The 72,089-nt window shown below is 36.7% G+C and overlaps 1 long non-coding RNA gene across 1 annotated transcript; it reads left to right on the top strand.

Annotated features, from left to right (window-relative positions):
• Positions 1-37,518: 37,518 nt before the first annotated feature.
• Positions 37,519-49,416, top strand: LOC130455828 (uncharacterized). The gene is made up of 3 exons (XR_008913992.1): positions 37,519-37,718; positions 45,184-45,294; positions 49,190-49,416. It is a non-coding gene; the product is annotated as an uncharacterized LOC130455828 (long non-coding RNA).
• Positions 49,417-72,089: the final 22,673 nt, after the last annotated feature.

Here is a 72,089-nt window from a genome sequence, read left to right on the forward strand (position 1 = left end):
AGGGGGTGATCAGGTGTTTTCCTCCACCAACTTGATGAGCTTTGAAAGAACCTCACTAGGGAGGTTGCTGACATGTCCAATGACACCTTGGAGGAAACAGCTGGAGATATCGACTAACAACATCTCAGTGACTGAAGTTACCCCCTGGAGGAATGGTTGGCTTGAACTCTTAGGGAAGATGGACTCTTCTGGAGGAGCAGCCCCAGCTCAGTCCTTCACACCTTGGTCCCAAAGAGATCCTGGGGAGTAGAAACCTTGTGATTGAGAGCAGGGAGAGATTTTAAAAGTGTATTAATGTGAATAAAAGCCAGGTCAACAAATTTATGGCTACTCAAGTACCAAAGCAAATACTAATAATGCACTTTGATATAGTACTTGAGAGTTCACAAAACAACTCTGTGAGACTGGTACACCTGAGTGAACTGATTTGCTCAAATTCATACATGTCATAAGAATCAGGTGAGGAATTCAAACCTAAGACCTCTGATTCCAGAGTCAATGTTCTTACTATGACACTATCTTGTACCCTCAAAGTGAAAATAGAAAACTTAGTTGGGGAATGTTTCTTTTCAAACAAGCAAAAGAGGAATGCTTTTCATTGTCAGAAATCTTTTCCTTAATTTGCTGAATTTATTCTTAATTAAGAAATCTGTAGTGGGTTGTATTTCTATCACCAGGTATATAATTCTTACCCCATTAGTTGTCAAGTCCCTAGACTTTGATTTTCCAAATGCCAGGAGCCGGCTTTGACTTTAACTATTTTTCTAACAAAACGAATTTCTTATGATACTGAATGGGAACATGGGGGAAGATTTATTTAGCAGATCACAAATGGTAAGCCAAGATGTACAATGCTTAAGTGTGTGTGTGTGTGTGTGTGTGTGTGTATGTACAATCACATTGAAAAGACTTAGATATTGTGTGGGTTTTTAATAGCTATTCAGAGTATCTGAGATGTGAAATTCTGTAAGAGAGATAGAATTGATAAGATTTTTTGTACAGATATAGGGAAGAACACAATCAACAAGGAATTCCCCAGGGGCAGTTGGGTGGCTTAGTTGATTGAGAGCCATGCTTAGAGATGGGAGGTCCTGTGTTCAAATCTGATCTCAGACACTTCCCATCTGTGTGACCCTGGGCAAGCAACTCCCATTGCTTAGTCCTTACTGCTCTTCTACCTTGAAACCAATACACAATTGATTCCAAGATGGAAGGTAAGGGTTTAAAAAAACAAAAAAATAAAATGGGATTCCCTTCACAGCAGATCCATTGCAAATGGGATTTTTATGTTACATTCTAAATGTTGAGCAATAGTCTAAGATTCTTAGTTTTTCCCTCATAGATGTGAACCACATGATCAAAGAAGACAATTCCCAGAAAGAGCCAGCTTTTCTCAGCAAGAATAGGTCAGAAATCTATTTATCACTTTCAGTTTCATTGTGGTTGAGAGATAGAACATCTCTAGACATGTGGTTCCCAAACATCACATGCTCTGAATGAAACAAAAGCCAAAGAGATATTCCTCTTTTTGTGGCATGATCCCTTGAGGCAACTCTGACCAAGAAAGATCTTCCATGTGCCCTACATGATAAAAACACCAGAACTGCTCCTTGTGTAACCTACCATTTATAATGTAAGCAGTAAAATGGCATCTTTCACATCCTAAAAGGAATAAAGTAGTCCAAAGTGTATAAACCTTCTGTGTGTCAAATGGATGCAATTTCATTATTCCTCTCAAGACCTCAGAAGCCATCTGTCCAATATCCTCATTTTACAGATGAGAAAACTGAAGCCCAAGGAGGGTAAATGATTTACCCTAAGTCCTACAAGATATAAACCTCAAAGGCAGAATTTGAATTTAGATCATCTGACCCCATTACAAAATAATAGTAGTAGTAGTCTCTCAGTAACCAAGGATGACTATTGTCTTTGTGTGTTTTTGTACACAAAGACACTTGTGCATGAAGGAGATTTAAGTGGAAAAGTTGATGCACAGAGACAGTCCCACTCTCTTGGTGTTGGAAGCCTGGGTCCAGTGGCACGAAAAGTTGTTACATCTGGAGACTTCCTCAGCTGCATTGGATGGCCTTGTTGTCTTTTGTGCTCCAACACGCCCTAAGCACTCCACAGTGCCTTGCTGCGTCGCCATCTCAGCCGTTGAACCTTCTTATTGGTTTCTTCCACCTGTTCAGCTGAAGCAGTCTTCACATGCTGGGTGAGCAAAGCCCTAGTTCACCAGGGGTCCACAACGACCCAATGGCTACCCTCACAAGGTTTAGCCGGCCTGTCGAAGTTATTGCACAAAATAATGAGAAAGGACAATGGGTAAAAAAGGAAAGGGATTAAGCAAGAGTCAGGAAACCTGAATTCTTGTCTTCAATCTACCATTAATTTACTCTTTGACCTTGGACAAATAGCTTCATTTATCTCAAGTTCAGTTTCCTCATCTCTAAGATGAAAGTATTAGACCAAAAAATCTACTAGATAGTATGCCAAGATTAAATTCCATGAGGACATGAACTATATGTTCTTTGAACTTTGTAGATCATCCACCACCTAGCACCAATCAGGATACTGTATGTTCTTAATAAATCTAATCTTCAAATGAATATTCAATCATCTCTTAGAGAACAATGGTCAGGCACTATGCTCAGCACTAGGGATACAATGCCAAAAAATTCAACAGTGCCTGCCCTCAAAGGACTTCCATTCTACTGGGGTGGAGTAACCAGCAAATAAAAAAGAGCATATAAACAAAATACAAAGTTAGCTCAAAGTAACTTGGAGACACAGGCAGTGATGTGCTCAACAGAAAATAGTACATTTTTTATACTCTATATAGAGGAAAGCGAGAAATTGAGAGAATTGTCTTCTAATGAGCAAGTGACCATAGAAAGTGGGAAAACTCAAATGATGCCTTGCCCTGCAAGGCGAAGAATGAAATTTATATTATTAAGAGAAGAATCATCTTCTGTATGAGCAAGGAGTCGCAGAAAGAAAAGGAATACTCAATGACTCACACTGCAAGGTGAAGAAAGGAAATTTAGATTATTAAGAATGAATGGAGACTCTGGGAAGAAAAGGTGAATGAGTAAATCATTAGGAATTTTTACAAAGATAAATATAAAACAGTTTCCTCAGCATCTAACTCCTCAATATCTACTGGGGTGTTTCCTATCCATTTCAAATATATTTCAAATTGTAAAACAAGCAAACAAAGACAGAGGCTGTGGTTCTGGTAGTAGTGATAGCAACTAGGCAAAATAGACTGCAAGTGAGTTTCACAGTCTGAATGATATGAGTTCAAGTACTGTCCCTGGCACATCTTGATTGTGTGGCTTTGGGCAAGTCAGCAAGTCAAGTAAACAAACATTTAATAAATGCCTACTACATGCTAGTCAATGTGCTAACTGTGGGGACCCAAAGATGGCAAACAAAACAGCCTTTGTTCTCAAAGAGCTCATAGGAGGCAACATGAAAACAGCCATATACAAACAAAATATAGCTAGCTAGAAATAGATGATACATATATGTATACATATATAAATAGATACATATATGCATACACATATATAATTTATAATATATGTATAAATATATAATATATGTATATAATTTATAACATATAAGCCTATATAAACTTACATATAATACATGTATTATATGATTCATCCAATGCAGCTGAGGAAGTCTCCAGGTGTAACGACTTTTTGTGCCACTGGACCCAGGCTTCCAACGCCGAGAGAGTGGGACTATCTCTGTGCATCGACTTTTCCATTTAAATCTCCTTCACGCACAAGTATCTTTGTGCACACTCATCTATACACCATAGATGAAAATGCACAAAGACAATCATCATCCTCGGTTTACGAGAGACTATTACTACTACTACTACTACTACTACTACATACGTGAATGCATAAGCCTATATATACATATATGTTGTAGGTGTAAAGATAACATATAAGTATATATAAACATATGCTTATATATAATGAATTGAAATAATCCTTAAAAGAAGGTATTGGGAGTAAGGAGGATTGGAAATGGTTGTTGGTTTGTTTGTTTGTTTATTTTTGCAAAAAGTGAGGTTTAGCTGGAATTTGATTGAAGCCAAGGAAGCCAAGAGGCAGAGATGAGAAATGAGAACATTCTACGCATGGAAGAGAAACAGTGATAATGCATGGATTCAGAAGATTGAATACCTTGGAGGAGGAGGAGGAAAGGCAATGAATTGAAAAGGTAGAAAATGATAAGATTATAGAGATTTGATCCTGGAAGAACTGAAGTTTACTGAAGAGGGGTGGCAAGATGCACTTTGAAGACTGCTTTGGTAGCTGAATGGAGGATGGACCAAAGTAAGGAGAAACATGAAGCATGAAGAAAAACTAGTCCATTGAAATGAACCAGTCATGAAGTGATGAAGGCTGATATCAGGGTGATGTCAGTGTCAGAGGAGAAGAGAGGGAATGTATCCAGGATGGTAGAAAGATAAAAATTTGTCAGGACTTAGCAACTATTTAGTTAAGGGAATGGTGAGAAGGAGTGAGAAGTCATGACTGGGAGGTTGATGATTCCCTTGACAGTGACAAGGAAATTAGGAAGAGAAAAAGGCATGGGGGCAGGGGATAATGGATTATTTATCCTTCCAGTGCCCCAGCTAACTCTTTAAGATTATAAGTGGCAAAGGAGTTATTGGTCTGTCTTGTTAAAAAGTAGTTTCCTCACTGGAAGTTCCCTATGCCAATGAACTCAAATGCCTGGTCCAATAATTATCATCATCAACATTAGTGTTGTTGTTGTTCTTGTTATATAATTTTAGAAAGGTTTATTAGAGCAACCATTAGCCTTTATGAAAATAAAATTCTATTTCTGTATGAAGATAGTTAAAGGAAGCAAAAAAGCTAATTATCTTCTGATTTTGAAAAAGCATAGAAAATGAGGTCATTGTAGTACCTACCAAAAAAAAGTGAAGAAAAGAATTTCATACATTTTTTAAACCCTTACCTTCCGTCTTGGAGTCAATACTGTGCCCCAAGGCAGAAAAGTGGTAAGGGCTAGGCAATGGGGGTCAAGTGACTTGCCCAGGGTCACACAGCTGGGAAGTGTCTGAGGTCAGATTTGAACCTAGGACCTCCTGTCTGTAGGCCTGGCTTGAATTTCATACATTTTAAAGATAACAAAAACACTGGGAATGAACATTTAGAAGAAAGGGGGACTAATTCTAGTATGTTTTGATGTTTAGACTTTTAATCAATTGATTAAAACTTCTGTTTTAATATTCAGGAAGAGAGGAAGACTCTAAAGTCTGGAAGATAGACATTTGCTATATCCCAAAAGGTCAGATGGGACCTACTGTCGAAATATAGGTAACTGCATTTGGTCCTTAAAATAATAGATGATGGAAAAGTAAAGAAAAAAATGGTCCTCTTCCCAAGGACAGTGGGATCACAATTAAGCTTCATGCTTTATGATAGGGGGGAAATCACATTAAAGCAACCCAAGAATTTCTTAGCTCTTGTGCCAGAATTCACAAATGGAGCACAGTAGGTGTTGATTTTATGCCATTTTAAGTTAAACCTTTTGTTTGCAGGCAGGGAATGAAAAATAAATATCAAGCCAGCCTGACCCTATCCTCTGATTTAATACTTGAATTTCATGAAATGCCAGGGAGAAAAAACCCTGCACAAATGTTTGACCAGACCCATTTCTCTTTGTTATAGTTCCCTCCTTTCCCCCTTTTTTCATCATAAGGAAAACATCACCTAATGGGAGTTTATTAAGTTTATATTTGAGAGTGGGATCACATGTTTGTTACCTTAACTGAGAAATCATTTTGCCAAGAGAGGGCAAAAGAAGAAAAGTGAAAAAGAAGCACATTTAGTCTTTTTATTGCTCTCCAGAGGAATGTGGGCAACCAGTGAAAAGTTGTATGGAACTAGGATAGTAACAGTCTTTTAAAATGTCACAGGATTGTTTGGTAAAACCAATAAGGAAACTTTGAGAACTCTGGAGCTCTGGGAAGGATTTTGTAAGAACAGGAAAGAAAATCTACCCTAGAGATTAAAACACCCAGTAGAAGATTCCATAAACAGGTTCCCCTGGAGAACCTTCAAACCCACTAGGCTTCCCTCTTATTAGAGTCTAAATTGTACCTTTTTCTCTAGTCTTGACTCTTCTAACCAAAATGTACTTTGCCTCAATGTCCTTTTTCTATAATATGAAGGGAATTGGATTAGAAATCCCTTCTAGCTTTAACTCTAAGTTATATAAACTCAGTGTTTATCCTGGAGAAGAAAAGACTCTAAGAACACATGAATGCTACCTTCAAACATTCAAAGTGTGAGAATTATCTTATCATTATAGACCCAAAGATGGAAGAGACCTTAAAGGTCATAAAATCATATACCCCCTTCATTTTACAAGTGGGAAAATTAAAGCACAGAAGTTAACTTTTTGTTATCATGGGGTCCTTGATTTAAAATTGAAAGAGATCTTAAAAGCCACCAAATCCAACTTCCTTCATTTTTTTTTATATTTTTCCAATTACATGTAAAAAAATTAAACATTTTTTATTATGAGTTTCAAATTCTCTCCTTCCCTTGGCTTTCTTCTCATTAAGCAGGCAAGCAGTTTTATACAGGTTATACATTTTGTACAGTCATACAAAATGTTTCCATATTTGTCTCATTGTGAAATAAAACAGATCCCTCAAAAAAGGAAGAAAAATTTTTAAACAATGTTTTAGTCTGCATTCAGACATCATCAGTTCTTTCTCTGGAGGTGTATAGTATTTTTCATAATATTTTTTTTAATTGAATCATTGTATTGCTGGGAATAGCCAAGTCATTCACAATTGATCATTATTTACAATATCATCGCTACAGTATTCCCTTGATTCTTCTCACTTTACTTTTCATCAGTTAATGTAAATCTTTCCACGTTTTCTGAAAGCATCTCTTATAGCACAAGAGTATTCCATCATAATCATATACAACTTATTTGGCCATTCCCCAATTAATGAGCATCCCCTCAATTTCTCATTCTTTGCTATCATAAAAATAACTTTTATAAATTTATTTTTGCTTATAGGTGCTTTTGATTTCTATATCTTTGGGATATGGACCTAGTAGTGGTATTCCTGGGTCACGGAGTATGTACATAGGTCCAAATTGCTCTCCAGAAGGGTTGGTTCCATTCACAACTGCACCAATGAAGGTGCATTAGTTTCCCAAATTCCCATTTATATTTTCCTTTTCTGTCATATAAGTCAATCTCATAGATGTGAGGTGTTAGCTTAAGGTTATTTTAATTTGCACTTCTCCAGTCAATAGCAATTTAGAGCACTTTTATATGACTATAGATGGCTCTGATTTCTTCATCTGAGAACTCCCTATTCATATCATTGGGCCATTTGTCAACTGGGGAATTATTTGCATTCTTACAAATTGACTCAGTTCTTGATATTTTTGTAAAATGACTTTTTGTCAGAGAGACTTATTGAAATTTTTCCCAAATTTCATAATTTCCTTCTATCTTTGAATGCATTTATTTTGTAGCAAATCACTTTTAACTTAATATAATAAAAATTATCCATTTTACTTCTCATAATGCTCTCTATCTCTTGTTTGATCATAACTGTGATGTGACAGGAAAATTTATCCATAGATGTGACAGGAAAGCTATTCCATATTTCCTATATTTGATTATGATATACCTTTGTGTACCCATTTTAACCTTACCTTGATATAAAATATGGGATTTTAGTCTATACCTAACTTCTTCCAAACTGCTTTCCAATTTTCCCAGGAGTTTTTATCAGAGTGAGTTTTTGTCCCAAAACCTTGGATCTTTGGGTATATCAAATACTAGATTACTATAAGCATTTACTCCTGTGTATTGTGTATCTAATCTATTCCACTGATCTGCCACTCTTTCTTAACTAGTATCAGATTATCTTAATGACGACCATTTTGTAATACAGTTTTAGATCTGGCACCACCTTCCTCTACATTTGTTAATTGATATCCTTGATATTCTTGACCTTTTGTTCTTCCAAATTTATTTTGTCATTCTTTTTCCTAGTTTTATAAAATAATTTTTGTTAGTTTGATTGACATGGCACTGAATAAATAAAGGTAGGCAGAACTGTCATTTTTATTACATTAGTTCAACCTATCCATGAGCAATTAATATTTTTCCAGTTGTTTAGATCTGACTTTATTTGTGTAAAAAGTCTTTGTAATTGTGTTCATATAATTCCTGGATTTATCTTAGTATGTAGATTCCCAAGTATTTTATATTGTCTATATTTATTTTAAATAGAATTGCTCTTTGTGTCTCTTCCTATTGAACTTTGTTAGTAATATAGAAACATTAATGATTTATATGAATTAATTGTATATTCTACAACTTTGCTAAAGTAGCTACTTAGTTCACTATTTTGTTAGTTGGTTCTCTAGAATTTTCCCAATACACTATTATATCTCTTCATTTTACAGATGATTAAACTGAGACACAGGGAGGTTTAAGTGACTTGTATAGAATCATACAGCTGTCGTTTGTTTTTCAAATAGCATCAATCTTGAATTGTGTGTGAATTGGATTCAAGTAAAGCAAAGTTGCTCAAGGTCAACCTCACTGTCTGTTCCAGAATTATCAAAGTTCAGGGGCAAGACAAAATTCAGAACCATTGATGACAACTTAGGATGCCATGGATGAACGTAGCATCATTGATGTCTAACCAAGACTCCACAGTGTGTGCTTAAGCTGCCTTCATAGCCTTAATACTTCATTGGAACAACTGTTCTCATCCACCCTTTGTGCTGGAGGCAGTCTTCACTTGCTTATAGTAGTCATCACTCTAAGTCATCAGTATTTATCATGCCTGCTGAGACAACTTTGCCCAAGTGTGGCCACTCTGCATGTTACAACTTCTTAGAGCTTGGTAACATGGGAATAGCAAAGGTAAATGAATGATCCCGAAATGGGCTCAGCAAGTCCTTATACCAGAGATGCTAGTCTTTCCTGAATACCTAATACACTCCTGTCATAGGGCTAAGTATCTGAGAAAATATTTGAACCCAGGTTTCAAGTGTCCTATTCATCTATGCCATCTTTTCTTTTTAACAACACTAACAAAAAAGGTACTCGAGGAAGATAGGAAATCATAAACACTTGGGTCTTATATGGAGACAATCCATTGAATTTCAATTCCAATGTCAGTCAATCACTACTACTGCCCACCAAGGGGAAGCACTAGGAATACTAGATAAAAGCCTCAGCGGAGCAGATTTAGATTTGGAGTTTAGGAAAACTATGAAATTGATGTTGTTATTTAGTCATTTTCAGTCATGTCCAGCTCTTCATGACCCCTTTGGGGGTTTTCTTGGCAAAGATACTGGAGTGTGTTGCCTGCCCATTCTGTACATAAATAATGTGAAACAAACAGGGGTCAGTGACTTGCCCAAAATCACATATCTAGTGTCTCAGGCTGAATTTGAACTCACAAAGATGACTCGTCCTGAATCCAGACCTGGCACTATATCTATTCTGATCCACCTAGTAGCCCCCTAACTAGTATTTTCAGCTGTCTTGTCTTGACCACCATGTTCACATCTGAACAACATGTAATACCCCTGTTCAAGGACAGATTCATGTCAAGTACTTAATTTAAATGGAGTAAAAGCAAGAAGAATTATTTTGATTGACGGGAAGGGAGGTACTGAGATAGTGGATTCTTTTTTCCCTTTACTTTTATGGAACCTAACAATAACATCATGAAAATGTCCTTGGGCTCTCCACAGGCTTAAGTATATGTTAAAGAATATCTATTACTTGTGAGTTAAAGTAACACCTTTCACAACAGTCTTCAGGGCTCTTGACAGCAACACATGAGAGCTAAGAGAAACCTGGAGAGCATCATCAATCTTCTTGACTCTCTAGGAAAAGCTGAAAATATTCAGGTCATTGGGTGGCATTGAGAAACTATCTTCCATTCAACAAAAAAAAATACAAAACCAAATATATGATGTAGTATGGAAGTCTCAATTCATCAAACAATTATTAAGTTATCTATTATGTGTAAAACACTCTGCTGGGGGCTAGAAACACAAAGAAAAAATAATACAGTCTTTGTCCTCAAAAAGTGTATGTGTTTATGTCTAAAAGGATCTAAAACTATATATTCTTGGATCCAAAAATACCACTATTACATCTGCATCCCAAAGACATTCTCCAGAAAAGGGAAAAGGACTTCTTTGTGCAAAAATATTTATTATAGTTATTTTGTGGTGGCAAAGAATTCAAAATTGAGAGCTTGTGTATAAATTGGGGAATGGCTAAACCAGCTGTGGTATATGATTGTGATGGGATACTATTGTGCTATAAGAAATGATGGGCAGGATAATTTTGAGAAAATCTAAAAAGATTTGCATAAACTGATGCAAAATGAAAAGAATAGAACCAGAAAAACTCTGTGTGCAGAAACAGTAATATTTTTGAGGAACAATTGTGAATGACCTAGTTATTCTCAGCAATGTAGTGATCCAAGACAATCTCAGAAACTCATGATGAAAAATGCTATCTGCCCTCCAAGAAAGAACTGATGGAGGCTGAATGAAGACTGAAATATATTATATTTCACTTTTTTCTTCTTTTTTGTTTAAGATCTCTTCCACAAAATGTTTAATATGGAAAATTGTTTTACATGATGCACCTGTAAAAAATGTATCATATTGCTTACTATCTCAGAGAGTGGGGATAGGTGGGAAAGAAGAAAAGAAGTTTGGAAGGATGGAGAAAATTTGGAACTCAAAATTTTAGAGAAAATGAATGTTTAGAAATGCTTTACATATAGTTGGGGATAAATGGAATTATTAAAATATATTATATTAGGAAGAAACAACATTGAGGTAGAGAAATAAGCAAAATATATACAAAAATGGGATAAGTACTAAAAATTCAGAAGAAATTAGGGATGATTTCATATAGAAAATGAATCGAGATGAACTTTGAATGAGCTGGGATTCCAAGAGAAGGGAGTACATTCCAAGCATGTGGAACTGTCTATGCAAAGGTGCAGAAACTGGATATGGAATGTCATGTGCAGAAAATACTTTTTTTTTACCAAGTGTTCAGCCCAATTACCTGAACTCCCCTTCTGGAGAATTTTAAATGTTACATGGAGGGAAGGAATATAATCAGGAGTAGTTGAGAGAGAAAAATTCCCAAAGTCCCAGGACCTCCCACTTGTGATTAACCTATGTCATCACAAATCTAATCTATAATCTTTAAATCTAATAGTGCCCATTATGATATATTTAGAACATATTTGAACTACTGAATGGTTGGTGTGTTCACACAGTGATCTCACCTCTCTAGAATTTATTATTTATATCTCCCATCTTTCTAATAGAGGCAAGTCCTGACTTAGCTAGCTAACTTCAAGAACAAGCCTTTGGCTTTGATTTCCTTATCTATAAAAGAAATAGAATAAATTTATCTCTTCTCCATATAATAATAATAGCATTTATATAATGACATATATGCAAAGCAGATATATATCTTATTGGATATCCACAGCATTCTTGTGAGGGAAGTACTATTATTATCCCCATTTGAGCAGATGAGTAAAATAAGGCAATACAATTTTATCTATTATTAATTGTAATAATTGCTAGCATTCATATAGCACTTTGAGTTTGCAAAGCACTTTAGAAGTATAATTTCATATAATTGTCACAACAAACTTGATAGGAAGGTGCTTATAACACCATTTTATAAGTAAAGAAACTGAGGCATGGAGTGATTAGGTAACCTTTGCCTAGGGTCACATAGCTACTAAATGTCTGAGACTGAAATTGAACTCAGATCTTTCCAACTCCAGATCTAGAATATTATGCACTGAAACACTCAGCTGCCCCATCTGTTTACATGTTTACACGCTTCAAATAAGATGTAAGTTCCTTGAGAGCAAGATATATTTTTCATGTTTGTGTATCTCTTTAAACAATAGACTTTTTGTCAGAAATTAGTTTTATTTTTTAAGTTTAATTATTTAATTAATTAATTTAGAATATTTTTCCATGGCTACATGATTCATGTTCTTTTCCTCCCCTCCTCCCAACCCCTTCCCATAGCCAATGTGTAATTCCACTGGGCTTTACATGTGTCATAACCAATGGACTTTTAATATATGCTGGTCAGATTGAAAGATATTAGTCCCTTTCCTCAGGCCTTCTCCTTTCCATGTTTTTATCAACAGCTTCTACAAAAACATAGGCAGCAGGTTCATTCCATTTCCTGATGCTGCTAATTGAGAGGGGGAAAAAATATGATGGGTAGCAAAAATATGATGCAAAAAGCTCTGACCAGGTTAGAAAACAAATGGTCAAAATCAAATTGATTTTGAATTTTACTGCTGTGTTTTGTTTCAGCATAATGTTATGGAATCATAAGGTTGAAACTGAGAATCCAAAGGAAACTTGGAAGTCAGCAAAACCAACTATTTCATTTTAAATATGAGCAAAAGGAGACTGGGAAAAGTTAAGCAATAATCTCAGGATTAGACAATTAGGGTGTGTCTAGGTAAGAATTTGAATCCAGGTACTCTTGTTTCCAAATCCAGCATTCTGTCCACTATACCACACTGAGGTTCAGAGAGGTATTTTCAAAATGGGGATAATAATAATAATAATAATAGCATCTACCTCCCTGGGTTGTTGAGAGGACCAAATTAGATAATGTATTAAGTACTTTGTAAACTTTAAAACACTATATAAATGTAAGCTATTATAACTATTAATGTGATATCTTTTATGCAACTTCTTATGCATAATTCATCAGGACATTTCAGAGCCTTCTAAAGAAGCTTCCTGACTACTCAGGAGGATTTAGCATAACAATCAAAACTATAATTCACATTTATTGCACTTTAAAGTTCACAACCTGCAAAAAAAAAAGAAATGGATGGATGGAATGTTCCATTGTCCAGAATGTGCTGTACAGGTGGAGGGACAACCATAAAAATTCTTCATTCTTGGATCTTGCATTTTGAGGGGAAAGGAGGTCATCAAGTCCAACTCCCTTACTTTTACAATTGAGGAAACTAAGGTCTAGGGATGTTAAGTCCAAGATGACATAAGTAGAGAGGTGAGATTTGAACCCAGGTGCTTTGACTCCAAAGCCTTGTTCCTTCCTGTTGATGCCCCCTCACATATCCTAAGCAGACACTGCAGATGAACAGTAATCCAGATGTGGAATTAAGAAGAGGCACATCTGAGAAGCTATGTTGTATTGTCAATCAATGTCAGAATCCCTGGGGGAGGAATTACTAAATTCTAGAGGTTGTAGATCAGTTATTTGAAGCTAAATCATCCAATAGGACAGAGGTATTCTTAACTTATTTTCATCATAAAGGCCATGATTAGAATAAGGAGGTATGTGTACTTTAAATCTTGTCAGTTGAAATGTCAGAGCCTTTAGAATTCTTGTCTATTTACTGTTGTGGAGAATCCAAATCAGTCTATAGACAAGCACTCCCTATATTCCAAGCATCCCACACTTCTCCCTGAAATGAGAAATCATATTTTTCAAAGCAATGGATGAGCCATTTTTGGACATGTCCAATGTGGGAACTTGTTTTTTTGCTTGATTCTGTGTATCTATTACAAAGGTTTCATTTTTCTTTTTTTAATAGATAAGAAGGGAAAATAAATGCTTGATAATTTTAAATCATTTTGAATCAATGGATGTCACATCCAAATATGCTAGAGAGCCATTTGAAATTGTGCTCAAAGAATTAGAAAACTGTAGACCTTTGAACCATGTGAAGATTGGATTTAGCTATCCCCATGGTAACAATGAAGATACTTAGCTCTTTCTTTATGGTGAAGATTGTAATCCCCTGATTGTAAACATGAAGGTACTTAGCTCTTCCTTTATTGGGAAGATTGAATTGTAATCCAGTCTATTTTTAGATTTTAATCTACAAAAAGGTGGTAACTCAGTGTTTGAAGTATATCTACCCATTTTAACTACAAAAAGGTGTTAACTAACTACAAAAGGTGAACTAACCAATAAGGTGTTAAGTAACCAAAAAAGGTATAATCTAACCAAAAAAGGTGTAAACTAAAGAGTGGGCAGTCCTGGAGAAAAGCATCTGCTGTGATTGGTAGATTTGAAATTTAGGAGAGGTGACACAAGAGAAAAATATCTTTAAAAAGAGGATCAGAGGCCAGAAGAGGGATATTCGGCATTTCTTTCAAGATTTGAGTTGGATGGAGGATTCTCTGACTTGGAGTTGGACTGAAGGAACTGGACCCCTTGAGAAACTCATGCAGGAGACCTCAGACTGCTTTTCATTTTAGACAGTCACTGTTAGTGAATGAAAGGCTGACTTAGTAACCCTGGCTTTCTCGGAGGTGTAAACCTCTGAGAAAGGTCCATCTCTTGAGACTTTTTTCCCTGATTAGGGCCTTAGAATTTCTACCTGGCTCAGAGGAAGTCAGAGTTTTCTCCCTCTCTCCCCTTTTCTCACTTCCTTAATATCTTAGACTCTATTGTAAATAATACCATAAATTACATTTTAATTTAGTAAATCATTTGGGGATTTAGAAATTAAATCCCTGGCAACCACCTAATAAAACCACCTATATAAATATTCAGAATCCAAACACAATTAAATCTAATACCCAGCATTACCACTATTAGATTTATTTCCTGAGGGGATCAGGGGAAAAGAAAAAAATTCTATACATTCTAAAATATTTATTGCAGTTCTCTTTGTCGTAGCAAAGACCTGGAAAGTGAGGAGATACCCATTAAGTGAGGATTGTTAAACAAGTTATGGCATATGGCTGTGATGAAATACTACTGCACCATAAGAAATGATAAGCAGGTTAACTTTTTTAAAAACATGAAAAGACCTCCATGAAATTATAAAGAGTGAAATGAGCAGAACCAAAAGAACATTATATACAGCCACAGAAACAATGTTTGAAGAATGACTTGTGTATGTCCTTTACCAGTGAAAGAACTGAAAAATAAGAAACAAGCAAAACATAGTTTTAAACACACACACAGATATCTTTTTGTTAAACGATGCCTTCTCTAATGCAAGGAAAGGAGGGAGGTTGGGAGATACCTGGGAATTTTAATGTAACAAACAAATTAATTTTTAAAATGATGAGCTAGGCAGCTACAGATGAGTTTTGTAAAAAGGGTAGGAAACCCCTGGGTGGTTGTTGTAAATGAGTGGTCAGTTGATTTGGGTAAACTGACTGTCATGTACATTTCTTGCGTCTTCGGCAAATCCATCGTGTCAGTTTCGATCTATATTCTTGGAAAGAATGTCCACACTGTTGAGTTCTCAGGTCCACTAGAGGGAGAATTCTCTCATCCTGCTATAAATGGGAATCAAAGAATACCAGTTTCCAAGAAATCAGAATATTGGGTCATTTAAAAATGCCCTTACCACTTTTCTGCCTTGGAACCAAAACACAGTATTGATTCTAAGATGGAAGGTAAGGGTTTTTTTTTTTAAGGGAATATGATACATATGCAAAATAACACAAGATAAGCATACAAGATGGAAATGAGCCAAGTGTTTGAGAGTGTTGTATGGTGGAACATGAAGAATTTGAAGCTAGAGAAGACAAGTTCAAATCCCCTTTTTTGATACCAACTACATGTTGGGCAAATGACAACGTCCCTGGACCTGTTTTCTCACCAGTAAAATGAAGAATCTGATACTAGATGGGTCCTAGGGCTCTTTCCAAATAACATTCTATGCTCTTCTGATTTTGTAGGAACAATGTCATCATCACCAGAGAGAGGGCAAGAATCAGGAAGGACTTTCTGGAGAGAGGGTATAAGATGATCCAAGAAAGATATGTTGTTAACATGGTCTATTATCATTAGAATACTAGTTCTGTGAGTGCAGGGATTGGTTTTGCCTTTGTATTTGTGTGTGGGTACCCCTGGAATTTGACATATAGTAAGAACTTAATAACTGGAAGTTAATTGATTTTGATTTATGATGAAAGTAAAGGCAATTAGTTCAGCAAAAAGAAGTCCAAATATCACATCCCACAAATGGCTGCCTCTTCCTTCTTCTTATAAAGTCACCATTCCTTGAGGTCTTTGGAATCACAACAGAAAGGATGAGCTTATCTGTTCCTGAGTGACTGGCCACCTCCAGGTTTTCTTAGTCTGGCCTCTCTCTCATCACTGGGGGACCCTGCTCTGGGAGGTGACACAGCAACTGTACTTAAAGTAGCCAGGCAAAGAAAACAGCAATTAGTCACAATTGACCAAAAGACTTTGCAGATTGCCCAGTCATTACCAGAGTCAGACACTTCAGCTTGGCGGCCTCCTTATTAAGCAGTTTCTCAGCAGTGTGGAGCTGCAGGAGAGATACCAAATTACTGGGTGATGTGGCAAGAATTCCTGGCTCTTCTCCTTGTATTGGAATTTAATTTCTGTCTTAAATAAATCTCACTCTCTAAAGGGGTTTGACAGGGCCTGAGCCATTAAATGAGGGGAAAAAACCAGGAAACCTAATTATCAGCTCAAAAGATATGCAGGGACAGCTCTGGCTGGCAAGGAAGGTGTGAGATCTGTCTGGAGGAGATTTCTGCACTCTGGCTGTGTCTAAGAGGCAGCAGCTAATGCAATTATTTTCCTCCAAGCATCATGTCTTCAAAGAGTGACATTTAAAGTGGCCGGAGAGTGAATTAGAGAAAAGAAGGTGGATCATCAAAAAGAGATCAGGGTATGCTGACAAAGAAGTCAGTCCTCAGAACACAGTTGTTGGTCACTCAGAGACACCTGACTTTTATAGAGAAGTACACAGGTAGCCCTTCTGTAAGAAGCTGAGGAGAGGAGGACAATGGAAGTAACAACATTCTCAAAACTCAATTGCATTTGCTCTTCTGCTGAAATAAAGGTTTCCACTGATGTTAAATAGCTTTCTGAAAGATATGGGTTACTAGACCTTTTATCCTTAGGTTCTTGTTTGTAAGAACCATTTCACTTTACTGCAGGATTCACCAGAGTGGAGAGCTCTAGTCTTTGCCCCAATGTGCTAATATGTAGAGGACACTGACAGCATTCCCCCTTTCAGAAACAACCTATTGAGCTTAGTTCAGTTAGCAAGACTAGTCAACATGGACAGCTCCCAAATAGCAACTTTCTTTCAGCTCAGGGTAGCTGCACATCAGAGCAATGCATCTCTGAGCTGATTTCCATATTGTTCCCCCTGTTTCTAACAACCTCATTCTTGCTTTTTTCCCTTCCTTTATTTTTCTTGATTTCTTTCTTTCTTCATTCCTGCCTTTATCTTCCTTCCTTCTTTCTCTCATTTGTTCTTCTTCCTCCTTCCTTTATTCTTTCTTATTCCCATCTTTTCCATCCTTTCTTCTTTATTTTTCTCCTTCCTTTTTTCTTTTTTCCTTCTTTCTTATTAAAAACTGAGATACAGATAAAGAAATCAAAACTATTAATAAACACATGAAGAAGTGTTCTAAATCTCTTATAATCAGAGAGATGCAAATTAAAACAACTCTGAGGTATCACCTCACACCTAGCAGATTGGCTAACATAACAGCAAAGGAAAGTAATGAATGCTGGAGGGGATGTGGCAAAGTAGGGACATTAATTCATTGCTGGTGGAGTTGTGAACTGATCCAACCATTCTGGAGGGCAATTTGGAACTATGCCCAAAGGGCGACAAAAGAATATCTACCCTTTGATCCAGCCATAGCACTGCTGGGTCTGTACCCCAAAGAGATAATGGACAAAAAGACTTGTACAAAAATATTCATAGCTGCACTCTTTGTGGTGGCCAAAAATTGGAAAATGAGGGGATGCCCATCAATTGGGGAATGGCTGAACAAATTGTGGTATATGTTGGTGATGGAATACTATTGTGCTAAAAGGAATAATAAAGTGGAGGAGTTCCATGGAGACTGGAACAACCTCCAGGAAGTGATGCAGAGTGAGAGGAGCAGAACCAGGAGAACATTGTACACAGAGACTGATATACTGTGGTATAATCGAACGTAATGGACTTCTCCATTAGTGGCGGTGAAATGTCCCTGAACAACTTGCAGGGATCCAGGAGGAAAAAACACCATTCATAAGCAGAGGATAAACTGTGGGAGTGGAAACACCGAGAAAAAGCAACTGCCTGAATACAGCGGTTGAGGGGACATAACAGAGGAGAGACTCTAAATGAACACTCTAATGCAAATATTATCAACAAAGCAATGGGTTCAAATCAAGAAAACATGTAATGCCCAGTGGATTTACGCGTCGGCTATGGGGGGGGGGGAGGAAAAGAAAATGAGCTATGTCTTTAATGAATAATGCTTGGAAATGATCAAATAAAATATAATTAAAAAAAAAGAACTGAGATAATCATAAGCTAAGTCCTGAACATATATATACGTATAGCTAAATGGATTTTTCCTTAGAGAAGTTTACATTCTTTTCAATGGAAGCAATATCCTCCTGGCCTCCTAAGGTCTCCATCTTCAATCAATATGCCAGGTTTTCAGTCTTTCTTCCAAGAAATCTTGAGAGTATATCCTGGGGTCTCTCTCCTTCATATGTAGTCTTATGTCCCACTCCTTAGTCCTACCCCAGCTTAAGAGAATTTGCCTTTAAAAGCTGCTTTGAAGGACCATTCTGTCTCTCTTTCATTGAGCACCAAAGTAACTAATTCTGCTCTATTCTCTGTTGTAGTGGGGGGAGGGGAAGAGCTCTGGATTAAGAGCCAAGATCTGGGTTCAAATCCTGATCACCAAGCTTTTAGGTGACATTGCTTTCACTTCCTGGTGCCCAGTGTTCTTAATTGCAAAATTAGATAGACTATATTACCTCCAAGACCTCTTTCATTTCTAAAGGCCTGTGATCTTAATCTATGGAGATATCCTTTTTTCAAGTCCTTTTTCTGAATTATCTTTGACAACTTCTACTGAGATCACTGAATAATACAAGGAATATTATGCAGAAAGAATTCATTCTAGAGACAGATCTGAAAAGATCTGCACAGAGGAATGTTGTCATCTGCCTTCATAACTAAACAACTTCAGAGCCTCTGGTCCTCCTTTGCTCTCAGATGATTTTTGCTGACCCTTTCTCTGAGGAACCAGCACATATGAGTGAAAAATTAAAAGCCCAGTTGATCATCCAGGGACTTGGTCAGTTTCCATGATGCCATACCTTTTTGGAAATGTCTTAATTATTATAGACAAAGTCTGTTTTTATCTGGATGTTTGGGGCCACGCAGCATGGCATGAAGGTAACTCTGAACTCTAGAAGACTTGAATAGCAGAACATTCAGACAGATCTTTCCAAGTTGGCAAGGCTCCTAATCCAGGCAAGGAAAAGGAAAATAATGACAGTTGTCCAGAAACCAAACTAGTTAAGTTTGAAAGGCTCGTTGCCAGTAAATTGGCCCCGATGTAAAGCTATGTCAATTCTCAATGGTCTAAAATCATTAGTTATATGGCCCTGGGCAAGTCACTTAACTTTTCTGTGTTTCAGTTTTCTCAGTTACAAAATGAAGTTATTGGACTCTAAATTCCCTTTGATTTCTAAATCTATGATTGCATGATCTACCAAATCATGAAAGGAAGGATTGTAATTGACCTCGAAGCAATGAACAGCAATGTTCTCACATTCTCACAAGAGGAGAAGTAAGTTTGGTTGACTCTTACTTCTAATGTTCCACCCTGGCTCCTTTAATAAGCATCATGGAGGGGATGCACAATAGATCTTCCCTTTTCTCTGACCAAGATCTAGTAAAACCTTAGGTAGGCTCAAAGTGTGGCAACAGATAACAGTTCTCTTTTCAGGAGGCATCATTTTTCCTGGATGCCACAAACATACACCTAAAACTCCCTGTGGCCACTGAGTGCCTTGGAGCTTATCCTTTATTCCACTTAATTAATCTCCAAGAAATATTTGTGCCTTTGCCCTGCCTTGCATAGTTTTCATTTCTCCTGTGAACTCCAAACAGGCCTTGAGCTTCTAAGTACATCCCTCAAAATTCAACAAGGATAACCAGTGGTCATTGTGACTCAGCCCCAGAGTGGCATTTATCCCCAAATATCCAATTAGAAGACTGTTGCAGCAACTGAGGAGTCTGTGTTTGTGGGATATTCTGTCCCCTTTGCCTCTCCTGCCAAATCGCTTCTGACATGAATGAATGCTGTTCATGTGGAACAAGTGTGGCCATGAGGACTCTCTCCCAGACCACATATGGCATCACTGGATCCATCTGCAATGACTTCATGGTGACTGTTTGTTGTACTGCATGTTCTCTTTGCCAACTTAAGAGAGACATTAATAGAACGAGGGGAATGAAAGCTTTCTGAAAAAAACTAATGATGAAGTCATGTTTTTGATGCCGCAACCAACATTAGTTTTAACATGTGAAAAATATATCTCTTTAAGTACTCCTCTAACTCTTGTCCTAAAGGCTCCATGCTTTAAGAAGTTTAATCATGATGGAATGCCATGCCTGTTTATCTTGAGGCTTTAATCTCTGCTGTACCATGACTCATAATAATTCTTGATTTGTAGCATGATTTTTTGAATATAAAGCAAATAAAAGTGTATTCAGAATGAAAAAAATAAGGATCATGGAAAATCATGGGCTTCCATTATCCCATAAGATATCTAGCACTCAGGCACAGAACCCAAATGGCATCCTGGAATTTATGCAAAAGGGAACAACCAGGAGGCTTGACTCCAGCAATGTACAGAACCCACAGTATCCCACTTAAAGTCAATTACTCTATAATAGAGGAAATAGTCACTACTCATTCATCTAAAGTTTCCTGAGGGCTCCATAAACTGAGTGCCAGATATAAGGAAAGAGGAAGAAGGATATTATATAGATGAAAAGAACTCAATCTCTTCTCAGAGGAGTTTAAATTTAAAATAGCTGCTACTGAAACACAGGTAGAATGAGATCCACTGGAAAGGTAAGAACATCACAAGTTCCTAGAATTAAAAATGGAAGAGATCCCAGAAGTCACCTGGTTCAATCTCCCTCCTTTCACAGAAGAGAAAATTTAGTCTCAAGAGAGTCAAAAGACTTACCCCAAACCACAAATTAAGTGGTTGCTTTGATTTGAATGCAGGTCGCCTCTTCTTGAATTAAAATCCAACCTCATACACTTACTAGCTATGTGACACTGGGTAAGTGACTCTGTTTACCTCAGTTTCCTCATCTGTAAAATGAACTGGAGGAGGAGGAAATAGCAAACACTTCAGGATCTTTGCCAAGAAAACTTCAAATGGGATCACAGTCAGACATGATCAAAAAATGACTAAACACAAAAGTTCTGACCCTTTTCCCCCTATGTCAGTGAACAATTTACAATTATCTAACATATTAAGGCCACAAATAATCATAAAATTATAGCTGGAAAGAATCATAGAAGTCATCGAGACCCATAAATGTGGCAACCCAGTCATACATCTAATCAGTGATGATGTATGGATTTGAACCCAAATGGTTTGAATTTAAACCTAGCATTCTTTCCACTATTGATTTCCAAGTTTCTTATTTCATTCAGTTATTACTACAACCCTGGGGAGGTATTATTCTTTTTTTACATTTGAGAAAATTGAGGCTGAGAGGAGAAGTGATGCCAAACCCAACATCATATTGTGAATTTTATAACTATTCCAACCTAATCAGACCATTCTTTAGAAGATTTGATTTAGCTATTTCCTGATCAATAACAATAGAGATACTTGGAATAACAGAATCAGGTCTTGGGAAGTCCACATTTTCCCCACCCTCCTTAGTTTAACAAGATTAGGAAGGTCTGCACCAAACTCAAAGATTAAGTATCTGAGAAAAAGGCAACAGACATGTGCAAAAAAAGCAGACAGACCCCTGGGCTGTCCTAAGTCAAGCTAAGCGATCATTGGTAAAAATGAGATGCAGAAAAGTGATGTAAAACCATCTATATAGGGCACATCACTTTCTGTCTCTTCCCTCCCCCCACCCCCACCCCCAGAGACAACTCTGGCTGACAACGTGCAAAGCGTTCTGACATCTTGTTGTGGTAGCAGCTATTGTCTGAGTTTGGTGGTGAGTTTTGCCCTGGAGCTGATTTCAGGTTTGGGCATCTTGGCTTAGCCCTTTCCCTTTTGCAGTTCAATCCTGACTCCTTCCTCCTTCACGCTCCAAAACCTTATCTCCTAATCTCCCCGCTCGGTACCAGCCAGGTGAGGGGGGGAGAAAACTTACTCCTTTCCTTCTTCTCCTTAATCTCCTCCATTATCAATTAAAACAACATAAAAAATTTCATCTGACTTGGGTGTTCATTAGGATTTTATAAATAAAATCCTTGGTGACCAAAAATATTAATTACATTTAGTCTCAGTCATAATTTTAACCTTTACAATATTCACAATAGGTTTCAAAATGACTTGCAAGCATTATTTCATTCTGTTTTCACTGAAATCCTGGGAAGATATTATTATTATTATTATTATCTACAGATGAGGAAACTAAAGCCCAGAGAAAAATTATCTGGAAATAGTAAGTGGCAATGGAAAAATTCAATTCTAGTTCCATTGATATGGCCAAGATAATGCATCTACCAGTGAAAGAGAACTTGTGTTGTTGGTAAAAGAGAGGCGTCACAAGGTGTCAGGTAGATAAGTGCCCACTGGTGCTTTTACTTTCCTCTAAGGAGGAATATTTATCTTTTATGATCTTAAACCTGCCAATCTATGCACCTGGCAGGTGCAAAACCACCTATCTTTTAACCCCCAAGACTTCCTCCCATGTCCATCTTCAAGCAGAAATCAAGGGCAAGCAAGCTAGCTTACTTCTCCTCTGCCTTTTTCTTTTAATACATCCAGCCTTTTTACATTTCCCCATTCTGAACAGAAAAGCATAAGTCAAAATCATCCTTCAGCATATTCTGTACAAGAAGTTGTGTGGGTGGAGAAGAAACATTTCTTGTAAGGAAAACTCTCCCTTGTCAGTAAATGGATGCTAATGGCACCTCCCTATTAAACATCTTCTCTTTAGAAAACTTTCATCCTTTCCATAGATAATTTTTTGATGAAAGTTTTGCTATTTAAGTGGCTGCCAGCAGGTTACAAACTGGTATGACTGCAATTTACAGGATTCCATAAATCAGTCAGAGATTGAAAAGCTTTGTAATAGAGAAGGCTTTAAATTGACATCCTGTCTTTTGATGTAGAGCAGAAAGTCTGATCTCATGACATGCTCCCTAACTGTATCCCTGCAGCCTTTGGCAAACATCTCTGCAGTATAGGAAAACAGAGCAGCAGAGTCATCCCAAAGGATATCCAGCAACCTTCCACACTAATGGCCCAAAAGGAGTGAGGGGAAACAAAGTACTATGCATTCGTTTGAAGGTTAAAGTTCATAAATGCTAGCAAAGAAATCTTCCATTTTCCTCCCATTGTGAGCTTGGTAACTATAGGTTCTCTATGAACCCTTAGAAGGTCCAGATCTTCCCAGGTCTTTGAAGGAGAACCTTAGCCAGAAGATTCAATGATATGATACCAAGCATAAGTCCAACATGGTTCTAATCAATCCAAATCCTAACAAGTTAGCTATAGTCCATATCTCAATGGTTCTAATTCAGGAGTCCTTACATTAGGGTCTGCAGACCCTAAAGGGATCTATAGATAGACTTCAGAGGGTTCTTTAACTGGAATGGGAAAAAATATATTTTTATTTCAATGTAATTGTTTTCCTTTGCAATCCTATATGGTTTCATTTTGTGAAATATTTAAGTATTTTAAAATAATTTTTAAAATATTGTTCAGAGAAGAGATCCATAGGATTCCCAACTGCCCAAAGGGTCCATGCATAATATTTAAAAGAGTGGGAGCCATAAACTGTAATAATTAAAATGGGTGAGGTTATAAACTGTAGTGATTAAAATAGTGGAAGACTTAAGTTGTGGACGCTAAAAGAGTGGATGAGTAAGTTGTGACCACAGGAAATATGTTTTCACTACAGTGTCTTGTTTTTAAATCAAATATAAGGTGGTCACCAGGGAAATATTCCCAATTATGAATATACCCAAGTTAACTGGGTTTTATAGAGAATTTAATTAATTAATACAATGAGGAATTAAAGAAAAGGAGAGAAAGAGAGAAAAAGAGGGAATAATGAGAAAGGGATAAGCTGGCCCTGGCCAGTCCTGGCCAACCCAGGCCTAAGCCCTAAGAGAAAAGATCAGTCAGTCCTTAATCACTCACCACAAGATCTGTCCAAGTAAGGATTCTAGTGACATCAGGCCAGCTCCATCTCAGCTGACTTCACCAGCTCAATCCTCAATCTGAGTGTCCCCGAGAGAGTCCCGAGAGAGACCCTTCAAGGTAGCCTTTCCCAGCTGACTGTTCCTAGAGAGAGCTTTTCATCTCCTTTTAAAGGGCATTTTCTCCTATGTCACCTCCCCTAAGTTCTTCCATCTACCAATCACAGTAGACCTGAATCCACACCTGAGTAGACTAAAATCTCTGAGTAAGTTCTCACCTCTTTGTTCCTTGTAAATTCACAAGTTGCCTGACCTTTATAGGCACTTAGTACCCCTTTGTATTAGTTCTAAAAATAGGCATGGCTTAAGTATGGGTTTAAGTACTTTTCATTGTGCAGCAAGGAGTTTTCTCCCCAAAAGCAGGCTTAAGTATGGGTGGAGTAGAGGTCTCACATTTCTGATCTAAGTAGAGTTCACTGCCCAAATCGAGAATGGTCTTAATCCAATCTTATGAAGTAGGGTCTGGGAATTTTTAAGGTTCACACATGACACAAACAAATCTATGAATCCCTTACCTAGTAAGGGCTCTTTTTCAAGCCAACTTCATGAGTCATTCAAATCATGGAAAGTTTTTTGAACCAGGAGGGGTCTTAGACACATGATAGAATTACCACAAAATTTCAGTGAGAAGGGAGATAAGTGGCCATCCAGGCAATCTATACAGAAAAGGAATCTCCATGATAATGTCTTTATTTTTATCCACTTTATTTTATTTTATCCACTTTATTTTTATCCAAGTGTTTCTCCACTCTCTGCTTAAAGATGTCCAAACATAGGGAGCTGACCACTTCTCAAGAATGTACTTTCTACTTACAATACAAGATTATTAAGTCAAGCTCATTTGTTTTGACCAGTGGAGAAAGGAGAGCTCAAAGAGGTAAATTTTCTTGCTCAAGATAACCCAGATAGTTTAAAGTAAAGCTAGAACCTGAACTAGAACTAATGCCTCATGGCTCCCAGACCAAGTCCCCTCCAATGAATATAAGTAACAATATTTTATTTTATTCTGTTTACATTTACAAAATTTTACAAGTTGAAGAGACTACAGAAGCCATAATATCCCAATCTATATTAGAACAAAGATTTCCTCTGTATCATTCCTGACAAGCTTCCATTCTTGCTTCACTAGAAGACTTCCAATGTGTTTTTATATAGGATTCATCTCCTTCAGGGCACTCTGTCTATGGAAATCCCTTGTAGACTTGTGATTTCTGGCAAGACTAGGGAAAATTGGGCTTTTTTGAAGAAGAGTCTCATTCATCTAGGTAGGAAAGAGTTGGGATCTTATCTTTGAAAGAAAAGTAGAGGGGGCAGTTAAGTGGTTCAGTATATCAAGAACTAAGTCCAGAGATGGGAGGTCCTGCACTTAAATCTGGTTTAGATACTTCCTAGCTGTGTGACCCAGGAAAGAGTAAATCATTTAACACCCACTGCCTATAAAACAATAATTGTAATTACTGCTGTTCTGCCTTGGAACTATATAGAAGGCTTATAGAAGCTAAATTAACTTGCCAAAGATCACACAGATAATAAGAGTCCTTGGTAGGATTTGAACCCAGCATCTTATAATTTAAGCCATGTTACCTGCTTTTCAAAACTTAATGTAGGGACAGAGTAAATTGCACAGCCAAGAAAGGGATAAAAAGAAGTATTCTTTCTGTCTCTGGCTGTGGCAGGAGGGGACATCAGGAGAAGCTATGGCTTAAAAAGGAGATGTTCAGATCTCATATCTGTCATCCACAGACAGAAAAGGTTCATGGAAAGTACAGTCCTCTCTACTTTCTAGATATCTTGAATTGAAGCTTGTTAGGTAGAAAGAAGGGGGGAGTAAAAACTGAGGTATTCAACTTGTGGGTGGCCCCAGTTATAAATTAGGATACGTCTCACTTCCAATCCCTAACATCTAAGCTCTTTGGAGTCCAAGCATCATAAATTTAGAACAGGAAGGAACATTCCTTCCACATAATACAACTCTCCTCTTTTTACAGATGAGAATAGAGTCCCTGAGCTATCAAAAAGCATTTTTAAATTTTTTTTTTAATTTTAAATAAAATAAATGTTTTTAAAAGCATTTATTATGCACCAACTGTGTACCAGATTCTGTGAGGGTACTTAAGTGCCTTAGTAGGAGCAATTGGAAATGTTGGGATATGATCCTCAATCTTCAAGTAATGGAAAAGCATAATAATGGCATCTACAAAAAGCATCTTCTTGTGTAAGAATTAGTTCCAAGCACCTAAGGAGTCCCTCAGTATCTCTACTATACTCTCTTTCCCCCTATTTTTATATGAGTTGAATTTTCTCAGACACAACAGGACTAATTAAGTGGCATCCCTCCAGGGAATGACCTATCGCAAATAAATGAATTCAATATTGACTCCCCCAAGATGAACTGGGTGTCATTCACTCCAAGACTTCACTTGACTTTGATCTCATAGGATAGGGCAATCTGGTTCATTTTTTTTCTGATCATTGACAGTGATAATTGGCCCAAGTGCCAGGAAGTGCCAGGAAGGAAAGAAGGGAGATCTCTCCTGCCTTTTCATCCAAAAATAAAGCTGCCACCAACAGTAATTATGACTCCCAGGTGAAGGTGTGTGCAGACCCATTTTCTCTAGGAATTCATTTAATGTGACTTACTTTTCTATGTACTTATTATTTCTGCTGCTGGTTTGTCAATCCTGGGACAGTTTTGCTTTGTAGGGAATAGGCAAACAATGAAATGAAATTTTTCTCACTGGAACCAACAATCACATCACAGAAACAAAATTTGTTTTGCTTGTATGAAAAGTTGAGGTAGAAACAAGCTTTGACTTTATTCAGGTTATGGGAATCAAGTAGAGGTCATTTCATCTAGATTAACAGAAACAAAAGAAAATGCATCGACTTCGGAATTCAGGTGGAACAAGATAGAAACCATTACTAGACTTCTAAATATATTTAGATGTAATGTACAAATCATATATCCAAAAAGAATTTATTACATGTGAAGGTTTATATTAACCTTAGAATGCCAAGTGCATTTTCTATCTATGCCCTTGGTACCATTTTTCATTTGCATTATATAATTTATTTTTATTATACTGTATATTTCTATTTTTCACATATCTATAAGAATTTATTTCATGAAGTTTGAATGCATTTTAATTAGAAAAAGAATAATTAAAAACAAAACCACTCAAATCAGAGATATGACTTATTTAAATGAAATTATTAATATATTTTCAAGGACATTTTAATGTCATTTACCAAAGTATCCATGACCCATTTTTTCAGTGCACACTATCAAGAAATCAGAAAAATAACCAACCTTTATACAGTGCTTTTAAGATTTGCAAAATACATTAGAGAATGTATCTTTTAAGGGTACATGCTATAGGTATTATCAACCCCTTGTGTGTGTGAAGTATGTTGCAAATTTTAAAGTGTATTATAACTATTATCTATTATACTATTAATATACTTCAATAGTGTCAAACTCAAATAGAAACAGAGACTACTAAACCCTACTTAATGATCCCTGTAGACCTCAAATTGACTTTTAGAAAACCACACATTAATACTATCTATGTTTTATTATATTTTATCTATTTTGTTAAAGATTTCCCAGTTGTATTTGAATCTGATTTCTGACACCTTCAAGAGTATTTGGCTGCGCTCAGTGGTGACAAAAAATTGGAAAATGAGGGGATGCCCTCCAATTGGGGAATGGCTGAACAAATTGTGGTATCTGATGGTGATGGAATATTATTGTGCTCAAAGGAATAATGAACTGAAGGAATTCCATGTGAACTGGAATGACCTCCAGGAAGTGATGCAGAGTGAGAGGAGCAGAACCAGGAAAACATTGTACACAGAGACTTATACATTGTGGTACAATCGAATGTAATGGACTTCTCTACTAGCAGCAATGCAATGATCTGGGACAATTATGAGGGATTTATGAGAAAAAATTCTATTCATGTCCAGAGCAAGAACTGTGGGAGCAGAAACACAGAAGAAAAACAACTACCTGATCACATAGTTCGATGAGGATATGAATGGAGATGTAGACTCTAAATGATCCCCCTAATGCAAATATTAATAACATGGAAATAGTTCTTGATCAATTACACATGGAAAACCCAGTGGAATTGCTCTTTGGCTGTGGGAGGGAAGTGGGAAGAGGGGAAGGAAAGAACATGAGTCATGTAACTGTGGGAAAATATTCTAAATTAAATAAATAAACAAACTTTTTTTTAAAGAGTGTTTGGCTGTGTGTTTGACATTTCTGATACACTACAATCTAATTATACCCACTATACACTTCTCTGTTGTGCTTTGATTCTCCCCATAAGATGAAAATGAATAATAATAGAGTACTGTAACTTCAAGAAAATTAAGACTCACTGGTCTATAGAAACTGAGGCTCAGAAAGTTAAATGAATTGCCAGAAATACATAGCTAATAAATGTCAAGAGAGGGATATGAACCCACAGCTTCCTCTAAGGCCAATACTTTATCTGATAAACCACACTGTTTCTGTGTGAACCTAGAGAGAACAAGATATCTATCTACCTATCGAGAGAGAGAGAGAGAGAGAGAGAGAGAGAGAGAGAGAGAGAGAGAGAGAGAGAAATAGAGAGACTATAATATCTAAGGTCTTCATCACCCAGCTAGAAATACAAATGAGATTTCCATTAAAGAACGAAAATTTTAATCAAAATAATATTTGAGTCCACATACTAAGTAGCTATGTTTCTATCATAGTTTAATCTAACAAGCATTTCATCAACATCCCCCATGTGCAGAGCACAGTGCTAGGCACTAGGAGATACAAAATTTTAATAAGACATGGTTCATGCTCCTGTGGACTTTATATTTTGTAGGGGAATAAGTCACCAGAAGTAACCATAACATACCATATTGCATAATATGCACACCAAAGGAGTGTAAAGCAAAAGAGTATTGGGATGTGGTGGACTACAGGGAAGGTCTTTACCAACTAAAGGTGCCAAAGAAGGCTCCTTTCAAGCAGTAGCATTCCAACTGGACTATAAATGAAGATTTGGAATACAATATATGAGAAGAGGCAAAAGTGAAATTTCCAAGCAAAATCCACAACATAAACAAAAACAAGAAATCTAGAAAGCCCAAAGCATGTTCAGAGAATGGAGGGTATGCTTCTGATTTGGATGGAACATATAATGTGCAATAGAGAGTAACATAAAAGAAAGCTGGAAAAAATGGGGTAGCACCACTTAGAAGGCTTTAAATGTCTAGCAAAGGAGTTAATTGTCCATTTATTATGTTTCCCTGAGGAGCCAAAGAATGAGCACAATTAGGATGAATATGGCCCGAGGATGGAGAAAGCAAAGTTGGCTTTTATAACCTACAAACCATTCTATCACTGTGTCCATCTTTCTTCCCTCCCAAGTTTTTGCCATTCATCACAACTTCAAAAAACTGGCATTTGTGGATGAACAATGATATCATGATCAGACTAGACCTATATCCATAAATATATAGGTACATATAGTTTATTTTTCCCATTCTCCTCCAATCCAATACTAAATGTATGGCAGAGAAAACCTATAATATGCCAAGATTCCCAAAATCATACCTGCTTTATTAGAGTATCCACCCCCCAGAGCTTTCATTTTGTCCTATTCAGTAGTTTCTTGAATGACTACCCCTTCTCTTCCCCTTTCTCATCTGAACCATTAGAGGGGGGAAGGTGCAAAAAGGTCAATAAGTATTGGGTGCTCATTATCACAAATACTATTTAACATTGTACTAGAAAAGCTAGCTATAGCAATAAGAGCAGAAAAAGAAATTGAAGGAATTAGAATATGCAGTGAGGAAACAGTTATCACTTTTAGTAAATGATATGAGGGTATGCATACAGTATCCCAGAGAATCAACCAAAAAACTAATAGAAATAATTAACAACTTTAGTAAAACCCTGGCATACAAAATAAACCTACGCAAATCATCAACATTTCTGTTTACCATCAACAAAGTATAACATCAAGAGATAGAAATGGAAATTCCATTCATATAACTATAGACAATATAAAATACTTGAGAATACACCTACCAAAACAAACCCAGCAATAAATATAAACACAATTACAAAACACTTTTCCCATAGCCAGGCCTAAACAATTGGGAAAACATTAAATGCTCATTGATAGGCCAAGCCAACATAATAAAGATGACAATCCTACCTAAATTAATTTGCCTATTAAGTTCCATGGTTATCAAACTATCCAGAAATGTATTTCATGGAGATAGAAAAAAATAAAAACAAAAATCATCTGGAAGAACAAAAGGCCAAGAATATCAAGGAAATAGATGGAAAAAAATATGAAGAAGGCTTAGCCATACCAGCTCTCAAATTATACAATAAAATTGTAATCACCAAAACAATCTGATACTGGCAAAGAAGAGTAGTGGATCAGTGGAATAGGTTAGATAATCAACATACAGTATTTAATGACCATAGTGACCTAGTTTTTGATAAGCCCAAAAACCAAACTATTTGACAATAAATACTAAGAAAACTGGAAAACAATATGGTAGAAAATAGGCATCAAACAGCATCTCACACCATTCACCAGAATAAAGTCAAAATGGATACTTGATCTAGAAATAAAAAGTGACACCATACACGGATTAGGGGAATATGTAAAAGTTCACCTGTTTGGTCAGTGGATAAGGAAAGAACTTATCACCAAATGAGTCAGAGAATATTACAAAAAAAGAAATAGATAATTTTGATTACATTAAATTAAAAGGCTTCTGTACAGACAAAATCAATACAGCCAAGATTAGAAGAGAAACAACAAATGCGGGAAAATATTTATAACAAATATTTTCTAACAAAGGTCTAATATTTCAAATATATGGAGAACTGACTCAAATTTATGAGAATACAAGGCATTCCCCAATTGATAAGTAGTCAAAGGATATGAACAACCAGTTCTCATAGGAAGAAATTAAAACTATCTATAGAGATCAAAGATAGGGGGAAAGGACATACTTGTACAAAAATATTTATAGACTCTCTTTTTGTAATGGAAAAGAATTAGAAACTAAGAGGATATCCATCAACTGAGGAATGGCTGAACAAGTTGTGATTTATGGTTGTAATGGAATACCAAAACACCATAAAAAATGACAAAGGGCAAGTTCAGAAAAACCTGGAAAGATTTCTATGAAGTGATACAAAGTGAAATGGGCAGAACTAGAAGAAAACTGTATATGGTGACAGAAATGGAGTATAAAAATCAACTATGAAAGACTAAACTATTATCAGCAAAGCAAGTTTCCAAGGTATCTGCAAGGGACTCATAATGAAAAATGTTCTACACAGCTAAAGAAATTGGAGTCTGAATGAAGATCAAAGCATGCCATCTTTCACTTTATTTCCTTCATGAGCTTTTTTTTTATTATTGTATGTGTGATATGGGGTCTTCTGTCAAGGCACAAGCAATATGGGAAATATGCAATAAATGAAAATACTTGTATAGCCTGTATCAGACTATTTACCACCCAGAAGAGGGGGGCAGAGAGGGAATGTTTTTTGCAAAAATAACAGAAAATAATCATCAAAATTGTTTCTACATATAATTGAGAAAAAAATTTTAAAAAGATAAAGAATCAAGGCCCCAGATCCAAAGCAATGGGTAAAACTAAAACTGGAGAGCTTGAGGAAAAGTTCAAATTTTCTTAAGAAAATGACTGTTCTATCACTCATTTCTGCTACCTCTGTCCTCTTCTCTCTCCACTACTAGGCATTTAAAATAACCAAAAACCTTCACAAGCTGATGTTATTTGATAATTGTGGGCCCCTCATTGAAATAGCTTTCCTTTGAATTAACTGGAAGCTAATTGTTTTAAGGAGGAACCATATAATTCACAAGTCACCTCAAACAGTTGTAGGCAAAGTCCATTATTAAGAATGTTTCTAACAAATATTAGTTTTATTACTACCTAAATTAAGAATTCTGCTAGCCAGTGCAATGATCCAGGACAATTCTGAGGGACTTATGAGAAAGAATGCTATCCACATCCAGAGAAAGAGTTGTGGAAGTAGAAACACAGGAGAAAAACATCACACGGTTTTATGGGGATATGATTAGGGATGTAGACTCTAAATGATCACCCTAGTGTAAATATGAATAATATGGAAATGGGTTTTGAACAATAATACATGTAAAAACCCAGTGGAATTGCTCATTGGCTATGGGAGGGGAAAGGGAGGAGTAGAGGGAAAGAACTTGAACCATGGAACCATGGAAAAATATTCTTAATTAATTAATTAAATTTTAAAATGTAAAAAAAAGAATGCTACTGGGTTATTCATCATTTCTCATGGTTTAGTGTCCATTCCTCCTCTCAGCATCCATCTATTACATGTAAGGTACCATCTGAGTACACCGCCCATGCCCTCAAATGAGCTTACATTTCAACCATGGAAAGGGGAAATATTTTGGCAAGAATACAAATAAGCATAATTAAAATGTAGAGATTAAATTTATGGTTGGACTAAGTAGAAGAGAATGTGGTCACCAATATTATAACTCAAGTCAAAATGACTTTTTTAGTAGCTTTATTTACAAAAATAGAGAGAAAGAATAAAGTAGATAAATGTGAAAGAGAATAGAGTAAGCAGTCTAGCTTATCATTCTAATGTTTCTCCAGTGCCTGGCTCAACTCAGGCTGGCCTAATTAGCCCTCCACCAGAGGGCCTTCAGTCGGAGGGCCCAGTGGTGAAAAACCAGAAATTAATCTCTCCAGAAGCCAGGAAAGGAGTCAGTCTTTTCACTCATGCATGTTGTAGTCCAAAGGGAAGTTCCAAGAGCTGTCTTACCAGAAGCAGTCCAAGCATAAGAATCCAAGCCGAGGTCCCAAGCTGGAGCTCCTCCAAAGTCAAGTCCAAAGGAGAAAGTGTGTTTGGACAGGAAGTTCAGGGCTTTTAGAGTGCTTTTTCCATGTCACTGCCAGTGCCTTTCTCTACTTTATGGGGACCAATTACAGTCTTTAAATTTGCTTAGCACTGCCCAGAGGGTCAGTGTTTGTAGGTTCCATCTCTTGTCCTATGAGGATAAACTTCAGAAAAGATTCACAGGTTTCTGATTGATTGAGTTGAAAGGGTGGAGTACTCTAAATGACTTACTTGAGCTCCCCCAACTAGTGCTAAATAGGGGTGTTCAAGCTTTTTTTGATTAATTCAAAAGTAGGCAAGGGAGAGTTAATCCCATCTTCACACAAGGTAGGGTTTTATTGGGGAAAATTAAAAACCAGAGTACTTTGGGGAAATTTTAGGAAGGTGGGAATGAGGAATACAGACCATAAAAGGCTAAAGGGAAGACAATGATGCTCATATAATTTTTCAAAAAGGGGACCTTTATGCTAAAGGTCTTATGTGAATTATTGTCCTTTAAAGAAACCAAAAGAATATCCTAATTTTAAAACTCAAAATTATGTTTTTGTCATCATGGAATTCATGTGGAATGACTTTGCCACAGGCAAAGAATTGACTGGAAGACCAAAAGATAAAGGGATACTTCTCTGGTGAATAAAAAAAGTCCAGGCTGAGTTTGGAGGAGGGCAGAGACCTTATGCTGGCTTACATTTTCCAGTGTCTTATACATAAGAAGTACCCAATAAATATTTACATATTACATGTTATAATTCAATATTACAATAAATAATTACCAATAAATAGAAATAATCTAATGATAGAAGTTCCCAACTAATGACAAAATGCATAAAATATATGATATATAAATACAACTACAAAACACTCCACATGGCTAAAGACAAATAAATGAAGAGCGGATTTATCTTTGGGCCACCCCAACATTATAAAAATGCCATTTACATTACATATTGGATGAAACTCAAAAAAGGTTCATCTCTAATAAAGTGCAATGACCCACATTGGTCCTGAGGAAGATTGTATCCTTCCTTTTCTTGATAGAGAGGTTGGGACAATGTGCTTTGAGTGTTACTTATATGTTGTATTGCTTGGTTTTGCTAACTGGTTTTGTTTCTTTTTTGTAATGGAAGAGGGGGCATTCTGGGGGTAGAATATAGGGAAATAATTGGTATAAAAAAAAGCAAAGAAACCAATAAAAATGAAACTATGCAACTACAAAAAAAAAAACTCTCCTAAGCTCATGCTATGTGACACAACCAGAATCTTCTAAGTGACCAAACATTGAATTTCTAGTCTTATCTATGTGTACATTCTCTCTAGTTCTGCAGAATACAGCTCATTCACATTCTTTCATCCTGCATATGTCCTCACCTAAATGCCCCCAACTTTCTGGTGGCCTTTTTTTGTGTCATTTAACATTGCAGAGGACAAGAGTGTCCTGTCCCAGATGTCCGGTAAGTCATTGTTCTTATAGGACAGGTATCTATCTCTTTTGTCAACACATCTCTATTAAATCACTTCTTTCATGACAGAGTGACAGAACTGCATAGAGGTTAAAGTAATAATAATAATGACTAGCATTTAGATAGTACTTTAAGGTTTTTAAAGCATTTTACATAAGTTATCTTATTTGATCTACTCAGTGATTCAGGGAGGTAGGTGCTATTATTATCTCCATTTTATAGAGGATGAAACTGAGGCAGAGAGTTGTTGAGTGACTTGCCTAGAGTCCCATAGGCAGTGCCTGAGTCAAGATACAAACTCATATCTTTCTGAATCCAAGTCTGGAATTATACCAAGGACATCACCTAATCACCTCAAAGCCTCACCAGGATTCAAGTCCTAAAATCTTGGGTTCAAATCCAGTTCAAGTGTATACTTGCTATGTAACCTTTGTCAAGCTAATAAACATCTCTGAACCCCCATATAATCAACTGTAAATTAGATATAATAATACTTTGAGTACCTATTTCATGGAATTTTTGTGATGTTCAAATAAATGTGTAAGTCAAGTACTTTGCAAACCTTAAAGTTCTAGATAAATAGATATCTAGATAAATATAGATATTGGCTGTTATATTTTTATTATATTTCAGCACAATGCCTGGCATAAAGTAGGCACATAATAAATGTTAGTTGATTGTATGATCGATTAATTGGATGAGTACACCACAACCTAATTACATCCACCATACATCTCTCCACTGTCTTTAGAATGTTCATAAAGTCAAAATTAACTATAATAGGCTATGACAACTCCACTGAACTGAAATGAAAGCTCACAAATTTAGAGAAAATATTACAGGTCCTTTCCTGAGTATGAAACCAATCCATTGATACTCAAAGCAATTTCTGAAAATTTCCTCAACATTTCTACAAAATCAAACTCCTACTGGTGAGCTCTCCAAAGCCATGCCAGTAGATGTGGGGTGGGAATAATTTCTTAAGCATCTTTCTACTCCCATGCAATTTATCCTAATTTTTCCTTTGAAGGTACTGAATCCATCCTTGAGACAATTGCAACCAAAGGCTAAGATTATTGGAACTACTTCCTGGCCACCAGAAGACAAAACACCCACAAGGTTCTCCAGGTGCTCTCCAAGTGTTGGGTACCTCAGACCCACTATGGGTATCTCAGACAGGTTGGCTTAGCTCAAGTGAATCAACTCAAAGTTTCCCTATAGGTATGCTTGACTATTCCTCCCTTTTAATGACTAAGTCATCTTTTTTTGAGTAAATCATACCTCTATGATCTACAGTGGGTCTCTTTTGAGATAGCTAGGTAGCTCAGTGGTATATACAGCATTAGCCCTGGAATCAGAAAGACCGGATTTCAGATCTGATCTCATATACTTATGTGATGTGAGAATTAACTTTTTCCTATGTCAGGATCCTGAATTAGAGAGGCTCCTAATGACTGTTAACTTTTCCCAAGGAATGCTTCCCCACCTAAAACCTGATTAGTAGAAAAAACTCTTCCTTCTAAGTAGGTAATTGCTCTACCATCCTCTATGGGGGAAAGGAGGAAGGGAGAGGGTTAAGAATTTTAATGGGAAAGCTCCTCATTAACTGTTCACCAGTCAGAGATGTTTTGAAATGTCCAAAGGAGGGACTGTAGAATGAGCTCCCGAATTGTATTTATTGACTTACATGAAAATCCTTCCCTATCCTTGTTATTGAGAGGATTACTGAGCTGTTTGTTGGCTAAATCAATAAAGTTATATTCTTACCTCAAAACCAGTCTCTCAAATATTTTTAATTGTATCAGTAACCCTGGGCAAGTCACATAACTTTGGTTTACCTCAATTTAGTGCAGAAGGAAATGGCAAACCACTCCAATATCATACTGAAAAAACCCCATGGAAAGCATGAATATGCTATGGTCCATGGTGTCACAAAGAATCAGTCATAACTGAACAACAAAAATAGTTTGTCAACTGTTGAAAAACCTACAAATGTCTCACTTCTTTCCAATATTAAATTTAAACTATAAGGGGACAGGCCTGAGTTAAGCCCACCTGGAACACAAGCTAAAGCATATTCTACCATGCTGGAAAGATTTTGAGTTTGGTGCCAGCTATAATCTCCTTTCTGAAGACAACATAAGTAAACAGAGTCACAGAAAATGTTACAGATCATGTTCAGGGTTTAAAATTGAACCACTTACTAAGACCCATTTTCTCAATGTCTCAACACAGTCTTATTTGTTTTGCTTTTAAGTCTAAACAACAATGTTAAAGTAAATGGGTGGAACCAATCTTCATGATAAAGCACAATTGCCCTCAATTGGTTTATTCCCTCTTTCTGTCATGCAAACCACAACTTCCCCCTTGAGCATTCCTCAGATTAACTTTTTTTTTCAAGCAAAAACATTTCTCCTTTTTGCCAACTGAGCTCAAGACAATGTAAAAATCTGTTTGAGTCAAGTGGATGTGATTATAAGCACTTGTTTCCAATTTGGAATACTTCAAACCCTTAATCAACACTAATTGTTCCTAAGGAAAGTCCATCATAATAGATCAGCATCCATGTGGCTTTCAGAGCTTTGGCTGGACACTATCCCCTCCTCTCCTCACCCTACCAGGAACTGACAACCAGATAGATGAAATAAACAGATGCATAGATGAGGTCATAATCATATGTCTAAATGTTTTCTACTGGGCTTAATTTGCCCTTCTTACATGAACAATTGTCATAATATTACAATAGCGAGCACTAGGTAACATTTGAACACTGCACAGTCAAAGCATCTACTCATGAAGGCAAAAAATGCCCCTGGGTCACATCCTAGCATTTGAAGAGTCATCTAGAAAATAAGTGTATTTCTGTGATGAAGAGAAGTTGGAGAGAACAGAACATTTGCCCTAGATGAATGAAAGCACTTTGATGTGCAGAACTGTTTTATGGTCATCTTTGAATCTCTGCTGCTCAGCACAATGCCCAACACATAGTAGGTAGGTACTTAATAAATCCTTAATTGAGTAACTAGATGGAAAACTTTTAGAAGACATTTCTAATCTAGAGGTGCCAGAGCAAGACAATTCCATTTATTCTCTCATACCTAGAGTATTAGGATACTCTAGAGTAACTAAGGGCAACCCAAGGTAATAAAGCAATTATTCTACTAGCACCTATCAAGTAAAAGGATTCAAGAACAGGGCAACTAGTAAGCTCAGAAGATAGAGAGCAATGGCTAGAGAAATGGGAGGTCCTGGGTTCAAATTTGGCCCTAAAGACTTTCTTGCTGTAGGACCCTGGCAAGTCACTTAATCCCATTTGCCTCACACTTAGTGCTCTTCTGCCTTGAAACCAATATTTAGTACCAATTCTAAGACAGAAACAAGGGTTTTTTTAAGTATCAAATTACTTAAACTCTTTGAGGAAAGAAACTTTTTTTGGTCTATATTCCCAGCATCTAACACATTTCCTGGCACATAGGTACTTAAAAGTATTTACTTTTTCCATTGACTGAAGAACCTGGAAATACCCATCTTTCCTTCTTTTCACAATCCTGATCCAAAGTCTAATTGGATCAGGAAATTTCTAAAATATTGTGCTTATCTATTGCAAAAATAAATAATATGGAAATAGGTATCAAGTAATTTGTATCACTTTTATTTTTTATTTGTATCTTGTTTGTATTGTATTTGTATTATTTGTATCAAGTAACATTTGTATAACCCAGTGGAATTTTTGTCAGCTCTAGGAGGGGGAGAAAAGAGGAGAGGAAAGAAAACATATCATGTAAACATAGAAAATATTTTTTAATTTAAATAAATTTTTAGAAATATACTTGCTTAAACCAACCAGCCAAAATTTACTTCAAGTCAAGACTATCTGTTTCAAGACATGAGAGGTTAAGCAACATGGCCAAGTTGAGAAATAGATGGTATTAAGTCATTCCCTGTGAAGCAAGGACCAGAACAAAAAAGAACCTCTAAGTTTAGTCTGAGATCTAAATTAGTATCTAGGGAGTTTACAAACTGGGGCAATAAGTGTTTATTAAGGGTCTAGTGTATGAAAGGTAATCTGTTAAAAGCTAAATTATGTTATGAAGTGACAACAACAAAGAAAAGTAATAAATGCTGGAGGGGATGTGGCAAAATTGGGACATTAATGCATTGCTGATGGAGTTGTGAATTGATCCAACCATTCTGGAGGGCAATTTGGAACTATGCCCAAAGGGCGACAAAAGAATATCTACCCTTTGATCCAGCCATAGCACTGCTGGGTTTGTACCCCAAAGAGATAATAAGGAAAAGGAAGTGTACAAGAATATTCATAGTGCACTCTTTGTGGTGGCCAAAAATTGGAAAATGAGGGGATGCCCTTCAATTGGGGAATGGCTGAACAAATTGTGGTATATGTTGGTGATGGAATACTATTGTGCTCAAAGGAATAATAAAGTGGAGGAATTCCATGTGAACTGGAACGACCTCCAGGAAGTGATGCAGAGTGAAAGGAGCAGAACCAGGAGAACCTTATACACAGAGACATATATACTGTGACACAATTGAATGTAATGAATGTCTCTACTAGCAGCAATGTAGTGATCCATAACTATTCAGAGGGACACATGAGAAAGAACACTATCCACATCCAGAGGAAGAACTGTGGGAAAAGAAACACAGAAGAAAAGCAATTGCTTGATCCCATGAGTTGGTGGGGTTATGACTCAGAAAGTAGACTATAAAAGATCACCCTACTGCAAATATTAATGGTATAGAAATGGGTCTTGATCAATGACACATATAAAACCCAGAGGAATTGCGCATTGGCTATGGGAGGGGGATTGGGAGATGGGAGGGAAAGAACATGAATCTTGTAACCATGGAAAAATATTCTAAATTAATTAAATAAAGTTTTCAAAAAAAGATAATATATATTCATATTACACAAAACTCTAAACAGTTTTTTAAAAATAAATTATGTTATGAAGAACTAAAGTCAAAAAGTTAAAGCATCAGAATGCTCTGGAGCCTGCAGCCAGAGTCTCCAAGAATCAGTAACAATAGTCGGCAGGTGATTTCTGCTATTTTTTAAGGTAGAGCCTATCAAACTTCTGTTTAACTCTTTCTTCCTAGTCAGTTGTTGTAGACTTAAAGGGTCCTTTCCAGTTTCTGGCCAAGGCTGCCTCAGATCTGTCCAGGGCACTCAGCCAGGGCTCCCTTGGCAAGGTTATCTTCTCTTAAAAGAGTTAAGGGAATAGAAGAGGGAAAGATGCAAGGAGGTAAATTTAAGTTTGAGGTCAAGAAAAACTTCCTGGTAATAAGAGCTGTCCCAAAGTGGACGTCAATGCCTGAAGAAGTGATGGTTTCCTGCCCCATCTTGAAAGTCTCCAATCAGAGGCTGGATGGCCATTTGATGGAGATGTTACAGAGGGGATTCTTGTCAGGCACAAGATGGACTAGATGTAAGGATATGCTGGAGCCAGCTTGGCTGGAAGGAGCCAATTAAATTATTAAATATCCAGTGTAACATCTCAGAAACTGGCAAATTCTACAAATCAAGGCTTGATTTGTTCATTTGTTGATTATCTAGACTTAAGAGATGGAGAAAATCTTAATAATGCAGATCAAACTTAAAAGTATTCTATAGAGGGAGCAGCTAGGTAGCTCAATGGATTGAAAACTAGGCCTAGAGACTTTGCATGTCTTGAGTTCAAATCTGACCTCAGACACTTCCTAGCTGTGTGACTCTGGGCAAGTCACTTAACCCCCATTGCCTAGCTCTTGCTGTTCTGTCTTGGAACCAATACATAATATTGTATGGTAAGAGTTTTAAAAAATTCCATGGGTACATTGGGGGGGGGAGGCTTACTGGTTATTAAACATTTACCAGCACCCTGAATAAAAAGCTGCCAATGTCCTAAAATTCTGCAATCTACCAACTCTTTGAGTGAATCATAGTTGACCCAAACCTCCAAGGAGACAAAGAGAAGCAAAACTTCCTTTGGCTCTCCTCCCAAAATGCCCAGGGCAGCCTGGTTTAAAATTGCAGAAAAGAAGAAAAAGAACATTTTCACTCAACTTTTCCTTACTTGCCCACCTCCCTTTCAATTGCTATTCTCCCCCTGCATCACTGGCCTGGCACCCTACCTTACACATCACCTTTCACTCTTCCTGTCCTCCAATTACCAGAGCAATTAGCTGAAAATGATTATCTCTGTCCAGAAGTCTCTAAAATATTTCAAGCAGCAGACACTCACTAATATTAGTAACAGATTTAATCTCAAGTATCCTTTTGTATTTTCACAGATTATAAAGAGGAATTTATACAGGATGAGACAGGGTGCTTCTTTTCCTATTAAAATGAGTATAAATAGCTTATGAAAGATTGTTCTCTATAACAATTTGCATAACAAATACACTTCATAAGGAACTGCATAATATACACCCAGTATTATAAACTCATGAATACTTTGGATAATTAAGTAGAGTACAGAATATAAATAGACCCAGAAATTTTAAATAATTTTGCTGAAGCTTATCTGTAAATTGAAGTCTGAGAATTGGGGGGAGAAAGGGATGGGTGTTGTTGTTTTATCATCCATAGGACAAGAGGTAGATGTAGAGGCACCTTTGAAGCTGTCTAGTTCATCCCATTCATTTTATAGATGAGGAGACTGAGGCTCAAGGAGTTTATTACTTATCCAGGGTTCAACATACCTGGGATTTAAAACTGAGTATTGTGATTCAATTAGACTATGTTGTGTCTCTTAAAGATGTGTTTGCCTGAAGTTTCCAAATAATTTAAAAAATAATTAATGGCAATCAATAGTCTATTTTACCAAGTTATTTAGTCAATTCAATTCAACCAACATTTATTGAGAAGCTTCTCTTCAAAATTTTGTGCTGGAGGCTGAGTATACAAAGACAAAAATAAAACAATCCCAGCCTCCATGGGGCTTACATCTGACTGAGGTGATCAAATATGTGCCCAAATAAGATGGAATTTTTAAAGTAGTTATAAATTATGTAAAGTTCTTTCCAAACAGATAGGATGCTACTAACCTAAGGGCTCAGGAAAGCCCTCCTATATGAGGTGGCACCTGAGCTATCCTATCCTTTGAAGGAGTGGAAGGAGGGAATCAAAGAGGCAGAAATAAAGATGGAAAGCCTTTCAGGCATAGCCACTTGTACAAAAAAAAGCATGGAAATGAGATGAAATGTCATGAAAATAGACTAGTTTCACTACCCTATACTGCCAGGAACCTGAATGATATTTCCCTCACCTTTTTTCTATGCATGTGTTATCACAAAAATCACAAAATCTAGTAGGATGCCTGGATTTTATTTGATTCACATGTTTTATTGATGCCTTTTGGTTTTTTTCTTCACTATCACTTCTGGACATGCCTCTCTCCCTCATCCCCTACACACACACACACACACACACACACACACACACACACACACCACACACACACACTACACCCATGCTACAATTCTCCTTCATAACAAAGAAAAAGAGTTCAGCAAAAACAACTGCTATAGTTATCACAACTGACGATGCATGTAACATTCCATCCTCATAGTCTGTTACCTGTTTACTAGGATTCATCTGCCTTTTGAAAATTCCTGGAAACACTGTGCTATGTCATGGAAGGAACCATGTTGAAAGGAACAGATATGAAATTAATCACACTTCTAACTAATTTATCTTCCCCAACACACACACACACACACACACACACAATGCAATTTTGGTTCAAGAACAATAAAAGTTCTTCAAGATTTACTATGAGAATTGAGTCCAACATCCCCTTCATTGCCTGGAATTACAATTGAAATATGCCAAACTGGTCATCATTTCCCTTTCCTTTCTTCCCAATCTAGAACCATTCCTCACTAAAAAGCTAGAGAAATCAACATACAGGTGCATTATATTTCTGCAAAACACATTTACTTTGCTGCCAGGATTCCTTGCGGACAAAGTCTATTCCATTTTTTGCCTTTACACCCCCAGCAATAAACACAGTGGCTCGTATATTACAGACTTTCAAAAATGTTCATAGAATTGAACTGAAGGGTTAGGCATTTGGAAACAGAGCTGATTCTGTCTCTCTCATTGCCTCTAAGTCTCTGGGACAAGTCACTTATTTCACCACATATATAAGATGGCAATGCTGTGATGATAACTGCTTCTTGCTGATGGAGCCTTAGACGGCTTCCCAGTGGACCAGGAAACTTGTTGTCACATCCTGAAGCCCAGCCAGTCATCCTGTGAAAATGAGGTAGCAAACAATGAGAGGGGATGACTGAGCAAACACTCAAAATCCATTTCACTAAGTGCCTACTACATACTGACCCATACTAGGGCTAGAAGAAATACAAAAAGAAATGCTGCTTTTTGAATCTCAGCTGAGGCAAAGTGAATCATGTGAAAGACTGGGCACACACAGTGTGTGGGAATGGGGGGAAAGAAGGAAAAAATTGGGGCTTCAAATGAAGAGACGGCAAAAGTTATGTTGAATTGGTAGTTGGATGTCTCCATTATGCCAAAATGAAGGAAGAAATAGCACAAGAATGGAAATAGGCCAAGAAGAGAGAATGAGTTTAGCTAAGCAAAGTCATGGAGCTAACCATTTGTCTAAACCAGGCTGTGTTCCCAAAGCTTTGATCTTTTTCTGCTGGTGATTTTCATTCCATACCCCAGCTCTCCATATTCTAAAAGTAGCTTATGTCCCATCCTGACTTATCCATCCATATCTTACTGGGGGTTCATAAAATGCCATCTTTCCCCTTATGACTGCCTAGGGGGGAAAAAGATGCATTCTTATCCTAGCCATCTCCAAACCACGCTGCCACCCCATTTTCCCAACTCTAGATGTATACATGCTGACTTCCCCCTCAGAATATAAGCTTCACAAGGGCAGTGCATGTCTAGCTTTTGCATTTATATCCCCCAGTGCTTAGCATAGTTCTTGATACTTAGTAAGTGCTTGTCTTCATTCATTCACTTAAAAACTATAAACACCAGGAAAAATGTGGCATAGGTGTAAGTAAGCTATGGAATACAATGAGATTTCTGAGCAGAGAAAGACATGCATGACTTGGATGATCATAACCACTAGAAAATGAATACAAATAGTTTCTTTACAGTGACTCAAAAGTGTTGGAAAGAACTTAATTCACTCATTTTTATCAGGTTGGTAGTATACCATTCAGATAATAATATGAAATTTCTGGATAACAGATCATAAAGCTTGAGTTGAAAGGAAACTTAGTGTTCATCTATTCCAGTCTCATTTTACAGATGAGAAAACAGGCTTCAGAGAGAAGTAACTTGTCATAGGTCATATGGGGAAAATAGCAGAGCTGAAATTTGAATCCAAGTGAAAAGTGAATCCTAGATAGAGAGGTGAAAGGAACCTCAGAAGCCATCTAGTCTAAATTTCACATTTTACAGATAAGGAAACTGAACCTCAGGGAGTTAAAGAGCCCTGCCCAATGTCACACAGTGACAAGAGTAGTCTCTTAGTTCATATATCTCTGCACATGGATGATGAAAAGACCCTGGACAAGTAGGAGGAAGAAAGGCAGTGGCATGACCTTTAACAAAATGTATATCATACTTACAAAATGGCCCTGAGCTTCTCTCTGAAACAAAGACCCACCTTTTAATGGTAATATTCTCATGATGCACTGGAATATTTACTGTGTTTTAAGGAAAAAATGAATGTGATAAATACAGAGAAACTTGGGAAGAGTTATATAAACTGATGCAAAGTGAAGTAAGCAAAACCAGGAAAACAATATACACCAGGACTACAACAATGTAAATGGAAAGAACCACAAAACAATAGAAACTGAATCTTGAGAAATTAGAATGGTTACATTTTGTACCAAAGAAGATATCCAAGAAAAAACTTCCCCCTATATACACACATGCACATGTGCACACATACTTCTTTGCAGCAATAAAGGACCATGAATATGGAAAACTAATACAATGTTGAATTATTCTTAATATTTTAGTTTTAATTAACTATTTCTGCTCCTCTTATTTATTCTTTGTTGTAAAAGATGGATCTCTTGAAGGGGAAAAGGAAGGAAATTTTTGAGAAATAGAAGGGATATCAGCAGAATATGTCAGTAAAATGTACTTTTATTATCTATGCATTCCTTGAGTGAGTATCTTGGTTTGATTTTAAAGAATGAAATACCACAATTTCCAAAGGTATAAAGGAGCACAAAGAGAAATGGAGAAGTTCTAGGTAGGTCTGAACAGGTTGCAGTATTTTACCAATGAAATCACACAATACACATAGCATAAAAGATATCAATGAAATAAATGACCAGGAAAAAGATAATCTTGCACTGAAAATGAGAGACAACTGGTAAATAGTGGTGTATATAAAATGTCAACATTCCTAGAGAAAGGTCTCTGCCATACTAAGAGTTGCTCCTTTGGCAGATTTATGGAAACACATTAAAGACAAATGAAAAAAGAAGGCATTGCTTGGATGAGCTATGACCACCATCACTGAAAGGAGTGCCTTTATTGAAGAGATCATGAATCCCAATGGTAAGACCCCCCCCCAACATATTTCTAACAGTTAGTAAACTTGGATTAGTGTTGATTTCTATCTTTACCTTTTATCAGTTCACAAATGCTCCCTTTCATCAAATGGCTTTTAAAAAATGCTTACCTTCTATCTTAGAATCAATATTTTGTCTTGGTTCTAAAGCAGAAGAGAAGTAAGGGCTAGGGAGTAAGGGTTTAGTGACTTGTCCAGGGTCACATACCTAGGCTACATACCTGAGGTCAGATTGGAACACAGGACTTCCTGTCTCTAGACCTGACTCTCTATCCACCTACTTGCCCCAACATCAAATGATTTCTTAAAAGAACCTCTGGGTACTACACATTGGTTCACTCCTTAAATGCCTTTCTGGAGTGAGTATTTTTTTTAATATAAAAAGAGCTGCCTGTGACCCAGCAGACAAGCATTAAAGATGGCATTTGCAAACTTCATTGTTCCACTCCCCAGTTTGTGGGGTTTTTGACAAGTGAAAATACAAACCTTCAGTCATTTCAGGACAAACATTCCAAAACTAAATGGTTGACACAGTAACCGCTAAAGGTTAAATTCACATATTTCACATATTTCATAGCCATCTTGACGAGTCTTGACCTTTGAAGTTTACTTATGGAAATCCTTAGCCTTTCCATACAAAACACTTACACAGAAAAGGGTATTGGGAGGCTCATCATACCAGTCAAGGGGCCACCAAGCGATAAATGATTTTAAGTACAGAACTCATGAGGATTGTCTGCTAAGATGGAGCAGCACACTTGAGAACTGCATCAGATGAGGGACTATTTGTATTAATGAAATCATCCACATTTGAGTAGTGGTGTGTGTGTGTGTGTGTGTGTGTGTGTGTGTGTGTGTGTGTGTGTGAGTGTGTGTGTGTGTGCATGCATATGTACCAGCACTAGGGTCTGAATTACATCCTAGAACCTTCCCATTCCTTCTCCAAAAGAAGCCCAATAGTGTCCTTTCCACATTCTTGTTCAATGAGATACTGAGTCCTTTCCATATTAGGACTTTCAGAGTAATGGAAAAACCTTTGACCCAGAGGTTTCCCATTAAGACTGAAAGACTCAAAAATTGTTAAAAGTCTGAAAGGCTCTTCAGGATGGAATCCTTCTTAACATGAATCAGAAAATATGCAGAGGCTCCAACCTTCCCTATTGTATACATTATTAAAATAGTGATAATATTAATAATAATTACTATTTATATAGTGCTGTAAGAATTATAGAACACTTTACATAAATTCTCTCATTCAAGATTCAAAACAAAACTGATGAGGAAACTGAGGCTAAAAGAAATTAAGTGGCCTGCCCAAGGTCCTCCAGATAGTTAAGTGTCTGGGGTGGGATTTGAACTCAGAATTCCTGACCACACGTTCAAAAATCTGTCTACTATGCTATATAAAAGTAGCATGCATATCTAGTCAAAGCCTCTGCTCTCTCCAACCCCCTTAAGTATCTAACTAAAGGAACTCCTGATGGAAAAATTCCCACTATTTCTTTCTTTGAAAAATCAAGAGCATTAACAACAGAAGTTCTCAATTTATCCTGCTTCAGAAGGAATACATTTGCAAAATTATCTTTTAGAAAAAACAGAGTTGATTAGTTACATTAGCTATTCTGTCAACAAATCCAACTCACCCTAATCAGTCATAATTAGCTTTGATGTGATGATGAGAGCTATAAGTGGAGAGTAAGTTGATGTTCTGGACATCTCCCCTTGGGAACTGGGTAAAGTCGATTGTGATCGCCAATTTGGAAAGGAAATAGGCTTGCTTCGGCCAAATTGGCAGGAGAAATGTGTGCCTAAGATCAACTAGACATTAGAATATTTGGATACATTTTGAAAACTTGGCATCCAGTGCTTGAATTTCCCTGAGAATAAGTTTTTAGATCCTAGAATACAGACACTTTTAGGGTAGTCACACACGAACCATATTCAGATTTTCCTTTGTGCTCTCCCACACATAGGAGAAAAGATGATTATGAAAAACCAGAGTACTGATAGAAAAACAAATGAACTGATGCAGAATGTAGTAAGTAGAACCAGAAAAACACACATATACACAATGATTACAATGGTATAAATAGAAAAAAAACTGAAAGCTATGTAATTATAACAACAAAGAAAAAATATTGATTTTTTTCTGTATTCTCTACTCTGAATTTTAAGCACAAGTCTGCCACTAGTTTGGAGATGTTCAAAATAATATAGTTACCCTTCAAGTTATATTCCTTCAGGTAACAGGGTTGGTATTGTTGTTCATCCTTTGTTTATAAGATTAATGACATGAGGGGATGATGTCTTGACTTGTGCATGAATTGGATTTAAGTGAGGCAGAATTGTACAAAGTCATCAGCTTCACTCTTGCCTCCAGAGTCCTCACAGTCCAATGGCAAGACAAGTCAGGATGATTGTCAATAGCCGGGGGGGATGCAATGGATAACATTGGCATCTTCAATGTCTGACTAAGCTCTAGGCGTTCCATAGTGCCTATCTTTGTGGCCACTGAAACAAATTTTTCTCACCCACCCATTCCACCTAGAGATGTCTTAACATGTTTGGAATAGATATCCTCCTAACTAACTGACAGATTACCCTCAATTTGGTTTAATCCACTGCCCAAGATGGTTTTACTGCAGTATGGCTGCTTCTTTTACTATCATTTTTTGGAGCCACATTTGAGAGCTTGGTAAAAGGTGGATACGGAAGGTGGATAACCAGCCCTGAAAAGGGCTCACCATGCACTCACTCCAGAGGTACTAGTCCTCCCTGAATATCCTATACACTCTATAGGCTCATGGGGTAAAGAAGAAGAACATGAGGAAGGAGTTTACCCAGTCTTATATTTGGTAGCTTCTATTTTAACTAGCTTTGTGACTATCTAGATGCAAATATCTATTGTTTCCATTGAAGGATGTCTGTCAGTACCCTCTACATTTGACATTTTGGAACCAGGCATTTATTGTCCTGTCCTAGTTTCAGCTCCAATTTTAGACCTATACAGGCACATAGAAGGAAACTATTTTACAGGAGGCAGTTAATTCCACAAGAACAATGTTACAAACATCTTAAATGGGTAATAAATTAACCTAATTGTTTCTTATGCCTGCCTATATTCTTAATTATTCTCAAGGCAGAAGAATGCAAAGAAAAGTCTGAATATGGTTTGTGCTTGACTGTCCTAAAACTATCTTGATTCCAGGATTTGAAATGTATTTGTTGTTTGGAATATGGGTGGGTTCAGTTACAATGTTCTATCATTAGGTCAAGGCAACCTCAGGTGGATTTATGCTATCATCAATAAAGTAAGAACCAATGAAGACAACTTACCTGTGAGTGATTTGTGAGCATGATGTCATTGGATGAATCTGGAGTGAAAAAGAAACAGACTTTATAGTAACACAAATTTGGGAGGTACAGGAAGGCCTTGAAAAATAGGCTAGGCAATGCAAGAAGACAAAAAGCCCTCCCTCACTAGCTGTTCTCTCCCTGCAATACTATGCCTTCACCCCTGTTTCATCTTATAACAATAGAGATCTTTTTTCTTCACCCATTGCATACAGTCTGGTGCCTAGCTACTCTACAAGAAGATAAATACAGACAGCATGGACAGTACCTAGGAATTTACCATCTGGAGATTGAAATAGAACACTCAGACACTCAGTCACATTCTCAGTGTTTATTGAAACTCTTGTGTTCCTATAGATGATTTTTTTCAAGACCCACACCTGTGGGCATTCACACATTCCTGGCAAGTGTCAACATCATCTTTCTTGTATGGGAAGAAACTAGATTAGGTTTTCACCAGTTAGCTTTCTGAAAATCTCAAGAAACAATGCCTTTGTCCCTAAATTCCACCTGCTCTTTTGTTCCCAGGAAGGTTATGCTCCATCAGCTTGACGACATGTGATAAGTACAACAGGGCATCCTCGCTGAAGCAGATAAAGGTCTAATTTCATCTTAACTGCTGCCTCTTCCAAGTTGCCTCATGGCCACTGAAACCTTTAAGCCTATTGGATTTCCATGTATGTGTATTTCTTTGCTTCTGTGTGATCTCAGCAGGGATAAATGAACCCAGGATATTAAAATGTAATTTGTTCAGATCTCTGCCTTCGGGGTGAGCATGAAGATGCTGCTATCAGCCAGAAAATTTGTGATCTAATTTAGAAGCAATGAAGCATGCTCTCTTTTCTCAGAGACTCCAGAAAGCTGAACTCAGTTCCTACTTTTGTGTAGTTTTGTAAAGAGGTTCACTTTCAAACCATAAACTCCCATCCCCCAAGGTGATATGTGGCCATTTCTAGGATTACTTGCTCATTCTGTAGCAGCTGTTGGTGAGAACTATGCCTCTTAGTTATTGGCCTATTGAAATATATTGTATATAAGACCTATACTTACAATGGTTCTTCCTAAGCCATTCTACCTGAGAATTACCACAGAGAACTACTTTGGCTACACACAGTCTATTCTGGCTCTTCAGCCAACAATTATCTTTAGCACTGCAAAGCAGTGGACATAGAACCAAAAAAAGATTGGATTACAAAGAGCACAAAATGGACTTAATGCCAGAAAAGGATTTTTAAGGGCAATTGAATAAGTATTCATATAGAGCCAGGCATAGTTCTCAGTACTTTTTACAAATATCATCTCATTTAATCCTCACAACAACTTTCAAAGGTAGAAGCTATTAATAACCTCATTTTATAATGAGGAAACAGGAAAATAAAATTTAAGTGTCTTGCCCAAGGTCACACAATTAGTATGTGTCTGAGTCTAGATTTGAACTCAGATCTTCCTGATTCCAAGCTGCACTCTCTATTCAATAGGATTGCTTATTTTGACAAGATGTTACCCTCAAAAGAAAATGAGAGCAACCACTTAGAATCTAAATATTTCTTTAATCCTGGGGCTTTCAAATACATTGTCAATTCTAAGAGACATAAATGGGTGAATGAATGAATGGATGAATAGAAAATATTTATTAAGTGCTATTTATTAAGTACTGTGTTGGTTGCATAAATGCATATTAATATTCTACCTACCCTCAGGAAACTTACATTCTAATCAAAGGATACAACACCTAAAAGGGAATGGTAATAAAGAAGGGGCATTTTGACTTATAAAGTTACAGGGATAGGGATGCTAGGTTGCATAATGGATAGAGTGACAGGCCTGGAGTCAGGAGGACCTAGGTTCAAATCTAGCCTCAGACACTTAGGTGAGTCACTTAACCCTGAATGTCAAGTCTTGTCACTCTTCTTGGAATTGATGGCAAGGTAGGGTTTTTTTCAGTTACATGGATGTTGAATGAATGTATTAAGAAGCAAATTGATATACTTTTTCCAGCAACAATGGAAGAATTGATTTGACTACCTTTTCAAAATTGGAAATGGTGTCAGGGAGCATAGTGCCCAAATCTCATATCAAGGAAACCAAAGAATAAAGTGAAATATAGATGGAAGGGTAACCTGTCATTTTTAATGTGGATCATGTGATTCACTCACCAATCAGAAAAGCAGGGCCCCAGAGCTAGAGTTATGCATATTAAAGAGTTAAATATGACAAGGCATGGCCTTCAATCCTTTTAGTAAGGCAGACCTAATTTTAAACTAAATTTAATTTAAACCCTAACTTTGACATTTCCTAGTTATGTGCCTATGATCAAATTATTTTATTTCTTTGAGTTTTAGTTTCTTCATTTGTAAAATGGGGATACATGTACACCTTTCTTCCAAGGGTTATAAGGAAAGCACACTGTAAAACTTAAAGGTCTTTATGAGGCGCAGCTGAATAGCTCAGTGGATCAAAAGCCAGGCCCAGAGATAGGAGATCCAGAGTTCAAATATGGTTTCAGAAACTTCCTAGCTATGTGACCCTGGGCAAGTCACTTAATCCCCATTGCCTAGCCCTTACCATTCTCCTGCCTTAGATCCATACACAGTATTGATTCTAAAATGGAACCTAAGGGTTGTTTTTTTTTAGTTTTTTAAAAGGTCTTTGTGAATTCATCATCATCACATTACCAAACTTAAAAAATAGGGCATTTCCTTCCTAGGACGATTATCAAACTCCAAATGGTATTTAGGTAGCATTTTAATTCCAAATTCTCATATCTTAAATCTCTGATAAAGAAGGGGTCCTGATATAAATCAAGGAAAAATAGGAAAGAATTCTGATATAAAGTGTGACCTAGAAATCATAAGGATCTCAGAAGCCATCCTGTCCCATACCTCCTTTTCAAAATTTAGTGAGCTGAAGCTAATAATAAAAGTTAAGTAACTTTTCTGTGGTCACATAGATGGTAAGTGGACTTCTAGAGTAAGTCTAGTTACATAGCAAGTAGAGGATTGACCATGAAGTTAGGAACATCTGGGTTCACTTCCTATCTCTGAAACATAATAGTTGTGTGACTTTGAACAAGTCATTTAATATTTGAGTGTCCCAAGTAACTCTATAAATTTTTAAATTATAGATTAGTTTCTAAGGAGAAGAAGGAATTATCACACCAGGAATTCCCCACACCACTGAAATCATGGGTTTATGTAAAAAAATTATTTATGCCCAGGATGCATATATACATACAAAAACTCACAGTCTGGAAAAAAGAAAAAAAAAGAATCAATATTTCTGAATTAACTACTGGGTAATCTAATAGGAGAATGCTAGGCCAGCAGAAGATATTCATAAGAAGTCAGCATTTCATTTACAAAAGTCTAGTAACTGCCATAAAAAACCAACTTTTTCCAAAATTAGATATATCCTAACCAAGAGAGCTAGAAGTTCCATGTTTTCAAGTTTAAAAGTATATGTCAGAGATTCATTGGATTTGGTAGACAACAACTGAATCCCATTTCTGAATACTAATTTCCTAAGAGATTCTTAATGATACAATAAAAAAGAGCCTTGAGGCTTTTTTATATTCTCCTTTGCAATTCAGCCCTGATGCTGACAGGAAGGTAAATAAAATTCTGGGCAAATGTATCATGGCAATGTATTAACAAGTGAGAAATAAATGTTACCTATTTGTTCTCTATTCAATAGAGAACCTTCAGACACCCTCAGCAGTGACACCAGGGAACCATCAGAGCACATCTTAGAATTCTGTTCACTTAGGATCAAGGTTCTATCTTGATCAAGCTCTCTCTCCCTTCCTTCCTCACCCTTCCTCCCCTTCTCTGCTGTTCCCTCTCTTGCTCTTCCCCTCCTTTACTCCTTCTCTCTTTGCTTACCTCATCACCTCTCTTTCACTCTTTCTCCTCTTCCCTCCTTTCTTCTCTTGTTCTCTTTTCTGTTGTCTTCTCTTTCTCTTCTCTCTATATCTCTCATTTCCCTATCTGTTCCTTTCTGTCTCTGTCACTATCTTTGTCTGTCTCTTTCTCCTTTTCCTCCAAATGAATATATGTGTTTTGACCCTTTCAAATGGGATTACCAAAGGAGGGATTCTTTGGAGGATCTCTGCAAGATCATCACTTGAACCAAGAAGAAAAGACCCTACACATCCCAGTAAAGTTAATATGAAATATTCTTAATTAAATCTCCTTTTTATTTTCATGGAATAATGGGATTTAAACAATCCATGAGAAGACAACCTGGTGCTATAAATTTAAAGTTTGAAAGGTTCTTTGAGATCAGCCCCCTCATTTTACAGATGAGGAAATTGAGACCTAGAGAGGGAAAATTATTTACCTAAAGCCACCCATCCTTATTTTTATTAAACCTCTAAATGAACATTAATATTTATTTCAATTATGAATGTGGATATCGTGTAGTGGGTCCAGATCACTGGACAGAAGTTTACATAGGTAGAAGAGGGAGGATTGTAAAGTATAAGAAGATTGGAAAGGTGAAGCTCAGATTATGAATGATGTGAATGACAATCAGAGGATTTTATATTTGATCCTAAAAATAATAATGAACCACTGAAATTTACTGATGTGGAGGGTGGAGAAAGCTGACATCACCAGACTTTGTACTTTTGGAAAATAATTTTGGCAGATGAATAGAGAATGAACTAGAATGGGCAGAAATTTGTAGGAGAAGAAAACAGCAAGCTATTGAAATCATCCAGACATGAGGTGATAAGGGACCAGACCAGGGTAAAGACAGTGGCAGAAGAGAGAAGGAAATGTATTCCAGTGATATTACAAAGGCAGAATTGACAGTTTCGGTAACAGATTTTATGGGAGGAGTGAAAGAGTGTGAGAAATCAAGGATGACACATAGGTTGTGAGCCTGGATGACTGAGATGGTGGTGCCCTTGACAGTAAAAGGGTTATTTGAAAGGGAGAAGGGTTTAGGAAGAAAGATAATTATTCAGTTTTAGATATATTAAGATGTCCTGTAGGCAAATGGAGATGAGAAACTGAAAGTCAACAGAGTGGTTAGGGTCGGATAAGTAAATTTAATAATCACCAGCATAGAGATGTTAATTGAATTCATGGGATCCATTAACATCATCAAAAATGATATAGAGCAAGAAGAGAAGGCCCAGTACACAGCCCTCTGGGAAAGTCATTGCTAATGGGCCTGATGTAAATGAAGATACAGAAAGGAGACTGAGGAATGGTCAGACAGGAGAACCAGGAAAGAGTAGTATCACACACACACACACACACACACACACACACACACACATGCACAAAGCTAGAGGGAAGAGAGAATCAAGAAGAAGAGGAAAAACTACAGTGTCAAAGACTGCAGAGGTCAAAAAGGATAAATATTAAGAAAATACTATTAGATGGTGGTAATTAAAGGATAATTAGCAACTTTGTAGAGAGTGATTTCAATTGAATGATGAGATTAGAAGCCAGACTGTTGAGTTAAGAAAAGATTGAGAGGAAAGGAAATAGTGACCTTCACAAGGAATTTAGTCACAAAGGGCAGCAGATATGAGATGATAGCTAGTGGGAATGGAGAGAACAAATCAAAGTTTTTGAGGAGGAGGAGGGAAAGAGGAAGGAAGGAAAAGAAAGAAATGTCCTCAGTTTTTTTTCCAGCAAAACATGAATCGAAGCTCTCAGTTGAGGGGGGAGGGAAGCAATATTGCTCATTTAAAGAAAGTCAAATAGGTTTGGAAGAGTTGTTGTAGTGAATAGAATAGTGAACGGATTAGGGAGACTAATGAAAGGATTGCCTTGCAACAGTTTACATAACCGAAATTTGTTGTGGACCCAGTCAGCACAGTTTAGTGATTTTCTCCAGCTTGGTTCAGCAGCCTGTATAGGAGTGAAAGCTGCATATACTGGGAGTGATCCAAGGCTACATCTTGGCAGGTCATGATCAATAATATGATAAGGGGACAAGGGACTGAAATGAACTGGTTGATCAAGGGGTCAAGACGAGGTAAGGAAGCGAGTATAACGGATAATTCGTAGAGTCCAGTGCCCTTCCTCCTCCACTACTTTGTTGTTGTTTTTCCCTTCCCAGAAAAAAAAAACATCATATTTACATTTTCTCCCTCCCTTGAAAATAGCAAAAAGTTCTCTCTGGTTATTAGAATCAATATCTAGGAACGGGTTTTATTTTTCATTTTTATTTTCCCCTGCAAAAACTGTATTAGGTTCTCACCTGACCATATAATTTAGCCGAATACTATACTTCCAGAAGCCTATTTTCATCGTGAAGTCAATTGTTCATCATGAATATAAATATAAGCCATATGCTCCAACCAGAAGTGCTATACTTTCAAGCTTGCATTAAAATCATAGTCGCATACATGGGACCTGGAAATTATATAGTCCCATTACCAGAATTCTTAATGGTACTGATTAAGTCCTTTTCAGGCCCAGCCCATTCTGTGGAGATAATTAACCAACAAAAGAAGCTTTAACATTATAATGTCAAAAACTTCAGTATCACTGTGAACTCCAAGCGCCAAGCAGTCTGACTGTAAGGATGTTTGTAAGGCGGCAATGCCACCTACTGGCCAGGCTGAAGAGTGCACTGATCGCTGACCACGGTGCTGAAGTATAAATTCGGGAGTTAAATTTTGCATTGATTTGGTCTTTGCAGAATGGTATGATTATGTCTTTGCTTTGTCCTTTCCTAAAAGTGAGCACCCTAAGAAGGGAAATGGGGCTGCTTTGCTCTCTAAATTAAGTAACACATAGGGAGATTACTTGGGAGTAAGGCATACACAGTCCCCAGATTCCTTTAACTTTTCCTGATTTCATTCAATTAGATCAAAACCTGATCAGGACACTTAAGTCGTTTTATCTTTTATTACATGACTCAAGCCTGAGAATAACTCTCTTTCCATTACCCTTTCCTTAACTCCAGTCCTCATCAGAAATGAAAAAAATCCTGCATATGTGTCAAGCTTTGATGTCAATTTGGCATATGCCCCACTAAAAAGGTCTGAAGGTCTGACAGCAGCATGCATTGCATATACCCTGAATTAAACTGACCTAATGCTTCAACATGAGACTAACTGGGCAGCTTTACATGAATATCACTATTTCAGTGAGCTCACTCACACATGCAACTCTGTAGTACTTAAACTGGTCAGGTTTACTGGAAAGTCCCTAGATGTATCACTATCTTGTAGTTTATATGTGATCTACACATACTCTTCCCCCACCATCATTCTATTCAGAAGTCAATTCCTTGAAAGCAAGGATTGACTAATTGTTTTTGTCTTCATCTCCCCAGCACTTAGCACAGTTCTGGAACATAGTAGGCATTCAATAAATGCTTGTTGATTTATTGAATTTAAGAGGAATTTGAAGTAAATAGAATTCTGTATTTATCAATTGCTCAAAAATAATAATTGTTTTTCTATTTCTATTTTGCCAGTGGGCTAAGGGAGTATGGTTCACAGAGAGAAACATCACATTAGCATACACTGTATACTGCTGGTGTATTTTTAAAAATACCTGGGCATGCTAAGGAATTCATATTCTATCCCTTCTGGTTTTCTAGTTAAAAAATTTTGGATGAATTAATTCAGTCATTGACTGCACTATTAGATGTACTTTGAACTTAAACACCCTATGACCTCCTTTTCTCTTAACAATGGGTTAGCCACAACCCATTACTAACCAAGAACTGAGAAAAAGGAAAAGGGTTAATGGACATATAGTGCAGAATGACACAAATTTTTGGACGTGGTCAATGTAGGAATTTGTTTTGCTTCATTCTGCATATTTTCTACTAGGTTTTTGCCCTTTTATGGGAGAATTTGAAGGAAATAATATAGATTTTTGTTCATTTGGAAAATAAGTTAAAATTGCAAAAGAATTGTACCAGATAAGTCATTGGACAACATCTCTTGTTTTACCTAGACCTGGGGTCAAGTTGCACTTCTGCAACATGCTGAGGCCAAATCACTTAATCTCAGGTAACTTTTTAAAACTATAAATTTCAGAGAAGATACTGATTTACATTGGTAGATGAAGTTACTCACTGAAAGTTCATTAAATTGAAAAAAGTCACCAGTCCTGTCCCCCACCAAAAAACAAAACAAAACTACTTTTAAGGTATCAAAATAACTGTTTGGAGAATTGTTGAATCTATAGTTTTATATGCAAGTAGAGAACATTATTATGCCATTCAAAATGATGACTGAATAATTCAAAGAAACATGAGAAGACTTGCATGAAATGATGTAGAAGGAAGTAAGCAAGAAAAAGAAAATAATTTGTACAGTGGTTACAAAAATAGAAAAGGAAATAACATTGAAAGACAACTGAATTCTTTTTTATATATAATCCTTACCTTCTGCCTGTAATAGACACTATTAAAAGAGTATATACGGTAATAAGGACTGGGACACAGGAAGCTGGATAGGGCAAAGGCTGAGTTTTGCATTCCTTCCCCCCACACCACTTCCTGTCTCTCTCAGCTGACTTCAAATAGCTTTCCTCTGAATGGTAAGATTAAGAGGGTTTCAAGGACTGGTCTCACAATTTAACTCTTTACTAAAAGGGGTTTTATTCTTAAAGTAAAGGAAATAAGGGAAATGGAGAAGGTGAGAGGGGAATAAGGTTTCCCTAATCTCTAAGGGTTTCCTGTCAATTGAAGGATTCTCCCAAGGTGTTAAGTTCAGGAAACAGGGTTAATTTTCTATGGGGAGATATGGATAATGAAACTAAAAAGGTTCTTCAGAGCTAAGTTCCCAATCTTCCTAGTACTCAATCAACAGATAATCAGGAATCCAGAGCAAGTCTGTCTGCCAGCCTCTTCCCAACAGTCTTTAGGGAAGAAGAGCCTCAATTCCAGCTGCTGGCTTCTTAACTGCCTCCTGATCAGATTCTCTTTGGAATCTTCTCTTCCTCTGGTTGATTGGCAGTTCATTCAACATTCCATCTCTTGCTTTTTCTTGCAAAAGCCATCTTATGCTGTAATCTTTTCTTTACATGCCTTGGAATCAATACTATGTATTGGTTCAAATGCAGAAGAGTGGTAACAGCAAGGCAATGGGGGTTAAGTGACTTGTCCAGTGTCACATAGCTTGGAAGTGTCTAGGGCAAGATTTGAACCCAGGACCTCCCATCTCTGGGCCTGGCTCTCAATCTTCCGAGCCACCTAGCAGCCCCCAAAACAATTGAATTCTAATGAATGTAATAATTAATCCTAACTCCAGAGGACTGATGATGAATCATAGATCCATCCATCTTGAAGAAAAAAGGTGATACACTATGGACAGGTCTAGAATGAGGTGTAAGTTGTCAAGTCCATTTATCATTCAAACTGCCCTATTTATATCAAGGACATCATACTTCTAGTCATTCAAATTTACAACTTCAGAGTTCTCTTTGAATCCTCACCCCATTTCACCCCATATATACAAACAGGTATACACACAGGTCAGTTAGGGTTTAGCCTCATGATCTTTTGTCTGATGTATGACACTAGCCTCCTAACTAGTTTCCCTGCCTTAGCTCTTTCTCTTCTTTAATCTATCTTTTACATAGCTAGCCAAAGTAATATTCCTAAAACACAATGTCATTCCTCAGCTCTGTAAGAGTTAAAATTAATTTGCAATAATAAAATATATTTTAGGAGATTTATTAATGATCATTAGAAATCAAGTAATAAAGAGGGTACAAAATAAAGACCACATGCCCAGGGCTAATCAGCCAGTTCAAATGCCCACCTTACCACCATCAAGCTGGGGACAAGAAGTAAAGAGGTGGGACCTTCCATGTCCCCACCTAATATCCCCTGTCTATAGGAAGAATGTAATGATGGGAAGTCTGTGGGCTCCTGGGAAATGTAGTTCTTTTTTAGGGAAACAGATTTTCAATTATACCATCCCCCTGAGATCCATGGAAGACTAGTCTCTCCAATGGATCTTGTAAACATAACCAATTTTGAAATTACAATAATTTGAGGATCAAAGGAAAAGAGAACAAAACCAATGACTGCTAGGCACATTGACAAAAAGCCAGTTAAGGGGCAATCTCCTTTGGCACAAGAGTTTACATACAAAACAAGTGAATTAAACCCCACATAGTTCAAATCACTACATCCCAAAGTTCACTCTGGATCTTCTGGTGCAGCATGTAGTCTATGTAGGCATGTTAATGGTAACTTCTCCAAACAGTTCACTTTCTGGATTTGGAGAGGTAATGTGTTTCTTATGCTAAAATTACTCTCAAAAATAATTTAAACTTTGCAATTTAGAATAATAATAATACATTTCCCCTGAAGAGGATGTTGAAAAACACAGGGATGATTTAGAAATGCATGGCTGAGTTATGAGATATATGAATAATTTGGCAAGAGAAATAAAAAACATCAAAAAAATCCCAGTAAAAGAGAAAATAACTTATGGATGAAATATAGACTATCAAAGTCTTATGTGTAAAAAATTTAAGCAAAGGAAAAATGAACCTATAATGGGTCCTTGAATCAGGGCCCAATTAAAGTGATTTAAGCAATTATGCATTTATCCAATCTGGAGTCAGGACTACAGAAAGTTTTGCCACACAATGAAAGACAGAATAGGGACTACATTATAGGAGCCAGGTAGGAGCCATATTTGAGATACTTGGTAGAATGTGGGATAAGGAAGACCTGCCTTTGACATATGTCAAAACAGCTGCAACCTTGAACCCCAAACAAGTTCAAGTCTTCTTGTCTTGGCTCAAAATTTCATCAATCTCATTGGGAATGCTTGGTCTCTTTGACCTTGTGCTGGATTGGCACTATGCAGTTTAGTTTTGTTCTTTTTTGGCTCTGCACAATGACTCTTTTTGTATTCCCTTTTTCTGGAATCAGACAAAACCATCAAGCAAAGTCCCATATTTTTTAAACAATCAATGGCTTCATTTTTTATAGTCTAAAGCTTTTGGGGTATGCATTAATATTAGAACAAATGTATTTTAAACTTATATTACTGCAAAATAAAAAAAATTAAAGAAAAATCTTCTCAATACTGTTGACATGTGCTTCAAATACAAAAAGAAGAGAAAAAATAAAACTCAGATACTATATTGCACATGCAAGGAAAAACAATAATAAAAAAGAGTTTAAAAAATCAAAAATATATAGCTTACAATCAGTGACACACTGTGCCAGCTAAGGAGAGGTATAATGCAAAGGTTTCTCACCAAAAAATTGAGATCCATTTCCTTTTTAACTTAACCACATTGTGAATACAAATAATTTTCAGAATAAAACAGTAATACAGTAGATAATGCATAATCAAATAGATACCAAAGTCCCCAAAATTCACAATAGCCCAGTTAATTACAATAGCAAACAAACCCAGTATCATATTTCATATAAGTTGCTGTATGACATAAAAAAACCTATGACCAATGGATATTTGTCACAATTTTTACAGATGTAGCAAATTTTTCAACCTTGGAAAAGATATTTTTAAACAAAGTAAAACTTATTTGGTTCTAGAACATTATCAAGATATCTAGATTGTTTTGGTGGAAGTGAATTAAACTGAAGAGTTTTTGCAGGAGCTCATTTGTTTTTACTTCCTGCTTCATAGAAACACCTTGGTAGGAACATCTCTTTGGTTCTCTACCTTTAATATGGTATTCTTTATAATAGAAATAGAAATAGAAAATCATACATTCAGAAACTACTAGTTAATTAAAATTATTTTTGAAGACCCCTTAAAATCAATTTGAGATACTTAGCTCATTACATTTTTCAAAGGTTGTTAGCCAGGTTGAGTCTGTCCATCATCTATGTGACAATTAACAAATGCAAAATGGGGGTGGGGGTGTGGAAGCTGTTTATGGGCTTTTACAATATTTTGCAATATTTTGTTCAGTAGTCATAGGGGAAAGGTAACAGAATATAACTAATAGTTAAAACTCAGTAGATTAAACTCATTCAGTATAACAGAATAGTATTGAATACATTAATATATGAACTTAAAACAACAAAATTAAATCTTAAATCAGACAATCAGCAAAATATAATAAAATACAGAGACTTTCATAAAATAATGGAGTTGGAAGAGGCTTAACATTTTCACCTTCAACAATCTGGAACTATTCCCAAAGAACACTAAAAGACTGCCTGTCCTTTGATCCAGCCATAGCACTGCTGGGTTTATAACCCAAAGAGATAATGAAGAAAATACTTGTACAAGAATATTCATAGCTGCACTCTTTTTGGTGGCAAAAAATTAGAAAATGAGGGGATGCCCTTCAATTGGGGAATGGCTGAACAAATTGTGGTATCTGTTGATGATGGAATACTATTGTTCTCAAAGAAATAATAAACTGGAGGAATTCCATGTGAACTGGAATGACCATAAGGAACTGATGCAGAGTGAAAGGAGCAGAATCAGGAGAACATTGTACACAGAGACTGATCCACTGTGGTATAATCGAATGTAATGAACTTCTCCATTAGTAGCAATGCAATGATCCAGGACATTTCTGAAGGACATATGAGAAAGAACGCTATCCACATTCAGAGGAAGATCTGTGGGAGCAGAAACACAGAAGAAAAACAACTGCATGATTACATGGGTCAAGGGGGGATATGATTGGGGATGTAGTCTCTAAATGATCATCCTAGTACAAACATCAACAACATGGAAATAGATTCTGATCAAGGATACATGTAAAACCCCAATGAAATTGCACATCAGCTATGGGAAGGGGTGGGGCAGGGGAGGAAAAGAATATGATTTTTGTAACCAAGGAATAATGCTCTAAATTGACTAATTAAATAAAATTTTCCCCCAAAAAAAATTTCACCTCCAGTCTTTTTAAAGTTCCTTTCTGTTCAAATTCCTTTTATCAGAACTGTGGGATTTCCCATAGCAAGGGAGAACATGGGTTGGAGGAATCTCAAACTGGATGAATCTTAGAGACTGGGCAGGCCCAAATGGCAAAGGGTTGTAGGAAGATGAATTTCTCCCCTGAGTCTCAGGCAAAATAAGTGAAAGGATCAGTGCACTCATGAATGGTAGAAGCTATTTGAAATAGGCAAGGTACTGCTCTTTCATAGAGTACACCATGTTTGTAATTTTTACTTCCTGTTTGGAAGAGTAAAAACTTCTTCCCTTCCCTGCCTGAGGTAAAACACTAGTTTCCCCAGCTACATGGAGAGGGAGTTAGGAGGTTAATCATTGCCTAAGGAAAATACACCCCAGTTTTTGCCAGTTGCCCAGAGATCTGCTCCAAGTTTGTGAGTTCCAAAGACACATCAGCAACTACCAGCAGTCCAGCAGGACCAACAACAGCAGTCAGGGTTGGGGCAGGAGATCAGGAGGAGGATTCAGGAATAGGAGCAGGAGCAGGAGCAGGCAGTAGCAGCAGTAGGAGCAATGCCAGAGGCAGCAGTGAGGAACTGAAGAGCATGGGATCAAACAGATGGACCAGAGAAGCAGCTTATCTCCTCTTCAACAAGAGTCCCCCAGCTAAAAATAGCCCAGCTGGTAGGGAGTGCAACTGGGCAAAAAGTAGGGAAAGAAAAAGGCAGCAACTCGAATAGGGAGTTTATAGTTTGTGAGGGTGGGTGGGTGGGCAAAAAGCCTTGGCAGGAGAAACATAGCTTAATTTTTTTTTTTATCTAGGCTATCTTTAAAAAATTGAGAAGTCCTTCTCCAACTAGTGGTTGCCATCAATGTAAGAGTTAAAATTAAATCTCAATAATAAAATATTATACTTTGGGAGGGCTAATCAGCCAGTTCAAATGCCCACCTTACCACCACCAAGCTTGTGACAGGAAGTAAAGAGGTGGGACCCTCCATGTCCCCACCTAATATCCCCTGTCTACAGGAAGTGCGTAATGACAGGAAGTCTGCGAGCTCCCGGGAAATGTAGTTCTTTTTTAGGGTAACAGATTTTCAACTATACAGCTCCCTACTATCTCTAAGATCAATACAAATTCCTCTATTTGGCATTTACAGCCCTTTAAAACTTGGCTTCAATGTACCCTTCCATCATGTGATATCTATCAATGACTGTAGCTAGATACAGAAAGGTGCCTTTATGTGTTGCATAGATGCACATACATATACACACTCATATGTGCTTGGTATAGTGCCTGGAACATAGTAAGCAATTAATATATGCTTTTCCTTTTTCCTTTTTCCCTCCCACTCAACTCTGTGGTACAGTCAAACTGTCCTTCTTGCTATTTCTCACAATAGCATTTGGCATCCTAAGTCGATGTCTTTTCCCAGGCTATCCCTATATGTTAATGCATTCCCTCTGTTTCTCAGAATCCCTACTTTCCTTCACAGTTGATCTAAGTTCTGAAGCAGCCTCCTTTGTAAGGTTTTTCCTAAGTCCTTAAGGATGTTATCTCCCCTCCCAAAAAAGAAAAAAGATTACTTTGTGTTAATTTTATATGTCTTATATTGTGCTTTGTCTCTCCCCCAATGGAGTACAAGGTTCTTGAGAGAAGAAAAAGTTTCATTTTTGTGTTTCTATCCTCAACATCAAACAGTAGATGAGTAATAAATCCTTACTGATTAATTGATGTTCCAGATGCTGGAAATGAAAAAAAAAGTCTTGGACAAAAATCACATGGGTGAAGAGAAAACAGTTGGGTTGTGATCTACATGAATATATAGAGGGAGGGAGGAAGAAATGAAGTAAAACAAGAGAAGGCAGAGGAGGAAAAGGAAGGAGGAGAGAGGGAAGGATAAGGGCATGGAGACAAGGCAAGACAGAGACAAAAAGACGGGGACAGAGAGACAGTGACAAAGAAACAGGGAGTGACAAAAAGATACAGATATAGAAACAGAGAGGGAGAGGAGAAGGGAAGAACAGAAGGAAAAAGAAAGGAGAGTGGAAGAGAAAAGTAGCAATGTATGGTTGCAATCATAGATATAAAAAGTCAATCATTTGGCAAAACCTTAAAATAACAAGAGAACTCACAACCCCCACTGCTGCCCACAAAATGTCAGTAGAACTTAGAGGGGAGAAAGACTCCTAAGCATGTTGAGTGGACCCCTTGAAAATTTGTTGTAAGACACAGACAAGAATTCCATAGGATTAATGAATAAGAATAGATCTCAATATTCATCATCAAAGAGAATACTCAAAATTTCAGATAATTTTTATATAGTACATTAAGGTTTACAGTACACATTTAACCTTTACAAGGTTAAGTGACTTGTCCACTCAGCTAGGGTCAGAAGTAAGATTTGAACCTATGTATTTTGGACACCAGGTTCATTTCTCTATTCACTACACCAGGTTTCCATGGATCACAGATACAATGATAAAGCTAATTAACATTACAGTGGTCATATCTTATGTTGAAAATCTCTAAAAGAATATCAAAATCTCTCATACACAATACTTCTAGTCTTAATTATTTAAAATCTTTAAAGTATTTTCAACTATTAATTCTCCCCAAAAATTCATACCATTTTGTATACTGGTGCTGGTAAACATACTCCAGTAGTCACTTTTCCCGCCCTTCCAATTGTCAAAGTGCTTTTGATCTGTGACCTCCATTTATAAAAAGACATCTGGCGGTTAGTGAGGCAATTAGGCACCATTTATATGTTATTTCTGCCTTGTTAACTGAGTTATTGTGTGATCAAATCATAGGATAATTTCAAAGAACTAAGACATATTCATGGTATAACCCATAATATGTGTAATTAGTAAGTACCCCCCCCCAAGATCTATCGAAGAAACATTTTAGTTTCTATTTAGAGAAATTAAACACATGGGAGATGTATTTCCTGTTCATACCTATTGTCACCTTATATAAAGTTATCATCTAAGATAAAACTAGAACTAGAAGGAGCCATTAATATGGTTTTTCCAGTCCATTCATTTAATTGATGAAAAAACAAGAGTTGGGAAAGATTGAATGATGTGTTCACAGTTACACAAGTGGTGAGGCAGCTGAGATTTGAACTCATAGCTTCCTAACTGTAAGTATAACATTTAAATTTCTTATACATACAAATACATGTCATGAAGATCCTAGATTTTGGAGGTGGAAGAGACCTTAATGGTCATCTAGTTAAATGACTTCATTTAAGTTAGGGAAACTGAGGTGTAAAGAAGCAAAATGATCTCTCCACAGTCACATAGCTTGATTGAGTCAAAATTAAAGCCAATTCTCTTGAGCTCAATGCCAGATGCCAGAGCTTTTCCACAATGTCACTATGACCATTGCATCATCTTGCTTTTTTTAATAGAAAAAAAGAAAATCTGAAATAATTCTGTGGCAGACATGTTTTCTGCCCTAGAGAAGTCAGAATTCAGAGAGACTCTTGGCATCATTTTTGTCTCAATGGCATTATCAATTAGAATTCAAAGTTTTGTGCATTAGTATAAAATTTCAAATGACATATAAAAATTCTTAAACCGAGTCTTATTTCATGGAGTTCCTAGAATAAGACAACATCATTAATCTCCTAATAATTCCCAAGTGAAGCCCTAAGCTGAAAAAACACAGATGGAAACCCATTCCCTGAGTAAAAAGTTGCTAAATAGAGTGATTACATTTTATTTTTCTTAATATATTTTATTCTGTTGAATTACATGTAAATAAAACTTTTAACATTTTTTAAAATTGTGAGCTCTAAATTCTCTCCCTCTTTCCTTTCTCCTCACTCACTGAGAAGACAAGCAATTTGATATGGACTATGCAATTGCATTTATGCAAATATATTTCCACATTATTCATGTTGTAAAAGAGAACAACAAAGCAAAAATATAAAAATAAAAACAAAGGAATTTTTTTAAAGTACACTCTAATCTGCATTAAGATTCCATCCATTTTCTCTAGAAGCAGATAGCATTTTTCGTCATTTCTTCCAGAATTGTCCTAGATTATTGTCTTGTTGAGAATAGCTGTCATTCACAGCTGATCATTATATACAGTATTGTTATTACTATGTACAATGTTCCCTTGGTTCTGCTCACTTCATTTTGTATTAGTTCATGTGAGTTTTTTCCAGATTTTTCTAAGAACATCCTGCTCATCTTCTCTTATACCATGTGTATTCTATCACAATCATATGCCACAACTTTTTCAACAATCCCTCAATTAATGAGCATTCTCTCAATTTCCAAATCTTTGCCACCACAAAAAGAGCTACTATATATGTTTTTCTACAAATAGGCCCTTTTCCTTTTATAAATATCTTTGGGACACAAACCTAGTTGGATGTTTAGTTGGTTGTTGTTCCTTGTACTCAAAGAGGACCAAAATGATGTCAGTATATCAGATTAATGTAGTATGACGGATTTTGACTGATCAGACCAATATGTGTTCAACAAGGCTCTACCACAGGGCTGACACAAATAGCCTATATGAATATTTGGGATGAAGGTGTATCTAAATTTGCACATTTAATGTTTCTTTTGAAACAGTTTTATAGCCCTTTGGGCATAGTTCCCAATTACTCTCCATAATGGTTAGGTCAGTTTGCAAATCCACCAACAGTGCCATATTCCCTCCATTTTTCATTTTCCTTTCCTGTCATATTAGCCAATCTGATCTGTGTGAGGTGGTACCTCAGAGTTGTTCTAATTTGCATTTCTCTACCCAGTAGTGATTAAGACCATTTTTTTCATTTGACCATACATAGTTTTGATTTCTTGGACTGGAAACTACCTGTTCATATCCTTTGACCATTTATTAATTGGGAAATTACTTATTTTCTTATGAATTTGATTTATTTATCTATATATTTGAGAAATGAGACCTTTAAGAGAAACTTGCTGATTTTTTCACAATTATGATTAACAATATATATTTCCCCCACCCCGGTTTTTCCATTTTATCTTTTTCTTTCTCCTTTCATCATCTCTCCTCAGGAGTTTTATTTATGACCACTGCCTCAACCAATCTACATTCTCTTCTATCAGTTCCCTTTTCTCTTATTTCTTTCTTCTCCTACTTCCCTCTAGAGAAAGACAAAATTTTATACAGTTGAGTGCACACATTATTCCCTCTTTGAACAAGTTCTTCAATGTAAGGTTTGATCATTTAACACAAATCCCTCATCATTCCATCCATTATAAAAATTCTTTTGTATCTCCTTTGTCTGTGATAACTTATCCCATTCTACTTCTCCCTTCCCATTTCTCCCAGTGTATCCCTCTTTCTTACCCCTTAATTTGTTTTTAGATATTATTCCAAATAGATTCAACTCACATCTGTACCCTGTCTCTGAATACTCCTTCTAAATGTTCTAATAATAATAATACAGTTCTTAGGAGATATAAGTACCATTTTCCTGTGTAGGAATATAAACATTTTAACCTTATTGAATCCCTTATTATTTTTATTTCCTATTTACCTTGTTTATATTTTAATAGAGTCCTGTATTCAAAAGTCAAATTTTCTTCAACTCTGACCTTTTCATCAAGAATTCTTGAGGGGAATGGGGCAGCTGGCAGCTCAGTGAATGGAGAGCCAAGCCTAGCGATGGGGGGTCCTGGGTTCAAGTCTAACCTCAGACACTTCCTAGCTATGTGACCCTGGGCAAGTCACTTAATTCTCACTGCCTAGCTCTTACCACTCTTCTGCCTTGGAACCAATACATAGAATTGATTCTAAAATAGAAGGTAATGGTTTGGTTTTTGTTTTTTTCTTAAAGGATGTTAGAAAGTTTGCTATTTTATCTCCTGAATTTTTGCTGGTTGGTGTTTCTTGACTATTATTTGCCCTCCAGAATGTCACATTGCAATACTTCTAATTGTTTAATGTAGAAGCTGCTAAATCTTGTATTATCCTGTCTATGACTCTATAATATTTTAATTTTTTCTTTCTGGTTGCTTGCAATATTCTCACCTTGACCTGGGAGTTCTGGATTTAGGTATAATATTCTTGGGAATTTTCATTTTGTGCTCTCATTCAGGGCATAATTGTTGGATTCTTTCCATTTCCATTTCTATTTTTCCTCTCTGATTCTAGTATACTAGGGCAGTTTCCCCTCATACTTTCTTAAAATGTGGTATCTGGGTTCCTTTACTGATCATGGCTTTCAGGTGGTCCAATAATTCTTAAATTATTTCTCTAAAGTCTATTTTCCAGGTCAGTTGTTTCTCCAATAAGATAGTTCATATTTTCTTCTTCTTTTAATTTTTATTGTTTCTTGATGTCTTATGGGGTTATTAGCTTTGGTTGGTCCAGTTCTCATTTTTAAGAAATTGTTTTCTTCAATGAGTTTTGTATCTCCTTTTCCATTTGACCAACTGATTTTTAAGAAGTTCTTTTCAGTAGATTTTTCTGCTTCTTCTACCATTTGGCCTATTCTGTTTTGTAAAGTTTTATTTCCATCAGTATTTTTTTTGGTGATTCCTTTATCAAGCTATTGACTTTTTTTCATGATTTTCTAAATATTTAAATTAATAAAAATTGGAAGAAAATAGAATTACAAGTATGAAAGAAAGGGATATTCTCAGCTATCTAACAAATAGAAAAAATGTATAATTCAAAATATATAGATTTTATTACATAAAATGAAAAGGTTTTGCATCATTAAAAAATTACTAGGGGTAAAAAGGAAGAAAAGGATTAAGTAAAAAAATTAAAACAAACAAAAACTTTTTAAAATATATGTTGCTATGGATCAACTATTTTTAAATTTAGAGTAATTGGGTATGGGAAAATAAAGCACTAATATCCAGGAGACTCAGGAGATATATCATGTAGGAGATGACCATAATGACTAAATGAATAGTACCATGACTTCTGAAAAGAAAGAATAGATTGAGGGGAAGCTAGGTGGTTCAGTGGATAGAGGGTTAGAGCTTGAGGTGTGAGGTCCTGGGTTCAAATATGGTCTCAGACACAACCTATCTGTGTGACCCCAGGCAAGTCACTTAACAGCCTTCCATGCCCTTACCACTCTTCTGCCTTGGAATCAGTAATGATTTAAGATAAGGATTTGAGAGAGTATAAAAGAGAACGAGACAAAGGGAGAGTGAATTTGCAAGCTCTACGAAGCAACTCACTGTCCTTATGATCCTTTTGAATTAATCATCTCTTGGCCCCACTCCCCAAATGTGCTTTCTTTCTCTTTTAGAATGTTAGCTTCTTGAGGGCAGAAACTATCTCACTTTTTCTATCTATATCCCCAGCACTTATCATTGTGTCTTCCAAGAAGTAATTGCTCAATAAGTGATTTTTATTAATTATTAGCACTTTAGGGTAGACAATGAAGTAAACTGGTAAAATGAAGTAAATTGGATTGACAGAAACACCCTGTGTGTTGGTCAGGTTCCAAATGTCTAACTACTTATATATCTCTCACAGAAAGAAAGAATAGCAGATCTCACACAGTAATTAAGAGTTTAGCCTCTTCCTGCCATTGGGAAGGGTAATACTCAAATAATTTGAAAAGTCTATAAGATTTTACTTTATTTAGATGTAAAATCTGGCATTGGGGTTCTAAAAAGTCACTTGTACAGAATGAGGCAGGATAGCTAGATAACAATTCTATGGAAACCAGATCTGGGATTTTAATGGACTGCAAATTTAAGTTACTATAGTCAATCATAGTCCCAAAGGTTAATGTAATCTTAAATCAAGACGGTGGTGCGTGCTGGATCTGGAGTCTAGTTGAGTTAAAATCTGGCCTCAGACACTTGCTACTTGTGTAACAGCAAGTCACTTAACCTTGTTTGCCTCAGTTTCCTCATTTGTAAAATGAATTGGAGAAGGAAATAGCAACTCAGTCCCATGTCTTTGCCAAAAACAAACAAACAAACAAGCAAAAATGGGGTCATAAAGAGTCAGACATGATTGAAACAGCTAAACAAGAATGACAACAAGGCAACCAAAGAAAGGCAGAACTTCCATGAATGAAGATCTGACACTTTGTTCTGGTCAGGCCCTTTTTATAAATTTGTGCTTAATTCTGGATGTCACAGTTTACAAAGAGCTATATTTATGATAAAATAGAGAATATTCAGAGGAGAACTAGAACCACCAAAAGACTATATTAGTATAATGATCATTTGAAAGTGCCAGGATATTTACCTTTGGAGAAAAGATTTGAGAGGAACATGACAACTTTCCCAAAGTATTTGGAGTAAGGCTGTCATATGGGAAAGACTTGTTGTAGGGATACAATTTCTTGTAGACTTAGAGAACAGATCTAGAAACAGAAACATCTATAGAATTCAGTAGAACAGATTTAGTTTTGCTATTAGGAAAAGCTTTCCAATGATTTGAGCTATCCCAAAGAATCATCAGTGGCCTCTGGAGACCTGCACTTTGTAGAATCATACATTATTAGCTCACAAGCTGAGAACTAAACCTTCAAAATTGTTTTACATATAAGGATATTGAGATACAGAGATAAGTGACTTCTCCAAGGTCATTCAGTTAGTAATTGGCAGAGCCAGGATCAGTCCTCTGGTTCCAAATACAGCATTCTTAGCCTCCCAAGAGGTAAAGTGATTGGAGGATGAACACTTAAAGACATCATAAATAGTGTTTGGACTTAGGGAGAAGCTGGACAACATAGCCTCTGAGGTCCCATTCATCTCTCAAATCCCATGGTTCTATAATTATTGTTGATTAATCACCTAGAATCAGGTCATATTAAAATTTATCATTCCTTAGCCTATTGTGCATAGATTACCAGTTTCCTCATCAAATTATCATTCAGTTAGGAGTACTGACAAGAAATGTATTTAACAATTAAAATTCCATGGTAATTTCACACTCAACAATGTCTTGTGTTCATAATTTCATTATTAAATCTGATTGAATATGATTAAATATGGCCTCTACTTTCCAAAACGGGTTGCATGATGGATTTAAATGAACTCATTAGTGGTTAATGCTGCAGAGCTCTTTCTAAATGCTAATGTTTAGCAGCCTTTGGCTCATTAATTAATTTAAAGATGGTGCCTTAATCAGAACTTTCAGTCAATGCCCATCCACTATTTTTATTATTGGATAATGCTTGTTTGCATGTGGAGGGAAGAAATTAAATTATATCAATAATAGAAATGTGACACAAACTGTTCCTTATCAGACAGAATGTAGGGAAAGTATCTCATTTTTCATAAAGGGGATGGGAGGCAGGGAAAGAAGAGAAGAAACAGTTAAGCAAGTAATACCAGCTTTATCAATTTACAGAACCTGTAATATTGGCTTGGCCTTAGGCTCACAATATGATACAATACATAAACATTTATTAAGCACTTGCTACATTCCAGGCACTATGCTAAATGCTAGGGATACAAATTTTTTTAATATAAACAGTCCTTTTCCTCTGGGAGCTTATAATCTAAAGGGGAAGACAACACACCAAAGGAAGCTGAAAAAGGAGGTAGGGATGAAGGATGCGTGAAATGAGGATATGATGATAATAGAGTCAAAACCAAGTAATGCCACTGTTGGATCAGTCCTTGACCTAAGTGCTCTCCAGGGCAAAGCATCTCAAGCCACACAAGAAGGGGTTATTTGAAAATTGTAAAATATTTTGGAGTTATGAAATTTATTGACCAGGTTATCCTAGAGCACTGTTTCCTAACTTGAGAACCACATTTCCCAGGAGGTGGAATAATCATTGTATAGCATCTATAAGCCCTAACAAAACAGAATTATTTATTTTTCACTGGTAGAAATAGCAAAGGTCACCTAATCTGAGCCCCTTATTTTAGTCACCACTGAGACTCAGTCAAGTGACTTGTCCAAAAGTCAAACAAAGTCAACAGCAGAGCTGGATTTCAAGCCCCAGGCCATGACTCAAAATCCAGCACTCTCCACTGTGAATCCATTAATAAGCAAGCATCTTCAGTAGACTAAGTAATGTGGCTCATACATATGTATTTCTATTTTTAATGCATGTAGAAGTTACTGTAGTGAACAAAATACAATTCCACTTAAAAGCAAAGCTAAATTCCTGGTAGCTTTCAATCATTCGTGGACTCAGTCAACAGAAAATAATAGGAAAACTACAATCCATTGGGGGTCTGTGAAATCTCTTGATGTAATAAAGCATTTCTTGGGCTTAGAGAAGTTGGGAACCATTAGTCTACTGTTCACTTGGCAGAAAAGCTTTGATCCAATTAAATTTTTCCTTTTCTAACCAGTGGCAGGCTTGCAAGTACCTAGAAAGTCATCACATTGTGGAATCTGAGAACTATCCAGTACCTCAACCAATCAACAATTATGGACATGCTCACTATGTCTCAGGTACTGTAAAAAATAGACTCGAATACAGGACTACAATCCCCACGAGCCTTTGCTCCACTTCCCCAGAATGCCTTGTAATCTCACCTGGGCCGAGATCGAGAAGGTATTTAAGCTGATTCAAAGGCTTTTGAGGGCTCTCTCTCCGACTCTTGGACTTCCATTTTGGAGCAGGCTGTCTCTTGCGTGATGTGAGGTTATTTTGTCTAGGCCT

The sequence above is a fragment of the Monodelphis domestica genome, chromosome 8 (assembly GCF_027887165.1).
Source record: "Monodelphis domestica isolate mMonDom1 chromosome 8, mMonDom1.pri, whole genome shotgun sequence".
Classification (NCBI taxonomy): domain Eukaryota; kingdom Metazoa; phylum Chordata; class Mammalia; order Didelphimorphia; family Didelphidae; genus Monodelphis; species Monodelphis domestica.